Below are 70,398 nucleotides of genomic sequence, written 5' to 3'. Positions count from 1 at the left end.
GCTACATGTGGACACTGTCTGATAGCCCTGGAGGTAAAAAAAAACTTCAATTGAGCTGCATTTACCTTTGATTACCCCCCCCCCTTCTCCGGTTCACATTTCTGATGTAAATGAATGATGTTTCCCCTTTAAAGCATCAGGACAGAGGTTTATCAGTCTTTCTGACTCTAACCTTCTCGCATAAAAAGACTTTAAGTTTTTTTGCTCTGAACCTTCTGAAAAAGCAGGATTATTAGTAGGCTATTTAGATAAGCCTCATCCAAGCCTATATCAAAGGTTACTTTTATTAAAGACTTCAAAGTTCACAGCATTCATTCTTAATCATAGGACAAGCAGTCTCTGAGCTGATTAGCCCTTTTTTTAAAATCAGAACATGAACACTGTTTTAATGCAATAGTTGGTTATAACCCTGAAACAGAAAAATCCTTATCTGAGAATTATTATGGTCAGGACAACCAGCAGATCTTACTCACCATCACATTTGCTTGCCTGCCCGGTTTAAAGACCTGGTTAGCCGAATGATTTCCAGAGGACATTATCATTGACAGCAGTGATCCGGCATGCTTGTTGATTTCTGTCTACTGCCTGTGATGGTCAGCGTGTGAGAAGTTTTGTTTTGAATCTGCATATTCCAACAGTCTTAAAACCAGAATGTGAACAAAATGTTTTGTTTAATTGCTATTTGTTTGCCTGTTTGTAATCTGAGGAAATACTTCAGGCCTCTGTTCTTCTTACATTTATCCCAGCGGCGTCTCCTGTGGTCTTGGGAGCAGCACGGTGGTGCCTGGCAGCTGTCAGCCACCCTGTGATGTAATATGAAAGCTCTTTAGCTTTGCATTTCATTCACAGTGACTGACAGGTGAAGCTATACCCTTTATTTGGATGGAAGGGGGAATGTAGCCAGCGTCAGAATTGAACCGAATGTTAATCTGAAAAAAGGTCAGAAGAGTGAATGCAGGATAGAAATGTCCTCAATGTAATTACTCTCACATCACAGGAGTTACATACCACAATTTAATTCAGCACTTCAGGTGTTTATCAGTTTGACCAAATTCATTTATCATAAAATACTGCACCTTATAATAATGAAGAGTGCGAGATTTGATTATATTTAGAATTTGTTCCTTTGAGTTTTCGTAATAGGCTTAGCAAGAAGCATTGCCTGGTGTGGTTCTTCTCCCCAGATGTCCAGGGTCCAGAGAAGGGTGAGCTTCTCCAGTGAGCCTGAACCATTTCTATACCGCACCTCTGAAAGCTTGCGTCTGAACGTCAGAGACAGGAAGGAGCGTGCTTCCCCACAGGAAGTGTTCGTCAACAGCTCTGCTGTGCACTGGACACGCTGATCTGTTTTTTTTTTTAACTATATGACTTGAAAGGAAGCAGCATTTGAAGAGATCTGACAGGGCATTAAATGCGGAGCTTTGGTGCTTTGTAGGACTGAGGAAAAGGATGACGCTCTTCCAGGACTTGCAGGGCGCCACGCCGCACCGCATTTGTGCAGCCGTTTCCAGCCACAGCCTCTGTGTAGGATTAATGTGGTTCATTTTATGCAGGCCAGTTCTGCTTGTTCACAGAAATGACCCCTGAAGCCAAGGAGGGTGTAGCATTTTATCATTTTGTGGTTTAATATAATGATATTTTAATTTTTGCTACATTAAATCTCAATAGGCAATTATGTAGATTAACCAAATATGTCATTCCATTACTCCCAGAATATGCCTAAAGCAACCATCTGAAATAACCTCAATATGTTTATATGTATCTATATTAAATTTATTAATAAAGCCACTGAGGTATCTGTGGTGTTTGGTACACATGGTCAATTCCAAGAGGCAAAGTTTTGGCAGCTTAAGACATTATACCTGGAATATTTTAAATGTGAGTGGTCAGACATATAAAGTAGAGACTTTCCTAATATTGATATATCTAGAGAACAGGAAAAGACTGGAATTTAATTTTGGAAATATGTTCAAAGACTCTTTATGAAGGTGAAATGTGCCATATTTGTCAATCGAAATTTGCATTTACCCATCTGTGCAGTTAGAACATACACACACACACACACACACACACTAGTGATTACTAGGGGGCTGTGGTGCACACGTGCCCAGAGCGGTGGGCAGCCCTAGCCCGGCACCCGGGGAGCAGTTGGGGTTAGGTGGCTTGCTCAAGGGTACCTCAGTCATGGCCTCAGGTCTGGGAATTGAACCTTCTGAAGACATCCATCCCCCCAACTGCCCCTCCACCACCCCTCACAGCTGCCTCACTTACTGCCCACTCTGCTCAGCTCTTGTAGTGCAACCATGTCAGGACACTAGGTGGCAGTAGGGATTGGGTCAGGATGGTGTGCTTGAAACATAATGGGAAGGGAAGTAGTGAAGAAGAGATGAGTTCATAAGATGCTCTCGCTGTCATCACTGCCTGTTGAAACTTTGATGTTCACATTACAACATTATATATGCTGTTATGGGTGTCAGGGATTGGATTCGACCCTATAGGCATTTCAGTCCAGGGCCAGTCAGTCCTGGGCCCATCAACCCTAGTCCACTCAGCCCTGGGCCACTCAGCCCAGGACCAGTCTGCCCTGGTCCACTCAGCCCTGGGCCAGTCAGTCCTGATCCACTCAGCCCTGGTCCAGTCAGCCCTGGTCCACTCAGCCCTGGGCCAGTCAGTCCTGGTCCACTCAGCCCTGGGCCACTCAGCCCAGGACCAGTCTGCCCTGGTCCACTCAGCCCTGGGCCAGTCAGTCCTGGTCCACTCAGCCCTGGGCCACTCAGCCCAGGACCAGTCTGCCCTGGTCCACTCAGCCCTGGGCCAGTCAGTCCTGGTCCACTCAGCCCTGGGCCACTCAGCCCTGGTCCAGTCAGTCCAGCACATGTGAGAAGGAGCCGATGCAATTCAAGTTAGCCTGCTAGTTTGTCTTAGAGAGAGGTCAAAAATAATAAGAGATTGGTTATGATACCGTGAGCAATTTAGGGAGACTAGCAGAAAAAGAAGAAGCTCCACCACAGCTCTGTGGGAGGCAGCTGCCCACGTAGGCAACATTTAGGCCTAAGGCTCTTACTCAGGTCAAGGCTGTGCCATTACGTATGCAGCAGAAGTCAGCGATCTGGTAGAACAATGCGATATATGCTGTGATCTAGTCAACCCCAATAGGACCCCTGCTCACCTTTACCTGCAAGATCATGGCAGAGAACAGCTAAAGATAGACATTGCTCAGTTGAGAAAGTGTAACAAATCAACCAGGTAGACGAGGATCCAAATGCATAGAGTAGTCGCTTTTATTAATAACGTCAACACAGAGCACTCGAACTGACGAATAACTCCGTTCAGCGTGTGATGCACAGGGTTGCCGTAAACGAGGTCAGGACGGTCTAGGGTCACGCCGGGTAGACAGAAGGCAGAAAGCACACTGGGACTAGGCAGGGAACAAGGTCTGGACGGAGAGCAGAGGTCTCCTTAGTTGTGGAAAGGGTGGGGTAACGAGCAGCAGGTGTACAGAATATTCCAGGAAAGGTCATGTGCTGTTCCTAACAGAAAGACACTACTTGGTTGTTGGTAATCTTTCCAGGTATTCTGAAGTAACTAATCTGTAAACTTTCAGCATTGCTGTCAGTACGGATAGACTGAGGTTTGGCATTCCAGACATACTACTGGTAGATAACAGGTCACAGTTTGTGGCTTTCAGTCAAGGTTACGATTTTGAGGATGTAACTTGTGGCCCCAGAAACTCCAGAAACAATAAGGAGGCAGAAGGAGCTCAAAGAGCAAACAGATACTGCACAAAAAACAGGACAATCAGAAAGTGCTCTAAGCCTACAGAGCAGTGCTTTTAGATCATCGAGTCTCACCAGTAGAACTACTGATGGGGACACAAAGGATAAATACTAGTCCCTCCTCACGCACGCAGACCAAGCCTTCAAAAAGAAAGACATGACAAAAAATAGAACCAAAAGAATGCTTATGCAACAAGACAGAGCAAGAGAGTTGCAGATTCAGTCTGGACAGCAAAGACCACCAGCATAGCCCTGTATAGGGTGTCGTCCTCTACAAGATCATTCAACGTGCAGACGGAGGTGAGAACGAATAGAGTTCAGGTTTCTGAGCCCTGCCGAGCTCCAGTCGGACATTGACCGCATCTGGGAGAATCTGCCATCCATCATAAAGACTGGACAGATAAAACATACCTTGTTTAATATAGTTCGACCTGCTGTGAAGACAAGGGCAAGACAAATGTCTCCAGCAGAGTCTGAAGGTTCAAGCAGTGCACACCGTCCTTCAGCTTACGAAGATGAACATGAACAATACTGATGTACTCCATATATTTAAAGAAAGTGTACTGTCCAGCCAGATAAGAAGGTAGGAGGTGACAATGTAGAGGACCCATGTCAGGACGTTTTAGTGGACCACTGTTAGGCCTCTGTATTTGTTTCCAAGTCCCAGTTATCCAAACCAAGCACACAATTGACTGGGTGAATAATAGTGCAGTGTTGGATGATAGGTGATGAACACCTCCTTTCAGCCGCTGTGGTCTGTGACATTCAAAAACTGCCCATCAGCTCCACTGTCCTGTCAGAAAGAGCTTAGAACGATCAAAGTAGTTTGATATAGATTCAGAATATTTTTGACAAATGCCAGGTTTGACTGTTATAGACATCTGAAACTAGCCTGAATACTGATTAAAATGTTTTTGAGGTTTAACAGGTTTAAAAGGTTTATTCCTTTTAAAAAGTCACATTCATCTATGCCTCTGAGCCTAACTTTGCCACTAAGCTAGACTGTGAGAGAGACAGAGAGGGATTGTGGAGGACGACTCTGGGCAAACAGAAGATCACAAGCTCATCCACAGTAGATGCTTGTTTCTCCTGCTGCCCAGTGTTGTACATAAAGTGGATCTATTTACTTCAGCGGAACCACTCCCCTAGCTACTGAGTCCACAGGTTATCTGCCAGTGCAGTGATATGTGCAAATTGAGACTACCATGAAGCTAAGTACAAGTCATGTTCATTCTACCTCTGAGTTGAATCATTTATTCATATTTGCTATGTTGGAGTAAAGACACAACAAATTGGCGACGAGGACGGGATAGCAGGTACTGGCACGTGATTACAGAGGGGACAAGTGGACACCTGGAAAGATAATGACTAGGAGCGGCCCTCTGATGTACGTATGGACACTGGCGAGCATACGTGGAGACGTCATGTGGACCAGCTGTTGAATGCTCAACCAGAGACACCGGAGCAACCAGCACACCCACCTGATCCTGGAACCAGCTCCCAGCACAGTACAGTGACACCCACAGTTACAGAGGAAGTGCCCCCCTACAGAGAGCACTCCACAGGTTCCCCGAGACGTAACCCTGAACGACTCGGGGCACCGCCGAAAAGATTGGATTTGTGAAGTTCACTTATGTGACTTATGGACTTAGTAAAAGTCGTGTTCATTCTACCTCTGAGTTGAATCATTTATTCATATTCAATATGTTGGAGTAAAGACACAACACCCAGGAACTCTAAGCTTAACCAAACTGCCGTGGAGGCGTGAGATCTAACGGACATGTTACTCCTGGGCTTCTGAAAGCCTGGTGCCTTTGTTTGCCCTCATGAACACAGGTATTATACCTGATCCCTAAATATCACACTGAATATGAATATTTGGAGATACAACATTCAGGCAGTGCACACCCTGTTCAAGAATCAGTTGGCACTGAAGTTTGAGAACATATAGATTTAGGTTTATTAGAATAGGTTTGTTTTCTCACTATAGCGGTTTATGTAACGAACTGTAATCAGCCTCCAGTGTTCATGCATCTTTCCAGTTGTTTTTGAGAAGCTTCCGAATGTTGGAGGTCACACTACAGTATTCACGAGGGCTTGCGCTTAGTTAATGAAGTGCCAATGTTTTTTCCCAGTGTGGTGCAGCACATCCTCCAACTCTCTGACCTCTGACCTCCTAACTGGCCCTCATCTGCCCTACAGTCACATGACATCATCCGCTGTGTTCGCTGCAAAAGAACATGGAAACTCTCTCTTCAACCCCACCCACACACACAAACACACACACACACACACACACACACACACACACACACACACACACACACACACACACACACACACACACATTCACACTAACACAGAGAATCCATTCAGTGATCTGAACACAGATGATGTTTGAGTAAAGCATGGGGATGCTAATAGCAATACCATGTCCTGTTTGCTATATTTCAGATACAGGCTGTATACAAATGCCTGTGAACGCACTTGCATTGAGAGATAATCGCGTCTAAAGGAGTTTTGAGCAGTCAGCAGAAAACACCTGAATTTCTTATTCTTATTTTTCAATTTATTAACACCCATCACAGCGAGTGACTCATCTCAAACGCATTGCTGCGTCGCCCTCTAGATGGAGCATTACTTTGCCATTTCCGTGGTTTCATCGACTGCACTCGGAGGCCAAGGTGATCACCAGCTCTCCGGAAGCCTATTTAGATCGCTTGGAGCAGCACGATGTACTGAGGTGGGAAGAGCATTTTTGGCACTGTAATCTTCCTAGCTGGCCCAAAACAGCTCTCATTTCCAACACCAGCCGACTGGAGTTCAGCACGAGAGCCCCTGAATGCGCCATCAAGCCGAGGATTCACTAAGCCTGTAAATCGCGGCCAGAACAAGCACTGCGATCTGTCTTCAGATCTCCACAGGGAGAGGGGGCCCTTATCCCAGCTTAGGGGGCTTATTATCAGAATATTTCCGTCCCGAATATAGGTGTGTACTCACTCAACTAAACTCACCTACACAGCATCCAGTTCTGCTTGTTTAAACCTTTCTGGCCATGTCCGTCCCTCTCTATCCTTTATACGTTTACAGACGGGCTCTTTCACACGGGAGAATGGAGGCTTACGACAGCACGTAGGCGTATTCATCTTATTGATGAATGTCCATTAGCAAGCTGACGCAGGCTCCCTGTGCAGACGCGTGTTTGCTCAGGCTGAGGCAGAGGGAAGCCTGCTATGCAGACAGGAAGAGCTACACAACCCCATCAATCGGGAGGTTCAATGCAGTGTTCAAAGTGGCAGATCAATGCTATTGATCAGTCTGCCGGGAGGGGCTACGTTCGATGGATATAGTACTTTAGACGCAGGCATATTCCAATTTTAGACCACGTTGATGTTGTGCTGGATCTTCACGTTGAGCAGGACAAATATTTGTGTGCCAAAAAAAAGAAATGATAATCTCAGATCGCTAAGGCAACAGATGAGGAGTTTCTGTCAGAGCTGACTAAATGTTTAATTGCGCTTGTGGCAATTTCAATTGATTTTAATAAGCGTGAATCAATAGCAGAACTTGAGCAACAGTTTGTGGTCTCTGCCACGTAAACAGCACGCAGAACAACTGAAAGTTTATGTGCTGGATGGAACTGATCTTCATAACCAGTTTTTTTTTTACCTCAGATTTCCCCTTTCCTCCCAGTACAGCACTGCACAGGTAGAGGAACTGACTCTGTTCAGTAGAACTGACCCGGTTCAGTAGAACTGACCCGGTTCAGTAGAACTGACCCTGTTCAGTAGAACGGTGGGTGCCCTACTTCTGAAACCAGCAGGTACAATACATTATTTACTGCTGTTATGTTGCTCTGTAGTGCTCTGTGACTAACGCATATGATTTTGGTGATGCTGAAAGTGAAGCGTCACACTTCTGAATTCTGCATGCATACTGAGCCAATAGAGCTCAGAGTAAAAAAAATCAATCTTAAATACAGACATTTCTGTAAATGAGCAGAGATTAAACACAGTCCTAAATAAACAGTTTTACGCAAGTAAGGTTGCAGTGACATCATGACTCATTTCTGGCAGGCCAACCCCAACAGGTTTCTTCTCACATCTGTCTGTTTAATTACCTTTTAATTAGACTGTTGGAAGGATTGAATAACCATTGACCACATTTGTCTGACATGGGGGCAGGGGGTTGCCTCGTCACTTTGTCGTGTGATTAATTAAAATGTGTTTCGATTGGCTGATTGGCTCAGTTTTGGACAGGTGTTTGTGTTCAGATTTGACATAAGACAGATTTTGTCGTGGAAAACCTTGGCCGTGAGCTGTGGTCCTTGGCAACCATACCTGCCTGCTCAATTTGATCTCAGACATAAAGTGTGGAGCAGAAAGAGCACAAGAACAACAGACCTCTGGGCTCCGTCTCAGAAAGGTGCTCCTCTGTCCACGTTCTCACGAAATCAGTGGCGGCTGGGTGCGTATCAGCCTGAAAAGCTCCATCACATTCTCTGTTGTTATCTTGAGAGCTCTATCATTCATAGACTGATAGACTGGTTGTTTTTGAACTGTTTGGCTCACCCCCCCCCCCCTCACCCCTCTAGTTTTGGTTAGCTAGAGAACACGAATGTATGTAGAAGTCAACCCACACCCAGTCACAGAAATACTACCTTAACACCTTTTTATTTTCTCACCTCCCCTATGTGGTCACCATTATGGTGCTGTTACTCCTTTATCACTGTTTATTTTCTTATTTCTTGTACAATACTCAGCCCACAAAGCCTACACAAGTCAATTAAAGTGCAAGGTTGGAGTTATGAGCTGTGGAACAAAGTCACACTGAGCCACTGTCGGCCTTGGTGAGACATGAAAAGACCACACTGGCTGTCAGTACAGAAGAGACAGTATTCTATGTGAAGCTCATGCCAGTTGGAAGATGGCTTTATAGAGTTTGTCATGCAATACGTTTGGGTGTTGACAGGTTAAAATGAAATACTTATTAAAATGCATATTAATTCTTCCCCTTAGGCAGTAAGCAACACCTTTACGCATAAATCTATCCACTGCACAATTTTGTATAAATTTGATATGCAAAAAAAAAAAAAAGACACCCAATCTTTCCTGAAATTCAGATTTATAAAAGAATTCATCACATGAACTATTCATAACTGTTCATAATATTTGACAGATACATGAGATCCACGAGCCAGTGGCCATGCACATAGGCCCCGTCGCACATACGGTCTGGGGAAAGACCCGAGGAGCGGCTTCATCACGAGCTTCACGGCACTCCACACACGCAATGCAGCCAGAGCCTGGCGACACTTCCCTCCTAACATGAAACACAATCTCCTCCAACACGGAGCAGCACTCTGTCCGCTGCTGAGAGGATACGGCTTTGGAGTGTTCATACACTCAATATACACTCCTGAAGTCATTCAGAGATAAGGGGTGAGCTACATAGATTTTTTTTTTCTTTTTTGTCATATATCAAATCAAATATAATCAATGTATTGGATACAGAATAAAGCACAGTTCTAGTTTTCTGACTTGTACCAGTGTGACTTTTTAACTGACATGCGGGTTCAAGAAAAATCATGTTCTTTTAAATGTATTAAAATGTAAATATTCAATTTTCATAAGTATTGGAATTAGTTAGTATTAATACTTTGATAGAACACCTTTGGCAGCAGTGTCTCAGGTATTCTTGACAGTGATCCTCCCAGCTTGGTACATCATTCTGTTGGACGTTACTCCCATCCTGCTTTGATAGAGTAATTCGCTCACAAGCTCGGCCATCTACGGGGAGCACAGATATCAATCCAGATCTTTCCAGAGATCATGGTTCTGGTCAGCACAGCTGGACTGTGCTGTGTTTTCTTTTCGGTATGCCTCGGGTCTTTGTCTTGATGAAGTGTATACCTTTGCTCCCACCTGAGATGATGGGTGGTATTCTGGAAGATGATTTCACCCAGGATTGCTCTACCTTTTCTGTCTCCATCTTCCTCTCCACCCTGACCAATCACAGCACTGCGTCCCCAAAATGATCATGACACCCCCATGTAGGACTGCAGGAAAGGGATTAACGTGGCTACTCTACCATAAAGGCCTGATGGTGGACGGCTGTGCTGATGATCGCCCCTCTGTAAGGTTCTCCATCTCCACAAAGAAACCCTGAATCTCATTCACAGTGACCACTGGGTTAGGCACAGGTGTGTTGGTCAGTTCAGTCATGCACAGGTGTGTTGGTCAGTTCAGTCATGCACAGGTGTGCTCTGATAAACATTTGGAAGAATCTGAAGGAGCACTGATAACAGAGTGTCCCTCAGCTAAGTTGTGAGTATCATACTAAAGAGTATGAATAAAATGAGAATAAATTATATATTTGCCTTATATTTGTAATAACTTTCCAACATATGCCATAAACCAGTTTTGCATTGCATTGTTATTGTGGAGTATTCCTTATAAATTTGTGAAGAAATGGATTTAAATGGATTCATGTGCTATGTAAAAGCTGAAATACCACACTTGCTTTATTTCTATTTCACAATGTTGTACTACACACTTACCATTTTACTTCAAATAATGCAGTTACACATGAAGGTTTCATAGTTTGGTGGTGGGGACATTGTTTTCTGTTAAAAGCTTTTTACCTGCACAGATTCCAGAAATGGCTTGTAAAATGGCTTGTGAATGGCTTGTAAATGCTTTATTTATTGACAATTTTGAACTACCAGACAGGCAATTTAGATATTATCTCAGGACAGAACTTTGTATCTGAGAATAAGGAATAGAGAATAGAGATAATAGACAAAGCCAACAACTGCAACAGGAATCTGCGCCCTTTTAACATCCAACCACATGTGTTTAGGAGTAGACGTGGCACATCACCAGTCCAGGTAGAAGTTCATACTTCTATGCCAGGAAAATGATTCACTTAGTTTCTTAATGGGTCGCAGATTTTGTTAAATCTCTTAATGGAGCAATTCATGATGCTTATAATTTTCTCCAGCATGATTTTCTGCATTACATCTTTCATCTATTGCATGTGCAATTAAGTGGCATAGACTAATAGATTTTTTTTGTACAATGCAGAAAAATAAAGAATTGTCAGTCCAAACTTCCTGGATACTTGTTCAAACGTGTAAAAGTGTTATCAATATTCAAATCTCTGATGCTACACATATATTTGACCTGCCAAGCTAGAAGCATCTGTCAAATAGAAGTAGCTAGAAAAGGTGTTTTTTTTACTGTAGTTGAGTGGATAGAAATGTTCTGAATACCCAGCCATTTTTGAACTCTTTCACAATGCATTCTCTAGTGGGTCTTAACGATGAAAGCTGATGAAATGGTGGAGGTTTCACACTGTGCTCTCGGAGCCCCACTGAGCTACAGTGAAGCGTCTAAACCACAGTGCTCCACACAAGCTGCTTATGGTATCACCCAGACCAGATGCACAACACTGCCTGTGAAGAGGCTGCCCCATCTTGCCCTGTCGAAGGCTGTCACTGGCCCCCCCAACCCCCCCACCCCCCAAGCAGCCTCTACCAGTCTTCCATTTCCATTTACTCTACCTCAGTACATCCCTCTTAAAAATAAACCAGGTTCTTTCTTCCAGCAATGTTCAGCTGCACAGCAGTGAAAGAGAGAGAATAGCCTCGATCCATTTGTGCTTGGTATAATTCAGGGTGCTGAGCATGAGTAATATTAGCATCAGCTTCTCAACCCATGCCGAACAGCCGAAGTACCCTGGGTGACGCTCTCCGATGCACACTGGTTTATGTCTCATGAGGCTCCGTCAGATTTTGGCTGTGGTTACAGGCTGTAGTTAGCCAGTGAAATCCATCAAAGACTTTGCCTGAAAGTGTAGTCATGTGAGTTATGTCCCTTTGCAGAACAGAGGTCTGTTCTGGTCCAGACTATCATTGCTTGACCTGAAACATGGGGCAATACAGCACACTGGATCCGTCACTGTCTCTGCAACTGGCACTGAACGTGGAAGGCTCAGGGTGTAATCCAGACTTGGCGAGCACAGTGTGTCTAAAAAATGGTTTCGTCTCTGCAAAAAATTTTGCAGAGAGTATTTTGAATACTGTTATGCTGCTGTAACACACCTAAATTTAACAGGCACACAAAAGGTTTCAGTTTAGTAATCTTTCGTCACGTGATGTTCAGTGAGTGGAGTTTCTTCCCCACTTTCATAGTTAAGTGCACAGAAAGAGCTGTGATAGCAGCTTTTACAGCTTGTAAGTAGAGATTTATAGTGTTAGAAGTTCATTTTAAGTATTTTACACCCATTACAGTACATAGCTCAGAATAGGTTTTCCTACAGCCTTGTACAAAGTTGGACAGCCTTGTGATGCATTAATTTCGAAACCTCTCTTAAAAAAGAGAATGAGTTTGATTACCAGTACTGTTTTGTCTGTATAATTACCCTTATATGAAAGCAGCAGCAATGTGTAAGGATTTGTATTTAGCAGGTATGCTAGCAACTTTTTTTATTGTTGACCTTTGGAATATTTTAAAAGAACAACACATTTTACCAACATATAGAAAACAATATGTGATAGTGATTATGTATTAATTTTATGTTTTCTGTAACATGTAACTCATGTGAGATGTGTTTATATGACACAGAGTGTTTTCACCACATGGAGGTGGGGGTGTTTAATACAGTACAGACTCTCTGCAACATCCAGGTGCAATCATGGTTTTCTGCTTCTCCCCTACCACATACATCACTGGAGAATTACACACTGCTTGATAATCTTCACTTACTTTGATCCATGCATTTTCCATATAAACATAATCCACATAAACAAAATCCATACTTTCAGACACACTGTTACTGTTGATTTTCAGGTATTTAATTTTGCTTTAATGAAACTGACAATAAACCCACAATCTACTTTACTAAGAATAAAAGGTTTTGTTTGTAATCACAATGTTTGTTTTTAAATATGATTGTTTTTAGTGATATATAATTTACATACTGTATTTACAGAAACATTGATATAAAAAAAATCTTTTGAAGATTTCCAGACCACGGTTAGCTCCACAGATGCTTTATATATATATATATATATATATATATATATATATATATATATATAAATATCAAAACCTACAAGCGTACAAAGTACATCTGAGCCCTCTGGCAAAACATTCTCTCAATCAACATACCTGTGAATCAAGGCAGAAACATAATCAGTAGTCTATTTATTGTTTTCTATTTTTTCTGGCAAAGAGATGAGAACGGCAAACACAAACAAGAAAATGACTCCAAAACAACATTTTCAGTTCCACTATGCTCCACTGACATTTGGAATGATTGACAATAAGCTCAATGATGAAGGCTTATCAGTCAGATCCTCGGAGGTCTCACTGACAGAGAGACGCGGAAATTGAACTGCTCAAACTGTTTTATTCAGTGCAGAGACAGTGTTTGGCAAAGCTGTGCTGGACTTCATATGAAATCTTGTCATGCTGTCTTGGACTGAATGTGTATTTCTGTTTCTTCTAAGATGATGTGCCTTTCCTATGTAATTTGCTGTTCACATCAATCTCAGAAAATGGATTTTTCATCATTGAAAAAAGGTGTGTTGTCTAGGGCAGAATCAGATTTAATACACTTTTCATATCAAATCCATATATAAGTGAGCTAAAATTTACAAATGCTTGCTAGGTATTACCTTTACGTCATAGAGAATCAACGCAGATATTCACAGCTGTGTTTTAAAGGGTTTATTAAGGGCTGAAAATTATGACCATGTACAATTTCACAGTCTGAACTACTCTCCCATTCCCTGCCCAGCTAAAGGTCAGCTCACAAACAAGTTTGTTATCCAGAGAGAAACCACTACTGCACATCTACAGTAAAAGAAGGGACACACACAGACATACAATATGTGCACATGCTGTTTGATGCTTCAAAAGACGCAAAAACAACACAAATTATTCGACAAAAGCTTAGATGCTAGATCACCCCAGAATGCAGTACCCTTCCTTCTATAGAGTAACCTCCTAGTTTTCATGCGGAGGTCATTGCCTGTTTGGATTATTGTGTAGATAGGTTCTAATCCTCATGGACCCTGTAATGAGTATTTACACTGGTCTTTTAATGAGTGCAGAAATGCATGAGCAAGCAATGTGTTCTGGGCCCTGCATTCCAGAATCTCTCCAGGATTATTATTGAGTTCATATCTAGAAAGTCATAGTAATGGAATATCTAGGCCACCCTGCAACTTATGCAACGGTACTATAGATGTAGAGAATACACAAAACAATGCAAATAGCTCTTTGTTTTTAGGGCAGTTGAATGCTATTATATTTATGGAGCAAATTCTTCAAGCAAATCGTTAATTTGGGAGAGAAAAACAAAACAGGAACTAGGAAAGGCTGCATGAGAACAACTGTAGTCGGCATCTCTTTCAGATGCAGAAAATCCATAAATTGTAAACAGATATAGAAAGAAAAAAAAGAAATTCTAATAATAACCACAAAAAAGCATAAGGATTTCATCCAACGCTCCAAAGTCTTCACATGACTCCTAATAGATTTTGGCAAAGCAGAGCGTTTCCTTTATATACAACTTAATTGTGTATTATTTGACGTTTGGACTATGGCAGTAATTAGTCCAATAGTTTAGCCTTTGTATTGACCCTGTTGAATTGTGGGTGATGTCTCATTGTGTGTGTGTGTGTGTGTGTGTGTGTGTGTGTGTGTGTGTGTGTGTGTGTGTGTCTGTGTGTGTGTGTGTGTGTGTGTGTGTGTGTATGTGTGTGTGTTTGGGGTTTTTTTGTGTGTGTGTGTGTGTGTGTGTTTAGTATTTTCCTTAATTGCAATTTCTTCATTGCTATAAATATGAAAAATGGTATTCAATTTGTGCATTTTATTACAGAAAAACACTGGTAGTAGATTTAAAAGTTTAAAAGTTTATGTTGAAATCACTAATTGAAAGTTTCCCAAAGTCCTCTTCGAAATCAAAAATACCCAGAGCATAAACTATTACACTCTCAAATCAGAGTGCCAGACTGAAACAGTGGCACATGAAGACCCAGAGCACACTGGCACATGAAGACCCACAGCACCCTGGCACCCGCACCCTGGCACTGTGGGCAGAGGGTCAGAAATCATCAATGAGAAATGTCTAAAAGGTGTAGCATGCCTATGCTATTCATGCAGGGGGACCGGCCACAGTGTGTGTGTGTGTGTGTGTGTGTGTGTGTGTGTGTGTGTGTGTGTGTCCGTCATTAGCAGCAGGAATAGGATGTTGCAGTAAGGTCACACTGAGGCTGTAGAAAGGTCATGTGTGCCAACACTCTGTCCTGTCCTATCACTGGAGAGGCAGGGTGAGAATAGAAATCCTCACCTTTATGGACTAGTCAGCTGCAGGGGGGTTTTAAAGGCTCTGCTGAATGGAGCCAGGTCAGCCAAAGGTAATTTGGCATCTCTGACCAGACAGAATGTGACCATTAGTGTCTCCTCAGTGATGAGGGCAGCTCTTAATTAGAATAAAGATTCTAGAGGCCACTGACAGCCCCCTATGAAAAATATCAGGTGCAGCTTACATGAGCCTGCTGTGTGAGTTTTGATGAGGATGATACTCGTACCTCTGGTGTGCAGAACCTAGCCAAATGATTTCACATCCATCTCACGCACATCTGGATTCAGTTATCCTTGACTGATCAAAAGCAATGCATGTATTTCTGTGTCAGTAAGAGTATTCTAGCTGTAAAAGAAAAGCTGGACTCTTAAAAGATGAGATTCTCTGGATATTTCAAAGATGACTTTGAGATATGCTGTTGTGTTCAGCCGGTGAGGCGATGTGTTAGCTTAAGATGACGCGTTTCAGAGGATTGTCTCTGAGATCTTCAGGGCCTGTCAGCTCTCGACGGAGCAAACACAATAAAGGGAATAAGGAGGAGGCACTACTTCTGTTAACACTCCTGCCAGCTTGTGGAATGAGGGCATGATAGATCTGTGTGTGTGTGTGTGTGTGTGTGTGTGTGTGTGTGTGTGTGTGTGTGTGTTCATGCTGAACCGTGAGGCTATTGGTTTGTCTGCTAAACATGTCAGCAGCTGTGTTGCTCGGTGTCTCTTGAGTGTTGTCACTCTAACTGGATAAAATCGCAGTGTGCTGCTCCATTCTCTGTTTTCCTGTCACTATAAGAGACAGCGTGTGTGTGTGTGTGTGTGTGTGTGTGTGTGTGTGCGTGCGTGTCTGTGTGTGTGCGTGTACGTGTATATGTGTACATGCATATGCGCATGTGTATGTGCATTTGTGTATGTGTGTATGCGTGTCTCTTAGGCCTGGAGAAACTACAGCAATATTTAACAACTAGAATCAGATCTTTGTAGAGGCAAGACATTGATTTACCTGACTACAACAGATTATGGACTCATACAGGAAATCAATCTGTAGTGCATTGATTTCATAATCTTCATCAGTTCAGCTTAAAAGCAGAGAACATTGACTCATTTTAATTGGCTCAGAGTGATGTGGTAGCTTGGACCTGGATCAGGGGGATGACCTCCGTGACCCAGGCATGTCCTTTGACCTCTAAGCCGCTTCTACGCGTGAGCTGAATTTAGCATGCGTAGAACAGTGGACCAAAGATGACATCACGTATAAGATGCTGTGAGTCTGATCGCGGTGACAGGACACACGTGGATGGAATCCATCACAAGCTCCATCTTAAACCAGCATGTCAAATCCAGAGCAGAAGCTACAGGGAGCACGTGAGAGGCCCGGGACTGGTACGTGAACAGGGGCCGGTGCACAAAAACACCACGGTCCACTTTTCCAAGACACTTCCGCTAGCACGATTCCTCTCCCAGTATACAGTGCCAGTTGGAGGCCACACTGTGCCTCGTTAAAATGGAAAGATAACGAGCTACCAGCGCATGACTTAGAGAGATCTCTGATTGCCAGCAGTGCACTTCTGCTGGTTCTGATTAGCATAACCTTCTCCATACCTGTGAGTGACTGATAGCACATGAGCCATATAGCATGCAAACTCAGACTGCAAAATCACAATCCTTATGTTTAAAGTATTCTGATTAAAGAATGAAACTGTCTATTTTCTTGCTATTTTAATGCCTTGTTCCATTCAGTGTATGATGATGATTTTACGCAGACAAATTAAAATATTTTATTATAGAGAATATTGGACATCCTGACTGATAGTATATATTAACTTTTATGTTATCTATCAGGGAGTATTTCATTTTGTCCACTTGATACACACAGATTATCAACACAGATTATCAACACAGCTCAATCTGCACAGATGAAAGTGCTGCTCCGCTACAGCCGTTCTGTTATCACTTGTGCTGTAAAACACTACAATCTATCCACACCAGCTCGTGATAGGTGCAATTATTCAGCCTTTTAGTCCATCTGTGAGATAAAGTCACTCTGTACATTTATCAAGGACTATTTGCAACATCACAATGAGACTACCACTTCACTTAAGCCCTTTGAAATTCAGTAACGCTTCCACCTACATGTAACACCAAAATGGCAATAAAAGAAACAATATGAATATAACTAACACTCTTGCTCTCCCCCTCTCTCTTTAGTTCTCTCTCTCACACACACACACACACACACACACACATACACACACAACCACACACACACACACACACACACAGTCACACACATATGAATCTTTTACGAAAACGTCCCCCTCAGTGGGGCTCGGATATCAGATTTCCAGAGCTCTGACAAGCATCCGCCATCACCCTGATTTTTGCAAACCCCCCCACCTTCCCTGATCCCCACGTAACGGTACAAAAGTTCGGCTGTGCAGACACCGTTCCGACGCATCCAGTCACAGCATCCTTGGAAGTGCAGCCTGTCTGCAGCTGCTAAAAAAATCAACAGCATCACCATGCAGGACCGAATGCCAAACAGCACAGCATACTGGTTGAGATTCAGACTTGAAACTCTGAATAACATTTTTAAAGCTCAGGGGAACTACCACTCCGTGACCTTTCTGTGCAGCGCACGACTCTGTTATTTCACCTCCCAAGTCCAGTTTAAAATACTCCACTTTCTCAGCACTAATGCCTGCAGCTTTTACTGTATGTCCACGTGTCTCTTCGTTCAATATGTCTTCTCTCTTGCTTTTGTTTTAAGCGTGACTCAAGTAAATGGCATGGAGTTAAAGACGCACACCGCCACAGTCCTGACACGGCGAGGCTCGGTACTGTGGATCTGACGCCGGTGCAGGGAAGACGAGTGTGAGAAGCGATGGTTAAAATAGCTACCTCATTATAAAACCACCATGGCTGCATTCTGACCAAGGGCATCGTCCTCCTTCTCTCTAAGAACACTTGACAGTCCTTAAGCTCCGCAAGAAAGCCAGAAATGCAGACTGCTGAACGAGAGCACGTATAGTGTCATCAGCCCCTGTTTTTTGACGAATGCGGCAAACGGAAAGGTAATGTTTATTCAGGCCTTGAAAATATTGCACCAGATTAAGCTGGCATGCTTCTTGAGCACTCAGTTAGCTTACATTGTTTTCCCAGCACGGAGTGTCTTTCAAGTCAGTTCTCCCCACTGCTGCCGAGAGTCAACCCCCCCCACCTCTGCTGTATCTGTAGGAGAGCCAGAGTGGATCAGACCCCCGCGTAATCACTTCCTCACTAGTCTCTCTGGCCCATAATGTCTGCACCGACCGCTGGGGATGGAGTCACTAGGCAGGCTCCTTTCACAGCAATGCCGAAACACAAGCGCGTGCCACAAGAGGCCTGTATGAATTTTTAATTATTGTTACTCTTCACAAAGAGACTGGCACGCGCGCTAGCGGCCCTCGCTGTTCCCAGTGAAAGCGCATTAATGAGCCGCAAATGAGGCAAGCGATTATGCATAGATATGCAGCATAGGTGACGATGAAATAGTTTCAACATAGCGGAGCGGCACAGCGGCCACTCAACGCGACATTTAAGTGAGTTTCGAAATCTCTCCGTTAGAGACCCGCTTATGTCAGTGCCTGATGACACAGGAAATATGACATGAGGCAATTAAGCAAATTATCCATCCCACCTCGGTATACTTTATTCTGTTTATTCTTGGAATAGCCGTGGCTGACAGGCATGCGTGGGGCTTTCTGATAAGGGGGAGTAGCAGGGCTCATTTTGAACGGAGATTACATCGGCGACTTGGGAAAGACGCTCTCCTGAGCACCACGGAGGGCACGGTGGTTCTCTGCAGGTGGAGGTTGCTAATGGAGCCTGATTACCGAGTCTAACAGCACTCCCGGGCGTGGAGATTAGGAGCTTCAGCTGAGGCCATTACAGAGATTCTGCTTTTGATCTCCCAGCGTGGTCTTTGGGACGTGACAAACCGCATCAGACAAGTTCGGATAGGCAGACCGACTGCAGGCTGCATGGCGGCGCCCGCATTGCCACGTGCGTGTGTGCCCTTTGTCTGTCTGACGATATATACAGCACAGAGGTGGAAACTAACAAAATATATGTGCTTCGTTATTGTATTTACAAACTTTAAAAAAATATCTGTACTTGAGTTTTTTCCCCACTAATTTAAAATGACATTTTAAAAATCAAGCTCGTTACTCAATTTTTCGTCATGCTTGGTGTTGTGGTTCCCATGGCGCTGACTGCCATGTGGTGTCGGTTTCGTTCTTGTTTCGGTTTGGTCAACACGTGCTCATTTGCGCATCTCCTTTCTTCTGTTCACATTTGAGCCATTTTCTCAGTAATCACGTGTATCTACACCCCGTTTTCTTGCCTGGAAACGGTCTTCTTGCCTTTTCTTGCGGTGGTCGTACTTTAGTCGTGCGTCAAGCTTCATGTCTGATAACCTGACTTCTGCCCCCCCCCCCCCCCCCTTCCCTGTTCAGTCTGTTACTCTTTATGCTATCTGGTTCAATTTATTTATTTATTTTTATTTATAGAGCATTCTTTATAATTATATTTGTACTTTTACTTGACTAATTGTGTACATTTGTTATCTTTGATGCAGTGTAAAACTGAATGAATTCCAAGCATACAGCACAATGTATGTCCTAAAAGAAAACCACCTGGTTTCAGCCCACCTCAGAGACATCGTGCCACGAAGGCGGCCCGAGAAAACCTCTGACTCAAGCCCCTTTAAAGTGGGAAAAACGGACTCGGCTGAATGAAAGTCCCTGTGCATTTATCCTCCTGCCATGTAGATACTGCCCATCCGTTATGTGCCCACACAGCAGGGACTGTGAGCTGCAGCGTCATGGTCTCATTTCTCAGGCGTCCTCGATGGTTGTGGAGTCTGGAGAAGGATCTGTCACACAACTACCGCACGCCCTCCTCCACATGTTAGCGGTTTATAGATTAGTAGGGCCACCACACTATAAAACAGTGAAGGAGATTGATGCAGTGCTGTTTCCAGTCATTACCGTTTCTACGTGTTTGCAGTGTGCTCCCCTAAGTGAAAAATAAACAGTGTGAAAACAGAGATTTTCACACATCGACCTTAATACAAGGTGCCATCAAAATGCTCCCAATTACACCACCAATAATGTGCACATCAGTTTGGAAAATGCTGCTCTCAGATCCACGTGTATTCCCACCTCCCGTCAGATCGCTCCTAACATGAGCCCATCTGGAAAGCAGCACGGAAAACATTCGTGTTTGTAGTCACACACTTCCACCTAATTATTTAGCCAACAGGGTAAGGATGTGCGTGATCAATTACAGACAGGAGAATCCTAATATGATGACTTCACCCCAACTGAAAAAGGCTGGAAAAAATCTAAAACCTTGAACCATTCAATTTGCATCATGGACACCCAAACATTCACTACTCTACCTGGGTGACAACCACCATCTGCCCTTGAGAGAAATTTATAAACAAACTTTTAGTCATCCATGTTAGCAGTATTATATCTTCATATCTCCTGGTTTCAACGTGATTCTCTAAAACAGGGGTAATCAATTAAATCTTTCCGCGGTCCATTTTTGGCAGATAGCTCAGACCTTAGGTCCGGGTCCGCGGTGGCGAACGAAAGTTGTTGAGCGGGGGGGGGGCGAACGTAACACTCAAATGGGTGGTGAACGTAACACTCGTCTGAAAATAAATTCTCCGGTTTAAAATATAGTCTCCCGTTAAAAATTTTTTGGCATTTGGCTCCGTATCCAGTTAATCAGGAATGTGATTGGGTCCGGACAGGACGGCGTTCGGGTCCGGATCCGGACCGCGGTCCGCCATTTGGTGATACCTGCTCTAAAATAATCGATTTAAATGAATGATTCCCCTTTACGTGAGACTGAGAAGCAAACCACATACTAGACAGTCCAGAACACACCCAAGTCTGTCAACACTCAGGCACTCTCACACTTTCTAAGTTTTACACTCTCTCTTAAAGGTAATCCTGTCTGGAATCCTTGGATTGATCAACACAATTCACCATTTTACTCTGGTACTCTATTCTTCAATTTGTCTTTCCTCTTTCCTGCGGTGATGTTCATATGCTAAAAATGTGAGCTAGCACTGTTCACACCTGCCTGTCTGAAGAAATCCTCATGAAAGTTTAATGCAGGGATTTTCTCTAAGGAACCCGACTCGTGCAGCATAACTATAAAAAAATGTGTTCCGCCGTCTTCCCCCTTCTTATTGTAGAAGACACTGATCTCATGAGCTACATGAAAACCTTTTCTGTTCACGGTGTTTATACGGCAGTGGCATGTCTTTGTCTCTGGATGGAGTCAACTGGAGGTCTGCCCAGATCTACCACCTCTCACTCCTGCTCACATCCGAGCAGAGAGCCATGTCTGTGGGGGCTGGAGTTCACCCAGCAGCTGAGAGCATCAGTGAACGCTGTGGGCCTCTTCACGCCACGAGGAGGGTAGGTGAATGGTTAAAAATCAATGCTTTGGCACTGTGAGCTCATCAGCGAGAAACACAAAACAGAAAGACAGCAAATAAAAGCTATGTAAAGCTATGTAAAGCTATGTAAAGCTACATTTATTATTTGTTCACTCATAAAATTCTCTCCTGTGTCTGTCAGACTTTGGGAGGAAAGATTAGCTAGATAACTAGCAGCATACATTTTAATCAGATACACTTGCCATTTTGTTCCTCAGAGTTATACAAAAATAGTTGTACCTCCTAAAACATCCAAATTCTTTTCCAGATACTTGGGCCTAAAAACCACAAAAAAAATGACTGAGGTGTTTATTAAGTCATGTTTACCTTTTCATTTCTAGATCAATGGTACTTTTTATCACAGGCTGTATTGAAAGACTTGACCATATTTGTCATCATCACTGGTCTTCTTGCATAAGTCTTTCACATGTTTTGGTATATCTGCTTAGTGCTTCATTTTGTCCATCATGTTTCTGTTTTGTTTCTCAAAGTCTCAAAGCTTTTGTTGTTTCCAGCATTGTCCGAGAGTCCAGTGCGTGTGCACGAGCACAACTGCATCATAAATGATCCCAAATCACATTTACTCCCATCATGTTCCCAACCCACAGCTTTTAAGCTAATTTTACATATTTACTGTAAACATTGATTATGTAATGGACCAAATTACATCAATTTGCTAGAGTAGTAATTTGAAGTGAGTAGCAAGGAAGGCATTAAAGGTGAAGGTTCAAAGTGTTCTGGAGGTCACAGGTGTCCATTTTCAGAGAGGATGGAGTGGGGACAGTAGGGTGAGCTGCCACTGGCCCCTGGAGTTCAAAAACAATCATCTATTTAGGAAATTTGATACAGTCGCGTGTTCACACACAGACCCAGAGGGCTTGATGAACGGATGGAGCTCAAGAGAGAGAGGGAGAGCACAGACTGTACGTCGTGTTTGATGTTCTTGACTGGCAGGTTTGAAAGACCCTTCTTTACAAAGGGGATTTATGACAATGGGCCTGGTCTTTTCACAACAGTCTGCGCTGATAATCTTTTTAAATCACAGAATTAAACGGAACTGTACCCTCTCCCTGGGTTTTGATTGTGATCATAAAAAAAGGCACACAGAAAAGAATCTAAAACCATGACCATGATGGATGCTATGATGGTCTGGGAAATACTGGCAGAACGATTGTGTTCTCTGTGACAGAGACCTGCTATCAGGCCGGCAGGTTCAGAGAGCACACACAGCTCTGTGCTCCTTCCTGCTCTGGAATAATGATGGTCTGTATTAGTCATCTCGTCATACCACCAATGCTGCTGCAGTCTTTCCTCTCCATCTGCTATATGTCAGTGTTCTTAGAGGCTCAGGGAAAAATGTAGAAGCGACAAAGTAATGTAAACAACCGCCACAGCCTACAGTGTGTATTTCTGACTGCAATGGCTATTTTTTCCAAATCAGAATATGTCTAGATATAGAGTTTGAAAAGGATTTTCAGTAAATAATCCTGCACTGACACTGTAGTCCAACACAAGGTTTTATCAGTCTCAGAGAAAATGCTGTCTAATCCTGCCAATGAAATCAAGTGAGGTCACAATTCAGCACAACCAGTTTGTAACATGGAAGAGAAACCAGATGCAGAGATGTTGAAAACCTTCTGGATGAAGATGCATGCAGCATTAACTGTGACAGTGACAGACCTACTGAACTGGGAATTGGCCATAGCTAATGAGAAAAACTGGGAAAATTCAAAGACTCTGTATTCTTGAATGGGATGGAGATTTGAGGGGTAAAGAAGAAGACTGCAGTTTGTGATGTGTTCAGAATGTGAATACAGACATTCTCACTTTAAATGCCACAGTGCAGCACAAAACAAACAGAAGAAACACTGAATTGTGACATCCAGATTTGCTCCCTGCAAATCCTTTGCCAACAAGACCATGTCCTGTAAGAAGACTGTAAGACTGTAAGAAGAATTTTCTCATAATCATACAATTATATAACTACCTTTAACTGGATGGGCTGTTTAATATAGTTATAATGAAAACAGTTGCAATCATGTGTTTGGATATTTCATTGGAAAATTAAGTACACAAAAACATGGCAGAAAAAATATGTATATTTTCTCAACCTATTAAAAATGAGTTGAATATTCCGTTGTCCCTCCTGGTCTCTTCATGTCTGTGAGTTACAGCTGTAGTTGTTTCATCTTAGTGCAGGCACAGTCGATGTGTCCAGTGGAAATACCAGAATTCCTTATCTGCATGACAACGGATGCGTTCCTCTTTAGCTCTTAAATGAGGCTTCAGGGCGGGCACACACACACACACACACACACACACACACACACACACCGACATACAGTGAGGTGAAGAAGATCCTCTTTTCTGTATTCTTTTTTAGGTTTAGAAAAGATGCAGGATAAATTTGTGAGTTATTAGATATCTGGACTTATCATTCTACAGTGGTGCGTGTTGAGAGTCTAAGATGTTTACCCAGATATACAAGCGACATAAACTGATAGACACTGCAAGCAATTTGTTTATTAATTATGCTGAGAGCCAAGCGTCATGACAAACTAATGTTTGATTCATACATGAAAAGAAACACTGTACAAAGCGCTATTGATGTTATTCAATTGTTATTGAAAAACATCAATAACAAGTCAAATGTCAGCAAAACACTGACTAGACACTATGGGGCGAGTGCACTGACCTAAGGTGTGTCTTTGTGTCGCTGATGGATTACCTAGATCCTCTGTCGTAGTGTCTATGTTTGCTCGTGAGGCAATGTTGAGGATCTGTTGGTATATAAACACGACTCCTCTAGCTTCTCGTTTTCTTGAAAAAATTTGTCCTATATATATGAACATTCTGAACTTCAAAGAGAAAGAAGAAGGCAGAGTTCATCCTCGCCGCATTAAAAGGGCTTGTGCAATTTGAAAGGCAGTAGAATCCTAGTGTGTTGGATCTGGGAATTCCTGAGAGGCCAGCCCCAGAAAGTCCATATTAAAAATGTCCTGTCTGACTGCCTCGTTCTGAGTGCTGGAGTACCTCAAGGCTGTGTTTCGTGTCCTTCACGGTTCCCTACGTACAAAGATAAGGTGTGTTGTAACAGCAGTGCTTTGTTCTTAATAAAGTAATGATTTGGCCTTTGTTATTTGCCATCAAGATAGAGATAGTCCTTCCTACGTCAACACATCAACAGGTTTGACTTCTGGTCTTCCTGGGTATAGCTGTGTATAGAAGGTCAAATGAAACGAATCAAGTAAGGGAAAGCTTGCCTGTCAGGACAATATGGACTACATCTACTGAAAGGTCAGACAGTGTCCTGAAAGGTCAGACAGTGTCCTGAAAGGTCAAGTAGTGCCTTGTTCCTCTCAGGAGGTTAAGAAGCCTTGATACCAGTAAAAAAAAAAAAGCTCAATTTAAGACCTTCATTACAGACCCATTTCAAATCTGCTGTTCACTGGGAAAGAAACATGCAGTTCACATGAGATCACATGAGATCATCTTCAAACATCTCACTGGCTTCCCGTCCTCCTCCCATCTAGACAATATTTGGTCAGGTTTTTCATCCACTCATAGTCCTGAGGCTGCTCTGTTTAAGGATATTAACAATGTTAATTTAAGTACAGACTCTGGGAACTATCAGTTTTGCTAGTGCTCAATCTCAGTTCAGCCTTTGATACCATAGACCATAACATCCTCACTTGAAAAGTAATTGAGAAGATTTAGAAGGAATTAAAAGATGATCTAGCCCAGGTGCACTGCCTTTATGTCATATACAGTACAAGGAAAGGCACCCCCCACCACCGTACTTCGCACATTGCCACTTTTTTGGCAGCCCTTGGGGCACCAGGAAGGTACCGGCCTTGCTTGGTGGTAACTGGTGCCTCTGGTCAGAGTGCAGCGTCAGTCACTGTAGGATATCCTGGAGCCGAGAAGGTTTAGCTGCTTGTTCTGGGGCCCAACAGTGGCTGCATGGCACAGCTGGGACTCAAACCCACAGCCGGTTTGATCTGTCTGATAGCTCCTACCTAGAATTTCCTTTATTGAAATAGAAAATTACAATTGTGAAAGAGTGCCGGTGACCTGTGGTGAACCCCTGGCTTGGATGTTTGGGCTGTTCTTATTCAACTTAGGCATGCTTCCTCTTAGCCAAGACTGACATGATTTTGGACTACCCTAACACACTTATGCAGATGACACTCAAGAGTGACTTGACTGCCTCAGCAAACAACTATGTTACTCTCTTTCTAAATGTGTTGAATACATCACAAACTGTATGGGTTAAAACTTTCTGCGGTTGAATAAAGATAAAACAAAGATTATTATATTTGGCATTAGCAATAAAAGGCGCAGACTAGCTTCCTTTATTGACTCAAAAGCCCTAAAATCTAAAGAGCTAGCTTGTACTCCCTTTCAATGGCATACTAATAGACTGATATTTTTAGCAGTCGCATTAAATCAGCTACTAAATCAGCCTTTTATCACCTTAAGGACATCAACAAGATCAGAGATTTCCTGACAAGACGAAACCTAGAGAAACTCGCTGATGCTTTTCGCTCTAGGAGGGTTGATTACTGTAATGGCCTCTTAATGGGATTCCCAAAAAAGACACTCAAACAACTTCAGTTGATTCAAAATGCAGCTGCCTGAGTTTTCACTGGGATCACAAGGCTAAAACACATCACCACCATTCTTAAATCCTTACGCTGTCTACCAGTATATTTCAGAGTTAACTTTAAGGAATTATTATTGGTCTATAAACTACTTAATTGCATAGGACCAATGTGTCTGTCTGATAATCTGCAGTGATATGACATTCGACTCAAACCCCTCAGGTTATTAGACAGTTAATCAGTTAGTAAAAACTAAGCATAGAGAGTCTTTAGTGGTATGTTATTTTTAAACCAGTTGTCAGGGAAGAAGAGCCCCAATACTATGTTTTTAAATGGATACTATCAGTGATCTTTATAAAACTTTTATTTCTTTATATGTTTCATTGCATTTACACCCTCATAATTAATATTGATTTAAATATTTTCACTTTATTTTAAATTGAATTAAATTCACTTTAGTTTTGTATTTTAACAATCTTCATTCAACTTTTAATAAGTGATTTTTGTAACATTTTTATTCTTGTCAAAAGCCCCCAGAGGTGGCACATCTCAGGCTGTAATAATCTGTATTCTTTTTCTCCAATGTCTATGTAAATCTATTTGAATGTATAGTGTTATTCATTGCTGTACATTTAAACTTGCCATTCAGTGGTACATAGGTAACCGAGAGTTGTACAATGTAACATGAAATGGAAAAAGCGCCACGGATTGTAAATCAAGTCAGTAAATTAGCTATTCCAATTAGCTGAGTCTATTCTCAATAAGTTGATGTTTAAATGAGCTACTGTAGAATTCATTCCCTAATATGTACTTAATGACTGTGGTATGTAAATTGCATTGTTAAGTGGTGTATTTTGGAGTAATCCATGTTGTTGCTGCTCCAAATGTATTCATCTTTAATTTTGTCCAATTAATTATTAAGGCCTAATTATTTGTATATATATTCGTGCGATGTCTAATTATATATGGTGTAGGATTTTATATGCCAATGCCAAAGAAAACGCTCCGTTTCGTGTAAATGAATATAAAGAATTTCAGATTTCGCCTATTTATAGCGTCTTCTGCAGTCGCCTGTGTCTCCTATACCATTGACCCGCAGTGCGTCGGCAAGCCGGTGAAATGGTGCAAGCTCTCGTCGGCGTCCTAATGAACACGGCCCTCTGGGTGAACCTGGTGTAGAAAGACGCTAATTTTCCAGCCACCGAGACTAAGCTCCTCCATTTAATAGGCGCACTCGGTCCCCCGGGGACACATGGGATGAATTCGCGTGTCTTACAACTGATCTTGTCTCATTAAAATTACACAGCAGTGTACTTGAGCTCTCCCCTGATGAAATATAATCGACACACTGGTCAGAAGAAAAGTAGTGGTCTTGTTTAACCTTAGTTAAATGGCCTATAATTAGGGCCAATGCTCATCTCCTCTACACCTTCGGGAGGGATGGGGGAATGTGTCACGTGACATGCACAGGTTTAATTGGATGGTTTTGTCATATGGTGCAAAGTTTGATTTGTAACAGGTGTAGTTTACTGATTTTCCTCGTTTTACTTAAACGTTTGCAACGTAATGTTTAAGCGCGACGGTTTCTCTTTCGTGTAATTTTCCCCGGGTCGTTATGGAGGTCACAATCGATCCCCGTGTTCATGTTTAATGCCTCAGTATGTCTGGACTGGGGAACATCTCATCTCCAGGCGATGTGTATAACGTAGCCCTTAAAAACACGGATGGACTGAGTTTACTAGAGGCTCATCGTCCAATCAAGATCGGAATAATATTGGTCTTGGGGATCATGATCACTTTGGGAAACATAGCTGTTGTAACTGTTATATCTTCTGCAGTGCCCGGGTGGTCGCGAAACTCTCGGTACTTTTTATTATCGTTAACCGGGGCCGATTCTGCATTTGGACTTATAGTTATGCCTCTAAACCTTTGCGTGAGTCTCATAAAAGACTACAATGATGGACCCGACCCGTTCTGTCACATTGTAGCGTTTTGCAACGCAACCATTTATTCGACGTGTATGTACACACTTGCTAGTATAAGTCTGGAGCGATATATCGCCGTGTTTTACCCGCTCCAGTACTCCACTATACTGACCCGGAGACGCGCCTTGCTGCTCATCGCCTTCGCCTGGATCGTCCCGCCCGTCCTGCTCGTGCCCATTTCGTACCCTGAAGGAATCATCGAGGTGTACTTTTCTACAGCCTCACTGGTCTGCAACCCGTCCTACTCGAGTAACGTCACCTACTCGCTGACCCTCACCGGGTTCATTTTCTTCCCGTGCTCGGCCATCATGACGTTCTGTAACCTCAGGCTGTGGTTCGCCGCAAAAAGACAGCGCATGAAGTTGAGGAAGCACAGGTGCGCCAGCAGGTCCAACGTGGCGTCGCGCGTGCTGGTCCCCGTGATGACCGTCTACTACACGTGCTGGACTCCCTGCATGGTCATCATGATATACAACGGTGAGTCTTGACCTGGTGCATGTGTTCCTGAGCCTAGTCCAGACGGTCCCCCAGCAGCCGAACCAAGGTGGGCTCTGTGGACTGGTTGAGGACTGCCGTCACGTTTGCTTTGGATTACAAAAAGTATCCATGCACGATGTGTTCATATTGCAATTCTGATTATTTAACATTTAATTGCATGTGTTGCCACTACATCTCACTGCTTGTCCTGTGTCTTCATACACCAGCAGCTATGTACATGTGGTCCAGTCGGGGGGGGGGGGGGGGGGAGATCAGGACTACATTGACTCCAGGTTATGAAGGTCACTGTGGTAATCACTGTTTCATTCCCCAGCAACTTCAGGCGGTGGTGTCCCAGAGTGGGTGGAGTTTGTTGCGGTGTGGTTGCCGACATCCAACGGCTTTCTCAACTGTATTTTTTACTTCTGGATTAATCAAAGCTTCAGGAGGAAGTTCCACGTTCTTCTTCAGCGTCTGTGTCTGGGGCTTTGCCCTGGAGTTGGGAGGCTCCTTGGGTGCGCCGTGCCTTTAGAAACTGCAGTGGGGCCTGGGTGGAATGACGCCACCACCATGCACGAGAGATCTTCCAGCGTGTCATCCACGTGCACTCTACTCACAATCGCTGTCGAGACCTACATCTGAAGACCAGACAGCAGATGGGCCCTGAAACGATGACCTAAGTTGGGGTCGTGCAGGCAATTCATGTGATGTCTGTGGGTCATGCTGACATGGAAAAACACTGGTGTGGAGAAGGTAAGGACCAACACCCAGCGTGGCTTCAACCTTTTTACGTCCCCTAGTCCTGTTGAAGATCTTAAGTATGTGGACAAGTGGTGTCTTTTGACTTTCTCTGCACTATCATTCCTGGTTTATTTGACGTTTTAGCATTTTTATAAAATTGCTTTTTTTTTGCTTTTCTTAAGTGGTTCATGACCGTTTCATTACTGCTCCTTCAGTGAAGACCTTTTTCTCTTTTGCCATATTTTACCACTGTACAGCCTCGTTTATCTACAGCGGTCACGTTTAGCATTGGTGTAGCATTCCATTGCTTTCCTGTGGTTTTCCATGCTGATGCATCTAATGCATAATCACAGTGGTCTTTGCACACTGTTCATCCCAACGTCTAGCTGCTCAGAGAGGTTAAGTTTTCGGTTCCATTGCGTTGGTTTTATGCAGCGAGAAAGTAACTAGGCACATGCGTCAGACAAAGGTCAGTTCAGCTGTGTGTGTTGGAATGGACTATCATTAGCAATCTATCTGTAATGAGTCTGCCTCTCCCCCTGGTTCTATGCAGTTTTGTTGTGGGTCTGCTGCATCTTTGATTGGTGGTTCTGATTGTGCACACCAAATGGGGGAAACTATAATTTATTTTTTTTTGGAAAATTTTGTATTAACTAATTCTTTATGTTGTAAAATTTGTTTTTATAAAACTGACGGTGGCTCTGGTGTTGCTCATCCAGTCGAGAGGAAAATGCTGACGGCGTGTCGCTGTAATGGCGTGTCCCTTATTGGCCATGTTGTAAGTTATTGGGGGAACCAAAGTGTGTTGTAAAATACTTGTAAATAATTTATTTTAGTGTATGTTAAAAAAAAATCTGTCTTGAGGATGAAATATGCAGTTTAAAGTTTATATTGTAAAATAAAGCTTGAAGGCCCTAGATTTGTCATTCAGGTTTTTGGTAAATAATTCTTTAATTTGTATTAATAATGGCATATATGGAAATGCACCAACACTGAACTTCTCACTCTCTGAATTCCATCCTAATCCATAATTGATGCTATGCTGTTAAACTATAAAATGCAAATTAATGAAAAATAGAAGAATAATAAATGAGATCATGGGCTTAGTAAGACCAAAACACTAAATATCTCTGCACTGTCCATTTCTCTGTACTAATTCAGTGGGATGAACTTGTTGCCGTTTGCTTCATGGACCATGTTCTTCACCCTTCCTGTGGTCCAACACCCTGCAGTGGTGTGAAGGCACGTGTGTGTGTCTACTCCTCCATCATGGAGCTTCCAGTGATTTTAATAGTTTTGTAGCAGCTGTGAAAGCAGAAAGTAGATTTGCCTGCCACAACTGTAGAAGCAGATTTGAAGGTTTTAGTTCCAAAATCAAATCTGGTAGCACATTTTTATCTGGCAAGGATGAACTGTTGCTGGCAAGATAAATAACTATAAAAAAAAAATAAAAACTTGGAAGGACTTGGTAAACAACCCTCCAAAAATGTAAGAAGGTCCTGAACACTTCTTGGGAGAAGAAAGTGAAGCTAGGAGACGGAGCACATGTTCAAGGACGTTGATGAAGTTAAAATCTGTGTAGTAGCTTCCAACAGATCATCTGGTGGTTTGGATTTGCTGAGATGCAGCAATGTCTGTAGTATTTTTTTTTATTTTATTTTTTTTGTCTGGAGGGTAACTGAATGCATATCTGACAAAATCATGGAAAAATTAGTGATTGTACAGAAGGGTTTGACAACTTTTTATCATAAATATCTCCAAAAATCTTGATGCTGGGCTTGGCCTCATTCAGGGCAACTTCAAGATTAAAATGATAGCTGTGAACAATGGGAGAGCCAGTGTCAAACCAAAGCCAGTGGGCATGATGTAGGAGATTGGGCATCTAATTTAGAAGTAAGAAGATGGAGATATCCTTCAGCCTTATTGTGCTGTGGGTTACTGGATATGGGCTGCGTTTTTTCATAATGTAGTGTGAGATTATGGAGTTTGTTTCAGAGTAATAATTGAGTTTAGGGGTTAAAGGTTAGAGGCTAGTGGTGATTCTCACATCAAAGTACATCTAGTAAGATTAGAGCTTTACTAAAGGAATATTAGATGTTAAGAGCAACATCAGAAGACCTGGGAGAAATATTACAGGACTGCTGTTTCCATTTTCTTTTTTTGGGTTGGTTTAAAAAGACCACAAAAATAAAACAAATAAGTGTTTTATTAGGTGCTAATTTCCTGATATTCAAATTCCTCCCTCATGGAATCCGATCAGAGACAGCGTTGAGGTGTTCTGGTGGGGGACAGCGTGGCAGGAGTGTCTGAGGGAACATCTCCCCTCCTCCACACGGCCAGCGAGCAGTGCACACAAGCGCTCTCGCGCTGAGCCTCCGGAGACCCAGCAGAGCGTACATGCTCTCGCGCTGCCAGAGAGATCTGCCTTCAACCAAAAGGTTCTCCAAAAGGTCTGGAAAGGAGAATACGACTAAATTATGCAGATTTTATTTTGGATCGTGCTTTGCATATGCATGGAAACAATTGGGAAACAAACAAGGTCAGTGGAAGACAAAGTGAGCTCGTGCTTTAATTTCATCCAGTGCCCTTTTCAAAATATATGTTGCTGGCAGTGTGAAAATATGCAATTGAAAGCTTCAGTACACATAATCCTCTCTTCCCACTGTAACTTCATGGGCCTAGGGCACAACAGAGAAGAGCAATGCACATCGTGGAGAGTGGAGAACCTGGAGCTAACAGTCACAGTGAGCACTGTGATGAATTCAATCCTTTTTTTTTTTTTTTTTTTTTGGTTTCCATAATGGAAGAACAGGAAGAAATGAAGTCTCCCAGCCTGAGCTAAAATCCTATTACTCTGGTCATATGAGACCAAGTTCCCAGCTTCCTAGAAGGCCTGACTGGTCTTAAGATTATTCAGGCCGAGTCAGGTAAATGGTTCTGGAGATTAATCTCCTGGATCGAACTGAAATCGGAGTGATTTTTCCTCTTTTGCCATGGTGAAGAGGTTACATGATGGTGTGTGTGTGTGTGTGCGCTAAAATGCAGCACACTGTTATAATGACCAGATTTTGACCTTCCCTTGAATGCGTAGTTGTTAATAAATTGTCATGGTAGGTTATACAGAATGAATCCAGGAAATCTGTCCAGCATCACTACAGGAAGAGCACAGTGGGACACTGCACTGTGAAAACGTCTCAATTACTGCTCCTGGATCCTGCACTGTAGACCTATTTCAGACCTCTACACCAAAAATTGTTTTAAACTGATGTTTACCTGAAGTCGGATGATTTTTGCAATTTTTGCAACTGTGTCATTAGTACATGCAACCTTTTGGAACTTGTGGAAGACAAGGAACCACTACTGACGTATCTGAAGAGAAACATAAAATGAAAGTAATCCAGGAACAAAGTAACACGCATGTCTGACTTTCTTTGTCAATACCTCCGTCAGTTCCTAGAGATGAGCTGTAGTGGAATAGAACGCAACTTTTTTTTTTCTTTTTTTTCTTATAAAGTGTCCTTGAGTCTTTTTGTTGTAAAAATATTGAGCTACATATAATTCCAAATTACCAATGTAAAATTCATGTCTAGCTTTTAAATATACTTTTTAAATGACTAAACAGCTATTATAGAACAGACAGACTGCAGTGCTGGACTAATGTTTCAGTGATCGCAGAAAGATAACATCCAGATCTTCACAAGAGGGGATTAAACCCTTCAGTCATTTTTCTTCATGAATGTAAAGACTGAACATGTGATGGGACAAGTGGCTGACACGGACTGGTCTTGGGTGCTGGGAATTGTGGAATTGTGCTGCTATGCACATCACTTCCAGGCCTGGATTATGAGGGTCCTCCTCTTACTGTGTCCAGTTCTTCTGTCTCACATTCGTCACCAGTATGTTCAATAGATCTGAACAGTAAAGGTCACTGATGTGGAAAGATGTTCTGAAAGACACAGAATAATTGTCTACGGATGAGAATTTTACAGAAACCCACCAGCCATTTATTAGAAACTCTTACTATGTTGATGTACTGGTACTGCAGTTTGCATGCTGCCCAGCTGTCTATATTGCTCATCCTCCGCCCTTCATCATTGGTCTGTTTCTGACCAAAGGACTGCAGCCGACTGGATATTTATTGGTGTCAGATGTTTCTTGACCCTCCCATGACACTGATGCATGTAAACCTATCATCACAGCTGTACTTGTTATATTCATAATGGTAACAGCCACCGCTGTGTTGTGTCCAGCGCACACACATTATCTGGTCAGCTGTGACATGCCAGTAACGTGTAATGAGGAACAGCCTGTGTGAAAAGGCGAAAGGCAACGCTTTGAATATTTCTTGCAGCTTTAACCCAGAAAAGCTTTACAAGATTTTTCTTCTTGTGTTTTTCATTTTTAATCCTGTATGTCTTAATGTGACTCGCCAATCACAACAGCTTTGACCATAAACTATTTGGCTCCCTGATCTCCTTATTCATATCTAGAGCTACACATGCAGTTTATCAGGCCCTGTTTTAATAATTGTGAAATAAATCCAACAGGCTTTGATGTAGCCATGCTGAACTTCATATCCACAGCCATGGTGCAGTCCTGCCCTTTGCAGTGGACAGTTGGTTGGCATATGGAGGACGCTTGGTGTCTCGCTCCAATCCAAGGTGGTATGTTTCGTTCAGTCCCGCATTCTGTTCCTGCTGTAGAAGCTTCCCCTCAGTTCTCTGCACAATCTCTCACCATATACATAGTGGGGACCTCCTCACAGTAGTCACAAAACTGAAGAGAGAGAGAGAGAGAGAGAGAGAGAGAGAGACGCATGTTGCAGTGGTAGGATGGTCCGTGTCTTTCTCTTCTAATTCAGTTAAGAAGATACCAGTCATTCTCATGATACTGCCACACTGTTAAAATATCATCACTAGCCACAGCTTAACAGAATGCACTGTTATGCACAAGCATTTTGAGACGAACCGCTCAATTCTAGCAGCGCATAATGATTCAGCCTCTCTTACAAAGATCATAACACACCACTCCATATGGCACTGGGAAAAGGGGGAGCAAACGTCGCCATCTAATTTCCTGTATAAACACACCCAGCTGTCTGGTACAGAACATCAAAGATGCCTATCGTCTTTTGCAAAAAAAAAAGACAATGAGTGGAAACCAAGATTCACAACAGCTGATCCATTTCAGACATTTATGTGAGAAACACGAACTGGGAAATGTGTGTTGTGACGAGTATGTTGGCTGTTCCTGGTCACCCCTTACACTCCAGTATGAACTGAATTTGGTTCTTGTTATTGTGGTGTTTGTTTTAGCAATGCATGATCTGCTTTGTATATTTGGTTCAAACATATGCCTATATGCATATCAGTCAGCATTTGCACAGTGGAGACTGGTGAACACATTAGGCTGCCAGTTTCAATATTACGTCCAAAGCACTAAATTTGTTTGTTGGCGTTTCAGTCTGCTCAGAGCACCATGGACACCGTTTTAGAACAGCTGAGAGGTTCGCTTCAAAGTGGCATAATCTATGCTGGGTTGTACTGCCATCTAGTGTTGGTTTACTAGAATACTGCCATCTAGTGTTATAGCTTACTAAAATACTGCAACGTTATCGCCCTTCTAAATACGTTATATGTCCTTCTAAGGTATTTTACTGACAATTAAAGGACTCCATCAGTGTTAAGCATCAAAACATTACTTCAGTGATTAGCGTAATTAAAATGGCTTTAGAATGTTCTTTGGTTTCAGAGTTACAGTTGCAAAGACTATCCTGGGAAAGGTAACACTAGGAAGCCATTATTGGTCTTATCTACTCTAAAGCTAGACCTTTAAAAAAGTAAAGAGTCCAAGAAACCTTTAAACTAACTTCAATGCTGAATAAAAAGTGTTTTAGGTTTATACCTGAGTACATATTTAAGAAGCAAATGGCTGTTGGGCCATAGCCAATATTGTTGTTTCTGGTCTATTTCACATGCTTGGTGTTGCCACATGGGTGGGACATCACCTCTCCTCATTCATTATTAGGGGGGGGGGGGGGGTCTGTTTTTTAGCCCAAACATCCTAAATTAAACCAGATGATGCCACACAATTAGATCAGCGTCATGAAAAATAAAGATTTATGTTTGTGGGTGTGGCAACCAGATGTGGGCGAATGGGAAAGGTGCCCTGCAGTGAAGCTACATTTAGCTGGTTGGTCAAACAGAGGCAGTGTAGGCGTGTACCTGTACTAATGTACCAACAGTCTTGATAACACATGACCATCATGACTACCGCCATACAGGACTTTGCTTCTTGAAGACGTACTCGGGTATAAAAACCGTGACGGTATTTCGGCGAGGCAGGCTGAACGTGGAGGTGTGGTACCTCAGTCGGGCTTACCGGGTCCTGTTGATGCTTGTTCGTGCAGACTGTTATTTCCACATCACCAGGACTGTGTTCTTTGTTCGTCTACTCTGGTCTGCTGCTTCTCCACTGAAGGTAATTAGCTGGGAAGGCAGTAGGTCTTGGGTATTAATGGGTGTCCTTTTATCTCCCCCATGCACACATGCACGTCATAGGCAGAGTGTGATTATTGCTTTATCTCCACTCTCTAACACCCCCCCCCCCCCCAGCTATCCATCCGTTCCTTCCCAAGATAGAAGGTATTGAAATCCAAAAAGTAGGATGTGCCTTTTCATTAAAAAAAAGAGATTTATGATGATTTGAAACTTATTGAGCTCAAATGTAGCTGTGTACAAACAGCACAAGTTGCAGGCAAAGCTTCTGTTTAGCAGACCATGCACATGTAAGCAGTGTGGATCATGATGAGATATATATACACACTACAGTGCTGCTTGAAAGTTTGTGAACCACCCAAAGGTACACGTGGAAAACGGAAACATTCATTATTTTTTCAACAAAAGTCATTTCTCTCTGAAAACTCTACCAAGTGCAAACGTATGTGAACTCTTGGTAGCTTGTGGCACCTCCTTTTGCAGCCATTACTTCAACCAAACTTCTTCTGTAACCACAAACGAGTGTCTCACATCTACTTTGTAGGATTTTTTCCCAGTCCTCTTTGCAGAACTCTATCAGTTCAGAGGTTGGCGGGGCATCTGACATGTACCGCCAACTTCACATCTTACCACAGCATTTCTATCAGATTGAGGTCCAGACTGAGCAAATCCAGAGTGCAAATCTCCTTTTTTCTTAAGCCGTTTCTTGGTTGCACATTTATTTCTTGAGAGCAGATGCTTCCTTCTATCAACTCTCCCATGAATGCCATGTCTATTGATTTTTATTTTTTTTGCCTGATTGTAGACACATGTACATTTATCCCAGATAATGCCAGAGAGGTCTGCAACTCTCTGGAGGTGATATGTGGGTCGGCCTTTATCTGAATAATTTTTTTTTCTGGTGCTTCTTGGTGTTTTGATGGACATCCACTTCTGGGCAGAGTTGTGATGTTGAGTTCCCTCCATTTGTAAATGATTTGTGTTACAGTGGATGGATGGAGCTGGAATCATCAGGAGATGTTCTTGTATCTTTCCACAGACTGATGGGCTTCACCACCTTCTTCCTGATGTTCTTGGATGTCTCCTTTCTTCTCAGCATTGTTAATCTGTTTGCTTTACACCTTGGCACAACAGTGGTTTGGTTGGATTCTTCTCCCTTTTAATGAGTATGGCTCAAGTCTTTTCCAAAGGATGTGTGTATATATATATTTTTTTTACCTAATTGACTTTACCAGTGTAGCTGTGGTTCATTTATTTTTGCATAAGCTCTGATTCCATGTTTGATGTTGCCTGCTGGCAACTCACAAATTAAACTCCAAACAAGTAAATGGAATTGATAAACATAAACCTGACATTTCATATACAAAAACTGGTGATACAATGAAAGAATCATGGTAAAACCACATAAATATATGTGTATGTGATTAAGAAACCAGTGCTTACCTCCATAGAGGCATACTTATGTCCAGAATAAATTCAGGCAGTTTTAAAGGTACCAGCATGATTTTTGTGTGTTTTGACTGTAAATCTATCTGTATAATCTAAACCTCCTAAAATATTGTTTTTAACTGAACTGATATTAAAAGGCGCTTGAATTCTACCATCTTCTGCCAACTTCTGGAAGGTTATGTTTGTTTATTGATTGAGCTTAGTCCATAAACAACAAAAGTGTTTTCTATGTATTACTGATGTGACCTTTTGAAGTGTCTGGTTTTGCATATCAACACGGTCCATATGGCCGACACTCTTTATCTTCGCTGAGTTTAGCATAAGATATTCATAAATGAGGAGTTGCCAAAAGACATCGACTGAGACCCCTCGTAGAAAAAACACTTCAGATGTAGATTTTTGGAAATATTTGACAGGCTACAGTACGACATCTGTCAGGCCTTATCTTAGCTGCTATTATTAATCACATCACTCAAGCGTAGAGAATAAACACATTCAGGAGGGGATAAACTATATATCATAGATGTTCTGTTATTGGATTAATTTGTTTCATTATAACTAATTATCACAGAGAGGTCACTAACCTCGAAAATACACAACCTGTTTCATTTCAGAAACGTATGGCTACTGGTGGGATTTGATTATGAAACAGCCTAACAACATCTAGTCTAATATAAGGATTAGACGGAGGATAGGAAAGACTTGTGGTATCACTGCTCTAGCACAACTATTACAATTGATATTTAACTAATGAGTTCAAACAAGTGAGTTTATGCAGGAAAAGTAGCTAAATTTGCAGCTAGAATCCTTTCATCTGCCAAATTTACTGCACGTGACCCACCTGTTTTGCACACGTCAGACCCGTACTGCACACGTCAGACCCGTACTGCAGCCGCTTCACTGGTTGTTTGTTCTCTCCTAGATCAAGTATGAAACCCTTCTTTAACCTTCAGAGTGTTTGAGGGTCTTGCTCCTACCATCTCTCAGAGCTCAGTCACCCATATTGTCCTCATCTCCGCTTTAGATGCTCTGTGTGCACATTTGTCCTCGCAGACTGCAGCTCACTGTGAGTGGCAGATCCTTCAGCTCTGCTGCTCCAAAACTCTTTGTAATGTTTTTATCTGACTTCCTTTACACTTCAGCACATTATTCTTTCTAGGTTATTTCCCCCCCTATATGTAAAATGTCTTTGAAATTGTGAAAGGTGCTTGTTGTGCTGTGGATGATTGGAAGCCAAAGCACTATATAAAAGTAAATATCCTCTCCTTCATTTCCTTCTTATTCAGTATTAGGAATTCATGTGGTTTTTGCCTGTCCAGGTTATTTAAAATCTCGAAACATTCTGCATAAGCCAAAAATGAGAAAATTGGGCCATCAGTCTGAGCAATATTAGGCTGTATTCCAACTTAAGGTCAAAGTGGCCCAGATCTGATGGACTGCCTGTTGGCTGGTTCACATTATCCTTTAAAAGTGACTTTGAATTGACAGTAATCTAAATAGATCACATACATGGGCTGACCAGCATGTGTGAAGGAATAGTGTCATTGTTAAATCACTCAGATTTAACTAAAACAACCATCCAACTATAGTCTCGCTAGTCAAATGCAGTTAGGGACAGTAATGAAATGCATGTACTTTGCTACTGTACTCACTTATATTTTATTAAATATTTTTACTTTAAATAATTCTAGTAGATTTTTGAATTTTAAAAGTTGATGCTTTTTACTCTGTGACATTTGTACACCTGTTGATGATAAAGCACTTTCAAACTAAATGAACACATCCAGACACCCATATTTTCTCCAATTAATTTTAACATTGACAAACAAAAAACAAGAATTTTGATAATTAGTCTATCAAAGGACACATTGTGTTAAACATACCCTTAAATAATAAAATATGCATACTTGGGCCTCTGCTATTTTTAAATCCAACACCATACTACTTTTACTTTTGCACTTTAACTCAAGTAAAACATGTAACGAACTCTACAAGCGGTCGAGATTCAATGTCATGGCAGCTCCACTGGGGAAGAGTATCTGGATTCATGCAAAAGTCACACGGATCCGATCTGACTGTTCACACAGCGGTCGCTTTCTCCGAATTGAACCCAGTACGACATGAATGCTGTTTACTGTTCACAGTGGTCGAAAACGTCAAATAACGGAGGGGGAAAATGGTGCCATGATAATTTACGTAGCGGTTTGACTAATCATGAATGAATGAATGTCACATTTACATACATTTACACAAACACGGTAACGAATGAGAAAACCTCTCGCGTGCCCGCGCCTCCACGGTCAGTAACGTCGTTGTGTCGCGTCCTGGCGAGCATCATACGTCGACTGTGATTGGACACCTCAGGCGAGACGAGCCCTCCATTGGCTATCGGCCCAGACCCACCGCTTTAATAGCGGCGTGACGTTCCGCGAGCTCATTGGATCTTTTCCCGCGTCAGGTTTTTTTTTTTTTTTTTTTTTTTTTTTACACATCCAGAGTTGCCAGGTTCGCGGTTTTCACGCCAAATTGGGCTTGTTTGAAAATTCAGCCGCGGGTAAAAATTCTGGGGTCGAGGGGTGCGGTTTTTTGGGCTACTTTTGAGTTGGGCTACCGCGGGAGTTACAAGTCAACACTAAGAACCGATCGCGATATAATACTTAATTTGTCTCCATTTTACACTGTCTCCACATCTCCCCGTCGACAACTTACACACGCCACCCCCCCCCCCCCCCCCCCCCCCGGTCAACAACTTCTTTGGGCAAGTTTAGGCTTCTGAAGGGCGGTTTTCCACTGACTTTGTGCGGGATATTTTTGTAGGACCTGGCAACCCTGTCTAGCCACGTCTCGTGACCACAGTCGATTACCTTCTGTGGCAGTTAGTGCGCGCGCTACGCTACGTTTGGGAGTACGTTACAAACGCTGAGGAGATCCGGTCGCCAGTTTACAGTTAGCACCCACGGCCGAGTTAGCATGGGGGAAGAAATGGGTAGGTCGGGCAACACGGACGATACAAGATCAGGAGAGGATGGGAGTCACTTATCTGAGGAGAGCGGTGTTAAATACTACACGTTTGAGGAGGTTCAAGCTCATAATATGAGCAAAGACGCCTGGCTCATCATCCACGAGAAAGTGTACGACATTACGAGATTCCTGGAGGAGGTGAGATATCTGAGGTAGTTTAACTGGAGGAGGTAAGATATCTGAGGTAGTTTAACTGAAGGAGGTAAGATATCTGAGGTAGTTTAACTAGAGGAGGTAAGATATCTGAGGTAGTTTAACTGACTGACGGACTGGAGGAGGTAAGATATCTGAGGTAGTTTAACTGACTGACGGACTGGAGGAGGTAAGATATCTGAGGTAGTTTAACTGAAGGAGGTAAGATATCTGAGGTAGTTTAACTGGAGGAGGTAAGATATCTGAGGTAGTTTAACTGGAGGAGGTAAGATATCTGAGGTAGTTTAACTGGAGGAGGTAAGATATCTGAGGTAGTTTAACTGGAGGAGGTAAGATATCTGAGGTAGTTTAACTGGAGAAGGTAAGATATCTGAGGTAGTTTAACTGGAGGAGGTGAGATATCTGAGGTAGTTTAACTGGAGGAGGTGAGATATCTGAGGTAATTTAACTGACTGACTGGAGGAGGTAAGATATCTGAGGTAGTTTAACTGGAGGAGGTGAGATATCTGAGGTAGTTTAACTGGAGGAGGTGAGATATCTGAAATAGTTTAACTGGAGGAGGTGAGATATCTGAGATAGTTTAACTGGAGGAGGTGAGATTTCTGAGATAGTTTAACTGGAGGAGGTGAGATTTCTGAGATAGTTTAACTGGAGGAGGTGAGATTTCTGAGATAGTTTAACTGGAGGAGGTGAGATTTCTGAGATAGTTTAACTGGAGGAGGTGAGATATCTGAGATAGTTTAACTGGAGGAGGTGAGATATCTGAGGTAGTCCGTTTAACTGGCTGACTGGCTGGTTTCTTGAGCTGTAGCCGTTCCGGAGACCGCGGCCTGGCTTCGGCCTTTGGGTCGCTTAGCTCCCCAGGCTGGAGATTAGCTAGCTAGCGATCCAGCTAACTAGTTATTGCTGCCGTGATGTCGTGTGACAGTTGGACACATTGTTATCGCAACAAGATTTAACAAATCAAATGACCGATGGCTGCTTGCTGGTCTGAGGAGAATAACTAACGTCCAGTTGGCCAGAATATGAACTCTCTTAGGTAGTTGGCTAGCTAGCTAGCTAGACGGCAGTAGGTAGACAGCATTTACGTAATTTTAAAGGTTATTTGTCTTTCCCCCAAGATTTGTGAGTAAGTAACGGCTGGAGAAATTGGGTGTGCTCTGCATTGTAGCATTAGCGTCCATGTTCTTGCAGAGCTCAGTTAACTGACGTGTGTGTAATCGTGTTGTGAAATCGCAACTGCTGCTTTAGCAGTGAAATATCGGTAGTCAGCTACGTTAGTGTGTGGGTGTGTGTGCATAGACCCGTTTTAGCCTGTATCCAGTCCAGACTAACTCACAATTAGCCTACAGCTACTCGCACTTAAGTTGCCACTTTTTTGTCAATTGTGATTTCACCCCAATCGATTAGGTGTTAGGTTAGGTGCCTTGCACAAGAGCACCTCAGTCATGGCCTGGGAATTGAACCCACTACCCTCCTGTCACAAGAGCAGTGCCCAACAGGGGTAGGGGAGAGCCCCATAGTGCTAACCTTAGTAACATGTACTCTGGATACTGATCCATTTAGTCTGCTATGATCTAATTTTTATCCAAAATTCTTCGTATTACAGCATCCAGGAGGTGAAGAAGTGCTTTTGGAGCAGGCTGGTGGAGATGGAACAGAGAGCTTTGAAGATGTTGGCCATTCCACAGACGCCAGGGAGATGCTCCAGCAGTACTGTATTGGAGAACTGCACATGGTATTGGTTGATACATGTTTGTTCAAATGTGTTGTGTAAAATTGAGAATCCTGTCATGGCAATTTCAATGTGCAGTAAGAAGATTGCTCATTGAGTGCAATATGAGTGTAGTAATCTGAATGCGATGGGGATATTATAGCATTCAACGATAAATAGTTTGCTATAGTACTTTATATAGTATTAACTGCAGTATAGTAGTGGGCAGTAGTACATGTCTGTTAATAGAATCTCAGTGAAACAGACTAAATTGGGCATAGTTGTAGTGCAGTAAAACGTAATGGAATAACTAGGGCTGTCGCGATAACCGCAGTATAGCAATACCGCGCTATTGACGAGAAAATCGCAACGTACGGGAATTAACCGCAACAACCGCAATATTGTTTTTTCCCATGCGAGGGGAAAGTGCCTGTGCAAGAGTTAGTCATTTTCCCATCAACCCCCTGTTATCATCCGGTGCGGCTGATCAATAATCCGTCTCCTTTTTTCAAAGATGGAAACGACGGCAGATCTGGTCAAAAAACAAAATGCGACTTCGCCGGTTTGGGAGCATTTCGGGTTCAAGCCAAATAAAAAAGAAGAGCCAGCCAATTTAGATGAGGCAACATGTAGAATTTGTGCCAGAAATGTAGTTGTTAAACGGGGAAACACGTCGAACTTGAGGTCTCACCTAGCTACCTACCATCCTGCTATAGAAGCGCAACTTCCCCCACCAACAGGTCGTGGAGCAGCCTCTAAAGCTACAGTTCAGGCCGGGTGCAGCCGGCAGTTAGGAGTAGCTGAATCATTTGCAAGAACCGCCAAATACAGCCGTGAAAGTAACAGGCATAAGGACCTTACAGCCGCTGTTGCGCAGTATCTAGTTGAGGAAATGGTTCCGTTTCGAACACTGGAGAAACCTGCATTCAAGTCAATGCTTCAAAAATTCGACAAACAGTACGAGTTGCCTGGCAAGACCTACTTCTCAGAGACTGTTGTTCCTAAAATGTACGACAAAGTAAAGGCTCTGTTGGAAAGCGAAATCAAGAATGTCGACTACTTTTCCGCCACTACTGATATGTGGTCGAGTGTCAATATGACACCTTATATGAGTTTAACGGTGCATTATCTGACCCCGGACTGGACTCTTAGGTCACGTTGCCTTGAAACAGTATTTATGCCCCAGAACCACACGTCTGACAATATTTCGGAAGCTCTCCGCCATGCATTTCATGAATGGTCTCTGGATGAAGAGAAGCTAGCCTGTATGACAACGGACAACGGAGCAAACATTGTAGCAGCAATAAACAAGTTGAAGTGGCCATGGCTGAACTGTTTTGGTCACAATTTACATTTGGCAGTGACAAACGCACTAGCAAGTGCTAAGGATCGCACAGCCCGAGCAATGGGACTGTGTCACACCTTGGTCAGTACGTTCTCTCAGAGCTGGCTGAAGAGAAGAGATCTGGCCAAAGCCCAAATGGAGCTCCAAATACCCCAGCATGGCCTCATATTGGTAAGTTACGAACATTAGTTATTCGTTTATTATATGTAACTTTTATTTGTTCGCAAATTGGATTTTAATAAAAACAAATGTCATGATATTAAATGTATTGTCATGATTATTTCAATAATTTTTTTCGTTTGATAAAATATATTTAACACGAATAAAAATTAAAAAGTAGCCAACAACGTAAATTATTTAGGATTAATAAATATAATAAGTTGACGAATTCCACCACTAATTTAATTGCCATAATTCTGTGCAGGACTGCGCTACAAGATGGGGTACCAAACAGAAAATGGTGGACAGAGTCTTGGAGCAAATCCCTGCTATCAAAAGAGTTTTGGATGACCGGCGACACCAGCATTTAATTCCAACCTGGCAGGACATCGCTGTCCTGGAGTCAGTGAACGTGGCATTGAAACCCGTGGCTGAGTTTACGGATCTGCTGTCTGGCGAGAGCTGTGTTACGGTGTCATCAGTCAAGCCCGTCCTGAAACTCTTGACTGATGATGTTCTAAATCCATCAGAGGAGGACACCGCGTTAACATCAGACCTCAAGCTGAAGATGTGTAGTGTTCTCGAGCAGAAGTACGAAGCTCCTGCCTTACAAGAACTTTTGTCAAAGGCCTGCTGGCTGGATCCCAGGTATCGGGGGAATCATGTCGATGATACTGATGAGATAAAACACGCGCTAATCGAAGAGATGTTGGGAATGGAAGGCGGAGGGAGCAGTGCCGGTGCGTCGGCAAGTGGAGCCGAAGCTTCCACTTCGCAAGCTTTGATGCCACCTGCAGCAAAAAAGAAAACGCTTGGAGACCTGCTAAAGGCACGCACAGCAGCCTCCGTGTCCATACCCAAGAGAGCTCGAGCAGACATGGAACTCACGCGCTACATACAGGAGGAGCCCATAGACGCTAACGCAGATCCGCTCGCCTGGTGGCGCGTCAATGAGGCTAGATTTCCTCTGCTCTCCAAACTCGCCCGCAAGTACATGTGCATTTGTGCAACAAGCACACCATCAGAGCGAGTTTTTAGTACTGCCGGGAATATTGTTAGCCCTTTCCGCTCCTCACTGAAACCACATAAAGTGAATATGTTGGTTTTCTTAGCGCGCAACAGGGACGTAACAACTCAGGTTTAAGCTGAGACGTTATTCTTTTGGTTAAGGAAAGATTTCGTTTTATTGATTTATTTATTAAATTCTCTTTTTGTGTTTAAAATCTCGTTTAAAATATTTACCCTACACTTTTAAGAAAGCGAAAGAGCATGGGTTCTTACTGCATCTCATTTGACTTCTGTGTTCTCTATTTGACAATAAATACATATTTAACTGTTCTTAAAACTGTGTATTTTTTGCAATTTAAAAACAATAGGAACCCCTTTACAATAAAAACAATAAAACAATTATATAGCTCAAAAATTAAGATTTTAGACGACAAATGACGCATATCGGGTCATGCCGCATATCGCGGTGTTGAGCCACCATAAATAACCGCAGGGGAAATTCTTTCACCGCGACAGCCCTAGTAATAACATGAATATAGATCCTTATATGAATTCTATGATGCAATGAAACTGTAGTCAAAGAACATGACTATAACAAACATGGATGGTTTTCACAAACTATTTTATTTGCACTGTTTTATTGGACAAACTTTTAACTAAAGCATGTTTTCTTATAGAATGACAGAAAAAAAGAGACCAAGAAGGTAAGGAACTATTACATAAAAATGCTTGAACCCTGGCTTTTGAACATGTCCTGTTTTTCGATTGTATGATCTGAGTGAAACGGGATAAGTCTGTGATTGTTCTGAAGGGCTTTATATTTCAGCTTCGCCATCTCACCACCTTTTCTTTTTCCAGGAAGTTTACATCACAACTTTAAAAGAATCCAGGTGAGACATTAAACAATTGTGAATCTGTTTATATACAGTTATATAGGGGTGGTGCCCGTGCATTCTGACTTGTTTGTTGTTTCTTTTGTTCAGATCATGGACCTCCTGGTTGATTCCTGCCATTGCAGCTGCCGTCATCGGAGTCATGTATCGTTATTACATGTTAGGACACCAGCCTTCTTGAGCACTGCTCTCCAGGGCCTGGACTCTCCAAACCATTAGAGCACAGCTGTAGCTTTTAGCATGGGGAGGGCAGCAATCTACATAATTCTCCACCCTGTAATGGGCAATGGCTGGGCTTTGATGGTTATGGAAGACCCAGTCCCTCGTCCCTAATAGTTTTTTTTCTTCTTTTTTTTTTCTTATTTTCTTCATGATGTATGTTTCTTTCCTTCATCAGGAGGCCTTGACTTGTTTGTTTGATCTCACTCTACCCTGAATGTAAACGTTAAACCTTGTTTGCCTTCAGATGCAGGAATTTGCGGGAAGACTAAGGAGATGTGGGACTAAGCCTTCTTGTTCGTTTCCCCTTCACTGTCCCAGTCTTCGTTAGGGAGGATGCGGACAGGCTGAGAGTGCCAGTGCCCCCTACAGGCCTGGCCACGTTATCTTCTCGCACTCCCCGGCAGTTGATATTGCTTCCACAGTCCAAACACCACTGAATGAGAATGTGGTTCATACTGCTTCTGGTCTCCCACCATCTGCTCTTGCTCCCTTTCCTTTTTTTCTGCACCATTTTATCTGTTCAATATGAATATGATATTCATATATTCCAGTAAGATATGCTAATGCATAGTTTGGGATTTCAGGCTTATGAGGTTGATTGGAGATGCCAGTACCAAATGTTGCTCAGGAACGATGTCTGAATCACAATTGATGAATATTGTAACAGGTCAGCCATGTTGGAGACAATGACTAATTATTGTTTTTTATTAAATTGCCTTCGGTTCTGTAGAAAGTTATAACCAAATGATTAACACTTAATCAGTTTGCTAATAGACCCCAAATTAATTAAAGGTGGAGCGAAAAACAAGTCATGTCAATCTTTGTAGTGAGCTGCTTACGAGGAGAAATTGGGGTCCAAAGTTCAGAATGCTTACAAGCCTGACGTTGGGAAGCAATTACATTTGACTCTTTGCTCTTAGATTGATTTATAGTGTGGTACCTGAGGATGTTGAACACCATTTTAACACTTGGCTCTTTTGTACTTTTACATAAGTTTATTGAGATGTATGTAATGACTATAACGATAATTTATTTGAGGGACAGATTTGTGGTGATATGTGTTTAATACTTGAACTCTCAAGCAGTTCACAAAGTATATATTCATATGCTGAAAACTCTATGCATATCCATCTGATGGCATTTGTATTGTGTACTATTTAGCCTAGATGCCTTCAGTTTGTTTTATCCTGTTTAGTGTTTTTAACATAAATTGCTTTCCCTTTCAAATCAGTCATGTTGTGAGTATGGACATGTTTCCTGTTGTCTTAAGTAAATTCTTGATCACTTCTGTCAACAGTTTCCTTGTATGTTTCAAGCCACACTTGTTCCCTTAATTGTAGTGCTTTTAAAAGTTCTGGATTTAATTTTATTGTGTAAATCAGGGGTGCCCAATACGTTGAAGTGAGGGTAGATCGCATGACATTAAAAAGTAGATGAATGAAAGGCTGTCATCCATCTGCCCTGGCAGTTGTCTTTTGATTGACATACAGGGTAGCCATTCTGATGTCTGAACTTCTGACAACTTACGCATCTGCGTTAAACCGAGCTAACTTGTTCAGTTACCTTATTGTGTAGCTAGCCTCCAATAGCTTTATAAATAAATAAAATACTTTATCCTAAAAGGAAAGAAATAATATACAATATTACATAGTAATAATAATAACTTAATCATACTATAGAAATAAATTTGTTTTTGCATTTTTATTGTAGGTAGATCATTTTGATTTGGTCATCTTATAAGTAGTTCGCCAGCTGAGAAGATGTGGACACCCCTGGTGTATATAATGCAGTGTAAAGTATGATGAGCAAAGTGAGATTTCAGTTATTTGTGTTCACATGGTGTGATGCTCAAATTATAGTCCCTAATCAGCAGTTGTCTGAAGTCAGTCATAACACAGTTATGTTAATTGTCTTTTCATACAGCAGCAACAGCTTTGCTTTGTAAGAGTGCAAAAGAAAAAGAAAAGATGTTTGTCATGTGTGTATTTTCCTTGTGTTTCAAATGTTAGATCTGTTGTGGAATTCCCTTAAACACATTTTGGGGGAGAAATAAAGTATGGCTACATCACTGACATTTGCCAGGTCTTTGATTATACAGCTCACATTATGTCGTCATGTACCGTGTTCTGCACAAAAAACACGGTACATACACTTTATCTGGTTATTTTACATAGACTTTATTTGAAGGGTCAGGCATGAATTCTAATTATTTGAATGGGGTTATAAATGTGTAATATAATCATATACCACATACATATGGTATAACCATATACAGTGTTTAAGTACTTTGCATGAACATGGTTTTAGGGACTTTCTTTTTAAAATGGGTTTTTTATAATAATCCTCATTATAACTTCTATGTATGTTTTGAGGCTATGACGTTGAATTCGCTCGTGTCATTAGTACGATCTTCAAATAAAGTTTTGTTAGCTATTTTCACTTTGAATTATGGGATTGCAATGGCGTCCCACTGTGCGAAGTGTTGACGATTTGAGCGTCATTTCAAAGCCAAGTCTTAGCTTCTTTTAAACGTTTATTTGCATTGATCGTAGTAATGACCACCGCGTCGATATACCTGACTGACTGAGCACCTGATTTAACAGGTATAGGGTTCGTCTTCTGTCAAATGTGCGTTAGCGGGCCGTTTAGTGTCCGTAGTTAGCTAAACTCGGCTAGCTGGCTAACTTCCTAAGATCATGTGAATGATGTAGCTGCAGGTTTAAGGTTCATGATCAACACTCACCCTAACGCATCTTTAGGCCGATATACATGTTTTTATCACTATTAATATGTTGACATCTTTCGCCAACGGCGCACTGCTAAGGCATCTTTAATGGGTGCTTTGAATAGTAATAATAACGATACCGAATAATTTAGTGCTGTGATTCACTACAGGATTGTAATATCTGTATATTCGAGCCCCATTATTGCCGGAAGGATTTTGATGTTTAGTTATTTGGCATAGAAACATGTTGCTATACCTTAATTTTGCAATATTTTAAAATATTATTCAAATGGACATTAACAGAGATACCGTGGAGCAGACCAATGGGTTCTTGATAGCTCGTTTCTTCATAGGGTAGGTGATTTCTCTATAGATGAACCACTGTTGTCAATCATTCTCAAACGATGCACTGTAAAAGCAATGTATTGCTATTTGTGACTTTCCCAGATAAGAACTTTTCTATTCCGAGCTGCTGCAGCATTGGTACACAGGACCACAAGCACTATGGAAGACGATCCTTCTCTGCATCGGTTGGAGGGCAGTGACCCTGGTGTTCAGGTGGGAGGACTGATGGTGAAAAAGAAGAGTGCCGTGGAGGAGCAGCACGTGTTCCGCGCCCCGGCCCCACGCACCTCTCTCCTGGGCCTGGACCTGCTGGCGGCCCAGAAGCGCAAGGAGCGGGAGGGCAAGGAGACGCTGAACTCCGACGCTGATGAGTGGAGGTCAAAAAAGTCCAAGGTGTCTTCCTACAAGGACTGGGAGGAGGGAAAAAGTGACTCTGGGTCTGACGATGACGATGATGATGATGACGGGGGTGGTGAAAGCAAGAATGGGAGAAAGGAGAGGTGAGTTGTTTTTAACGTTGTCTAAAATATATTTTATTTGACTAATTGCCATTGGAATTTTGGTTTAGTCCAAGGTTGTCTCTCAATGAAAGTGATGAAAGTATAGATGAATTCAAGAATAAATAATTGAAAATTAACTCAAGATGGATTTCTCGTGCTGTAGCAGAAAGTATCGTTCGACAGGCTCTGAAACTCCGTCTAACCCTGGAGGGGTTAGTGAAGAGTTCCGACGAAAACACCAGCAAAGAGAACGAGACCGCCGGGAACATGGGGTCTATGCCTCGTCCAAAGAGGAGAAAACCAGGGATAATGACAGAGAAAAAGGCAGAGACAGGGACCGAAAAAGCGACCGAGGTGAGCGAGCGTGATGCGTGGAGTGGTTTATGTGTTGACGTTGTTTTGAACCCACGGAGACTCTGCGTTTCGTGGCCCGTCGTTGCGTCCCCCGTGTGACAGTCCTGTGTTGCCGTGGTGTTTTGTGGTGGGCGGGTGCAGACGAGCGCGAGCGTAGCCGGAGCCGCGGCTCTGGCGGCCGCTCGGACCACGGAGACGGCGGCAGCGTGCGGAGCGAGCGCTCACAGAGGGACGGCTGGTCCACACGTCTCAGCCGCGGGAGCCGGAGGGAAGAACCCGAATCACCACGGCATCGACCCCGAGGTCAGCCAGCCAGTTAGGCATGGGAGGGGCTGAGCAACTGGTCTGACATCTCAGATCCACGCCCCGTGGCTGAGTTACCGAACCGAACCGACCGTGTGTGTCTGGATTTGTCCACGCAGATGCACCGACTCCGTCTGGCTCCAGCTGGGATGAAGACGACAGTGGCTATGCCGGCTCACGGCGCTCCCACTGGGAGAGCCCGTCTCCTGCCCCTTCCCACCGCTCCGAGTCCGAGCGATCCGAACGCAGCCAGCGCTCGGTTCGGGACAGCGAGAGGAGAGACAAGTTAGAAACTTTTCTTTAAGACTTCAGAAGTGACCATGTTGAGGTTGTTGATGTTGCTGACCTTTCAGAGATGGTGGAATGTTTACAATAATTATTATTACAATACAATAATGGTTAGTGATGGTGTGCTGTTATGGACCAGTAATGATTGTGTTGTGCCGTTCTTTAAAAGGTCAGTAAGAGCACGTTACACGGACGACACTCCCCTGCCCACACCCTCGTATAAATATAACGAGTGGGCCAATGACAGGAGACACCTCGGCTCCACCCCTCGTCTCTCCCGAGGAAAAGGTCCTGTTCCCTTCTTGTTCCAAAGTAACTTTCTTGTCTCATGTACAACTATTATGCAGAAGGCGTGAGTTATGCACACACGTTTTGGGGTGTTTGTAGTAATGGTGACACTGCTCTTAACACGAGTGCCACAGGACGTGTTCAGCACGTGTGTGCACTGTGCAGGACTGCCCAGTTTAGCCACAGACAGGGGAAAAATGTATATTATATAGAAGTATATAATAAAGGGTACCGGGCAGTTTTGCCATGGTTTATAGCATGTCCTGTTAATGTGTTCATTTTTAAATGCCACCCTAATTAAAATAGATCATAGATCAAACCTTCAACCCAAGGTAGAGAGATAAATGGAAGCATTTTAATTAGAACTAAATTTGACTAAATTATTAAGAGTAATTAATCACGATTATAGCAGATCATGTGATATGTAATTAAGTTTTTTGATCATGATCATACATGTCAACGCCATGCCTACAATTAGTCTTGCCATCTTTATTTGAAATGAAATTCACTATGAACATAATTTTTTAGAATATATGAAATAATGATCTCGTTTATGATTGATGTTTACACTTCTTCAGGAAAGGTCACTATGAAAGTTTAGACACTAGTTCCGAAGTGTGTTGTTGTGCGTTGCAGGTAAGAAGGAGGGCGGAGAAGACGGCATTGCGTTCGATACTGAAGAGGAGAAGGAGCAGTGGGAGGAAGATCAGAAGGTGAGCTTGTCCTCCATCGGCTACACCACATGGCCTGGGTCTGCCCAGCTCACGGCCCTCTTCCCCACCCCACTCAGCAGTCCTGTGTTTGTAGTTCTGTTTTAGATAAACTGCTTTATTACTGGTTCTGTCTCTCGTGTGGTGTAAAGTGATGTCGCTGTGTGACATGGTCTTCCTCAGCAAGCCGACAGAGACTGGTACATGATGGACGAAGGCTACGACGAATTCCACAACCCTCTGACCACGAGCTCGGACGAGTACGTGAAGAAGAGGGAGCAGATCTTGCAGAAGCAGACGCAGAAACGCATTTCTGCCCAGAGGCGGCAGATCAATGAGGTGTGTCCTTGTCTCCTCAACACCTGGAGGTGGAGGTCTGGGGGGGTGTGTCCTCGTCTCCTCAGCACCTGGAGGTGGAGGTCTGGGGGGGTGTGTCCTCGTCTCCTCAACACCTGGAGGTGGAGGTCTGGGGGGGTGTGTCCTCGTCTCCTCAGCACCTGGAGGTGGAGGTCTGGGGGGGTGTGTCCTCGTCTCCTCAGCACCTGGAGGTGGAGGTCTGGGGGGGTGTGTCCTCGTCTCCTCAGCACCTGGAGATGGAGGTCTGGGGGGGTGTGTCCTCGTCTCCTCAGCACCTGGAGGTGGAGGTCTGGGGGGGTGTGTCCTCGTCTCCTCAGCACCTGGAGGTGGAGGTCTGGGGGGGTGTGTCCTCGTCTCCTCAACACCTGGAGGTGGAGGTCTGGGGGGGTGTGTCCTCGTCTCCTCAACACCTGGAGGTGGAGGTCTGGGGGGGTGTGTCCTCGTCTCCTCAGCACCTGGAGGTGGAGGTCTGGGGGGGTGTGTCCTCGTCTCCTCAGCACCTGGAGGTGGAGGTCTGGGGGGGTGTGTCCTCGTCTCCTCAGCACCTGGAGGTGGAGGTCTGGGGGTGTGTGTCCTCGTCTCCTCAACACCTGGAGGTGGAAGTCTGGGGGGGTGCGTCCTCGTCTCCTCAGCACCTGGAGGTGGAGGTCTGGGGGGGGGGGGGGTGTGTCCTCGTCTCCTCAGCACCTGGAGGTGGAGGTCTGGGGGGGGGGTGTGTCCTCGTCTCCTCAGCACCTGGAGGTGGAGGTCTGGGGGGGTGTGTCCTCGTCTCCTCAGCACCTGGAGGTGGAGGTCTGGGGGGGTGTGTCCTCGTCTCCTCAGCACCTGGAGGTGGAAGTCTGGGGGGGTGCGTCCTCGTCTCCTCAGCACCTGGAGGTGGAGGTCTGGGGGGGTGTGTCCTCGTCTCCTCAGCACCTGGAGGTGGAGGTCTGGGGGGGTGTGTCCTCGTCTCCTCAACACCTGGAGGTGGAGGTCTGGGGGGGGGGTTGTGGCTGCACTCACACGCTTTGCGTCTCGTCTGTAGGACAACGAACGCTGGGAGACCAACCGCATGCTGACCAGCGGGGTGGTGCAGCGTTTGGAGGTGGACGAGGACTTCGAGGAAGACAACGCGGCGAAGGTCCACCTGCTCGTCCACAATCTGGTCCCGCCTTTCCTGGACGGCAGGATCGTCTTCACCAAGCAGGTGAAGAGCCCCAGTCTTACACCATGGAGTGCCTGCAGTGTTCCTCCAGAACTGCTCTGTTTGGGTTTGGATTCATAAAGCAGTACGGAAGAGCAGGAACCCAGCAACACGCTTACAATGTTTATAGTTTATACAGTTTTAAAAGGTCCAAGCTTCAACTCGGTGCAGTGTTCATGAGCTCCGCTCCACACCTCTGCTCCTGGGCTCTGCTCCTCATGCGTATCCTCTCCTCTCCAGCCGGAGCCCGTCATCCCCGTGAAGGACGCTACCTCGGACATGGCCATCATCTCACGCAAGGGCAGCCAGCTGGTCCGCAAACACAGGGAGCAGAAGGAGCGCAAGAAGGTGCCGCCTTCAGCCGTCACGTATAGCCCCGCCCCCTGTAGCCCCGCCCTGCTCCGCATCCCCTCGGGTTACGACGTACACATGTTGCAACACGTTGGGTAAATGTGCGGTGTGTGTGTGTCGTAACAGGCGCAGCACAAACACTGGGAGCTGGCCGGCACCAAGCTGGGAGACATTATGGGCATCAAGAAGGAGGAAGACGGGTCTGAAGCTAAGGAGGTCAAGGAGGACGGGACGGTGGACTACAGGTGGGACCACAGCACGGGTCACCGCCTCGTTGGGGGGATGGTGGGAGTGGGTCATCTGTGGGTAGCGCTGCTGTTTCAGATCTGGTGATGGTGTTAGGTGTGTGTGAGGTATTTACTGTGTTACATCTCTTGTGCTTTGCCCTGCAGGACTGAGCAGAAGTTTGCGGATCACATGAGGGAGAAGACCGAGGCCAGCAGTGAGTTCGCCAAGAAGAAGACCCTGTTGGAGCAGAGGCAGTACCTGCCCATCTTCGCTGTTCGCCAGCAGCTGCTCAACATCATCAGGTACAACCCCCCCCAACCACTCCCCCCCCCCCCCCCCCCCCCCCCACCACCCCCGCCGACGCGCCGTGTGCCCAGCCGGAAGGGCACGGCCCGGCTCTGACACGCCGTCTCCGCCGCCCTCGCAGGGATAACAGCATCGTGATCGTGGTGGGCGAGACAGGCAGCGGGAAAACCACGCAGCTGACGCAGTACCTGCACGAGGACGGGTACACGCGCTACGGCATGGTGGGCTGCACGCAGCCGCGCAGGGTGGCCGCCATGAGCGTGGCCAAGAGGGTCAGTGAGGAGATGGGCAACAACCTGGGGGAGGAGGTGAGAGAACCGGCTGCTCATTCACTTTGTGAACCAACACTGCCATCTTGTGGACGACGTGAGAATTACTCTTGTAGTTAGTCTCACCTAGACTTAGACTTACCTTTAAGCAGTGGGGAACCGTCAGGGCCCTCTACGCCCTCTCAGATGGCCTAAAATATTCTTAAAATATAAATATATATATATATATATATATATATATATATATACATATATATAATTTATCCAATTTTTTAATCTACTTACAGTTTGACAATCGACATCTAAACAATTACAAAAATATTTTGAAGGTGAGGGGTTAAGTGGAAGCCTGTGAGCCTGTGTCTCCCCCTATCAGGACTGTGATGCCCGCTGTTCGTTTACAGAGGGCCTGGCAGTTATAATTCAGCGCAATATCAGTTTCAAATGACAGTAAAATTGACCAATCATATCTGCCGTCTTAGTGGGCGGGCTTAACTGTATGATAATTTCTGCCCGCTGTGGCGACGCTAGCTGTCGTTAGCGTACTTTGATGCCCTCGTGCGCGTTGTTTACATATTCCGCTCCCGAGGAACACGGAGCTGTGAACCTTATTTTGTTGGAACCTTATTTTGTTTAAGAAGTTATCTAGTACAGATATTGTTTATTACATCTAAAGCTGTACTGTCGTCTCAGTTTTTATTTATTTATTTATTTATTGCAGTTAATTAGGAAAGGAAACAAAATTATTTCGGGGCTGGGAATGGGAGCGGGCCCAGGTTTAATGGTCATGGTTCGCTACTGCCTTTAAGAATACCTTTTAAACTCTTCTCCATCCTGATGTTCATAAAAATGATAGAATTTCATCTGGCTCGTATAAATGCTTGAACTGTATGCTGTAGGTGGGTTATGCCATCCGTTTCGAGGACTGCACCTCGGAGAAGACCATGATCAAGTACATGACCGATGGGATCCTGCTGCGCGAGTCTCTGCGCGAGTCCGACCTGGACCACTACAGCGCCATCATCATGGACGAGGCCCACGAGCGCTCCCTCAACACGGACGTGCTCTTTGGCTTGCTTCGTGAGGTCAGCGCCCCCTTGTGGCTGCTTCTGTTCACACCTCATCAGGCAGTGTGGTGGTGGGGGACGGCTGGGATCGACTGGTCCGGGGCTGATCGCTTTGAGTGATTTTCACAGCGTTTATTCGTTTTTTTTTTCCTCTCCCCGTGATTCTCTCTTTCTCTCTCTAAAGGTGGTGTCGAGACGCTCGGATCTGAAGCTCATCGTCACGTCTGCCACCATGGACTCGGACAAATTTGCAGCGTTTTTTGGAAACGTTCCCGTTTTCCACATTCCTGGGAGAACATTCCCGGTGGACATCTTGTTCAGTAAGGTATGACGTGTTAATGGCTCTTCAACTCTCTAATGTAGTTTTTAGTGTCTGAAGATCTGTTGAATCTGTAGCCGCCTGTGTGTGTGTGTGTGCGTGTGTGTGTAGACTCCTCAGGAGGACTATGTAGAGGCAGCTGTAAAACAGGCCTTACAGATTCACCTGAGTGGAATGTTCGGTGACATACTCATCTTCATGCCTGGTCAGGAGGACATTGAGGTGAGTTTCTGGGTGAGAACCTGGTTCTCGAGACAAGAACCTGACAGAGGAACCTTTGATGAGAGGCCTCACGTTGCTGAGATGCTACGAACCGTCTGGACCGTATTCATGGTGCACCTCTCTGAACTCTGGCTGCAGGTGACGTCGGATCAGATCGTGGAGCGTCTGGAGGAGCTGGAGAACGCCCCGGCCCTAGCAGTGCTTCCCATCTATTCCCAGCTGCCCTCGGACCTGCAGGCCAAGATCTTCCAGAAGGTTCCTCCTCCGCTCGAGTGGTCTGTCTGTGGTGGTGGTGGGGGGGTTGCTCATGAGGTGATGTTCTGAGATGAATTTCCATATGTTGCCACAGGCCCCGGACGGCGTGAGGAAGTGCATCGTAGCCACCAACATCGCAGAGACCTCGCTGACTGTAGACGGCATCATGTTTGTGGTGGATTCTGGATACTGTAAACTCAAGGTACCGTGTGGCTTTAGACTGGCTGGGCTCTTCCTCGGTTCTCCGGGGCTCCCGTGGGGGCGTGAACCTCCCATGACCCTCGTCTTCCTCACGCAGGTGTTCAACCCACGCATCGGTATGGACGCTCTGCAGGTTTACCCCATCAGCCAGGCCAACGCTAACCAGCGGGCCGGTCGAGCTGGGAGGACGGGGCCAGGACACTGCTACAGGTTACACACACACACACACACACACACACACACACACACACTTTTTGTCTCCGCAGCTAACCGTAGACGTAGACGTCATAGCCTGGTTAGCCTCCACCAGAGCAGAGAAGAGAGCAGATGAAGCAGTGGAAGTAGTTGATTAACGAGGCTGGATTAACGAGGCTGGATTAAAGCTCCATCCAGTGTGTGGTTAAAGGCCTCCTGCTCTGGCCCATGTATGACGGCGGGGTCTCTAACACAGGAAGATGTGCATGCGTGCACCCTCTCTCTCTCTCTCTCTGTGACACACACACACACACACACACACACACACACACACACACACCTCAGGCATGGCTTTGAATGGTTCTGAATCCATTTTGGCACATCATGCGGCTTTTATCTTGTGATGTATGTGGCGCATCCTGTTGACACAGCAACTGCCACCACCCCTGGGCTCCTGGTCAGGAGCTTTAGTCCGAGAGGGAGGTCTCGGAGAGTAGGTGTGTGTGTGTGCGTGTACACAGGTGTGTGTGGGTATTCACACACGTACGTTTGTGCAGCCTGTGTGGTGAATTCACGCCTCAGAAGCACCTACACAACACCAGCCTCACAGCTGTGATTAGGCTGCAAAATGCATGTGTGTGGGAGCTTTTCTAAGGACCCCACCAATTTTAGAAGGATTATCCAATAAGGTGAATAGTTCAGGTTTGGTTATCCAATCGGGTGAATAGTTCAGGAGGATTATCCAATAGGGTGAATAGTTCAGGAGGGTTATCCAATCGGGCGGATCGTTCTGTAGCTCTCTTCCGTGTGCATCTGCTCCCCAGTGCCGTGGTCTAATCAGTCCCTGAACACAGAACCGAGGTGCCGATGCTGTCTAGGGCCTCGTCTGTGCGCGCGTGATGGAGACTTCACGGGCGAGGTGAATAGTTCGGGAGGATTATCCAGCAGAGCCGACGGCAGCAGAACTTGCGGCGTGCTGGTCCGACCTCTCCGTGCCGCTGACGAGCTGCCCCCCCGGAGCACGTTTGACATCTTAAGGTCTCTGAGCATTTCGAAGGACTCTCGTTGGCTGCCTTTAATTAACGCAGCATGTCTGCATGGAGCGGGAACTCCATCTGTTCTGTGCTACGTCGGGCGTTTCTGGAACTCTCTCATTAAACGGTGTAGCCACGTCTGTGAGTGAGTGAGTGAATGTGAGACCATCTCTCCCTGCATTTTCCGCACTCACGTCGGTCTTGTATTAAGAACACTGTGCTCCTGCACTCTTTAAGTGCTTTAATTGGTCCACCTGACGTAGGAGGGGCGTTCTCAAAGCTGCCACGGTTATTCTGGGATATCGGGCACCGCAGTGCCCATCGAATCTGGAAGCTGTGGTCAGACGTAGGATGAGCCACACAGCAACAGCACACCTGCACCTGGAGGAGGTTCTAACGAGGTGGGCGGGGCCTGTCTTTGTCTCCACTAGGTTGTACACTCAGAGTGCCTTCAAGAACGAGATGCTGACCACCACCATCCCGGAGATCCAGCGCACCAACCTGGCCAACGTGGTCCTGCTGCTGAAGTCTCTGGGCGTGCAGGACCTTCTCCTGTTCCACTTCATGGACCCGCCCCCCGAGGACAACATGCTCAACTCCATGTACCAGCTGTGGATCCTGGGCGCCCTCGACAACACCGGTGAGGAGTCTGTAACCAAGCGACCTGTGATGGAAGTGGCTGGAGGCGGGGCTTGTAGTCTGTCCTGTTTTCACAGTTGCTGCTTAATAACTACACACGTTCCCGATGCAGGAATTAATGCCGTTGTCTTCCACGTTATCGTTCTCTTCTCTGTCAGATATACTTTTAAAAACAAGAGCTAAAATGTGCAGGCGAGGACTGTGAGCCATGTTGATAATGGGATGTCTGCTGACCTCTGTTTCCGGGCTGGGGAACGGTCATGTCAGACATGTTGTCGTTCGGCTCTCAAGCCAGTGGGCAATGCAGCCCACACTTCCCAGGAAACAGGGGCACCCCATAGGGGAAGGGACCTTATTGTAGGCCCCATAGATGTGTTGGGTGACAGTAGTGTGTAGCACACACACAGATATAAGGCCAGTACAGTCCACCCTTTCTGATGTAGCAGTCACAGTTCACTCAGTGGCCCAAAGTATGCAGGATGTGAGGATTTGTGAGGATCTGGCCCCCTGTGGGATTTGTGAGGATCTGGCCGCCTGTGGGATTCTTCGGTATTGTGCAGCAGATTATCTCTGATTAAAGTTTACTTTCCCGGCATGTCTCTGCTTTCTTCCACGTAACTTCACTAAGCTTCTCGCACTGGGCCGTGTAATCACTGGAGTCTGTGCTAAACACGTGATCATACCGGCGTGGTGGCTCCCAGGCAGGCAGTAGGGGGCGCTCTTTAAGCTGGGACGTGTGTGAGCCCCCCCTCACCCCCCTCTCATCCCTCTGTGTGGCCCCCCAGGAGCTCTGACGCCCACAGGCAGACTCATGGTGGAGTTCCCCCTGGACCCGGCCCTGTCCAAGATGCTCATCGTGTCCTGCGACATGGGCTGCAGTGCAGATGTCCTCATCATCGTCTCCATGCTCTCCGTACCCACCATCTTCTACCGGCCCAAGGTGTGTGTGTGTGTGTGTGTGTGTGTGTGTGTGTGTGTGTGTGTGAGGAAACGAGCGATCACTCTTAACTCTTAGAGTCTGTGTTTGCGTTCGCGTTAGATGAATGTGAATGTGAGGTGTATCTTCTGAAAGCTGAGCGCGTGCGGGAACTGAAATGTTCTTGGGCCGTTTGCTAACAGGGCCGGGAAGAGGAGAGCGACCAGGTGAGGGAGAAGTTTGCGGTGCCCGAGAGCGATCACCTGACCTACCTCAACGTCTACCTGCAGTGGAAGAACAATAACTACTCCAGCATCTGGTGCAACGAGCACTTCATACACACCAAGGCTATGCGCAAGGTGCCTCAGCCAATCAGACCCCACAGCCAATCAGACCCCACAGCCAATCAGACCCTACAGCTAACAATTACCTTGCAATTACCTTGCAGACCTTGCAGTTTACAACAACCTTTCTGTGTTTGGTTGTGTGTGTGTGTGTGTGTGTGTTTGGTTGTGTGTGTGTGTGTGTGGCAGGTGCGTGAGGTGCGCGCTCAGCTCAAAGACATCATGGTACAGCAGAAGATGAGTCTGACCTCCAGCGGCTCTGACTGGGACGTGATCCGAAAGTGTATCTGTGCCGCCTACTTCCACCAGGCCGCTAAGTTGAAGGTACACGGCCACGCCCCACCACCCAGGCTCTGGTGCCATGGCCACCCCCACCTTCAACCATTCCTAAATACTCTAAACGTGTGTGTGTGTGTGTTTTAGGGTATTGGCGAGTATGTGAACGTACGAACGGGCATGCCCTGTCACCTCCACCCGACCAGTTCTCTCTTTGGAATGGGCTACACTCCCGACTACATCACCTACCACGAGCTGGTCATGACCACCAAGGTACCGTGGGCCGTCTTCCCCGTACCTGCTCTCCGTCTTAGCCAGATCTCTCTGTGTTCACGGGTGTGGCTCTAATTGCCATTCGCCCAGAACCGTGCCAAATCGGACCACACCGAGGCTCGAGACTGGACCGTCAGTTCTTGAAACGCTCGTCATGTGGTTCTAGCTAAACCCGTGCGATTCAGACACTTTATGTAGAGGAACCAGAGGTTTGTTCGCTTTCCTGTTGGTTGGGTTTGCTGTGGTAGCTGTTAAGGCAGCAGGAGGCACGTTTGGTTACTGTTTCATAAGATCACCTTTTTTTTCCTCTCCACAAGCAAATGACACTTTTGCAATCCTTTGCAAAATCTGACCTCAAAAAGCGTGTAGTCAGAAGTAAAGTTTGGAGAACTGTAGTGGCGTAAGGGTTGGGTGGCCCGTGGGTCTGAAGCTGCTGTCTGTAACAGGAGTACATGCAGTGTGTGACTGCCGTGGACGGGGAGTGGCTGGCAGAGCTGGGCCCCATGTTCTACAGCATCAAACACGCCGGCAAGAGCAGACAGGTGAGTTCTGCCTTACCTCCCTCGTGCCCCGCCCACCACAAATGACCACGCCCCTTCAACGTACCACGCCCCCATCCTCATACGGCCCCTGCTTTTAGGAGAACCGCCGTAGAGCCAAGGAGGAGATCTCCATCATGGAGGAGGAGATGTCCCTGGCTGAGAAGCAGCTGCGTGCCCGGAGGGAGGAGCAGGAGAGGAAGAACTTGCTGGGCAGCACCAGGTACCCCCCACCTCCTCCACCCAGCCCCCACCCCACCCCACCCCCAAACCTCCATCATCCCATTCGAGACACAGTGAGCAGGTCTACGCTGCCACAATACTAATGTTGCAATTTTGGGAAGCCTATTATCACCTTTCCTCTCTGTCCTCCACCCTCCACCCTCCACCCCCTCCGCCCGCTCTCTCTGTCTCGTCTCGTCTCGTCTCCGTCCTCCATCGCGTTCCCCCCTCGTCTCATGCGTGATGGGCTTTTCTCACCTGCTGTCCCCACCGGAGACGGAAAGAAATAATATCGACTTCTCGCTGACCCCCATTACTGTCGCAATTTAAACGCTGGCACGGCCATCCGCCTTAATTTTCAGATTAATCTGAGAAATTAATTTTGCACACATCTGCTGGCTCTGTGGAGGAAAGAGAATGGGTTCTGTAGAATAACAAGTTATTAATTAATCAGCACATTTATGTCTAGATCAAAGATTTTCTCTGGCAGTCTGTTCAGAAGACATGCTGGATATCACATTAAGGGTGGGAGTGTTGGGGGTGTGGGGGGGCGTGATGATACACCCAGCATCCTCCTTCCCCTCTGAAGTCTTCATGATTGGTTAAATAAGTTATCTTTCTGATTGAAGGTGTCTGTATCAGAAGTCATTATACACAAACTCCACAGGCGTCTGCTCTGTTGGTTAGTGGGAGGGAAGTGGAGTGTGGAGACGTGTCACTTTTTACTATGATGATCGGGCGTAAAACCGGAGAGTTGAATGGAGTCGTGTTGGTTCTGGTGATTGTTCCACCCGGCCACTGAGCCACTGTAATCGGATCAGGCAGGTTGCACATGGCAGAGGCGTCCTGTCCTGCTGTACCAAACGCTCAACACTTTGGAAAGAACAGGGTGTGGTGTTTTTGTTTACCATTAGACCTGCGTAGGTTTACCAAATCAGAAAAGACAAAAACCCAGAAAACCAAACCCCAGAGCTGTAGGTCAGAGGTTAAAGGTCAGTGCAGTGTGGACACAAGTCCTGCTGTCATTTAAGTGTGGGTGCTGTAGGAGTACACACTTAAAAACTGACTGAATAAATTAATAAACTGACAAAATAAATCAATTGACTGAATAAATTGATATAAAATAAAACTCTGCTTGAAGACAGTGCTTATTTTATTTTACAGTGTAAAATAAAAAGTCACAGTAACAGGTAACGGGAAAATGGAAATTAAAATAAGAGGAAACTGGCCATTGGATGTTTCAAAAGGCATGTGTGACTGTGCCTGCCTGCCGGGGTCCTGCAGGGGGCGCTGTGGGCGTCTCCTCCTGACCCTCTTCCCTGTTTTTTCTCCTTCCAGGTCAGTGAAGATCTGTACACCCGGCCGCAGGGAGGACGTGCCCATGACCCCCAAGCGCACGCCGGCCCGGTTCGGCCTGTAGGCCGCTGTGACTGCACACCAGATCTCCTACCTGACAGAAAAGCAGCCATTGTCCCGATGGGTGCAGTTCCCCACTTTGGCCAGCAGTAGGAGCACTTGTATAAGAGAAGACTGAGAGAAAGAAGCTGGAGTGAAAGGGGTTTGTGCTCTACACCCCCCCCCCTCTTTTTCCCCCCCAAATGTACCAGGAGATTTACATTTATACCGACTTTCTTGTCCGAGCCTTCAGGTTTAGTGTAATATTACTCATATTTTTTTGCATTCTCTTATAAAAGTGTTCGTTGTTTTGTCTTTGGAGATGAGTCTTCCCCAAAGTCTCCATTTTTGCAGATGTTGTTACATTGTAAGTACAATGTGCATAAAATATTGTAATGTATATTTCAGAACTTCGCACCACTGTTTTATTTACTCCTCTTGATCTCAACACTGCGGTATTGGACGTGATGAGAGTGTCGATGTCTGAACGGGTCCACAGTGAACAGCATGGTGGTTTAATTCCCTGTTTTTAGCTGCTGTAAATACCAGACCATGTCGTAAACCGGCGATGAACAGCCCCTCGATCACACTGCTCGTGTAATCTCATCTCTCGTGTTTGTTCTCCGTGTGCTGGAGGAGGGTGTGTGTCGGGGGGGGGGTGTGTGTCTCGGGCCGTCTCCTCCCAGCAGGGAGTCCATTCTCTGGGAGGACGGACGGCCACAGTGGTGAAACTCACCATTTTCTTTCTTTCTTTCTTTTCACCATCATGGTGTAACTTGGGTGTTTTACGCGAGAGGAAACAAATATTTGGTGATGGTTGTTTTTGTCAGTACACGACCAGGAGGGACACAGTCAGACTTTCCATCCCCAAACCTTTGGCCAAAATGTACATGTGGAAATGTAGAACAGTAATAAAGCTGCCATGTGTTCCCGAGTCTCTGTGGTGTGATCTGTTGAACCCAGAGGGATCATTTGCAATTTGAGTACCTGATCCATTTCACTGTATTGTAATAATGTTAAAGAATGTTATATAGCAACAATGTATAATGCAGGTGTTTAAAATCTACACTACAGCATTTCTCTCTAATTAGAAACCACTACAATGTTCCTACCTTTGCTTAAGACGCCGATCGTAACGGCACATTTATAGGTGTACAATTTGAGACTGTAGCCCAGCTGTTACCATGGCAACATCACTTTTCAGTTTCTGACCAGAAGCCGGCGTATGACCAGATAGTAACTGGGTAGCCACAGTAGAGGGTTTTTTTTTTATTTTTAAAAATTTTGAAAAAATATATAAAGTTAGGAAAAACGCACTAAAACCTCCATTTGAAAGTTTGTTAAAATCAGTGCAAGGAAAGATCTAAAAAATGTAGTTAACGAAGCAAATGTCTCCGTATCAAAACCATTACAGAAAGACAAAGGATGTAATGTAGTTAACACATTTCAGGTGCAAACAAATTAAAACTGAAATGATAACGATACCTGATTGGTTAAATCTAAGCCACACCCCTTTCTCTCCAAATGACATATTACAACGGAGAATCATTGTGGGACAGCAGGTCAGTGGGGTTTTGATTAAAAACCAGGAGAAAAGGACTAAAATTTGACTGGAAACACCCATTCCAAAAAGTAACTTTATGAAGCTCCTTCAGATACAAAGGTAACCAACCAAGCCGTCTAGATTAAGAGCCATTTAAAGTTTTTGGCACAGGTGGTCATCTGTGATTACAACCCACAGACTTGCTATGGTAATTCCACTATTATAATTTGCACAGTGAGATTAACCAGCTAACCAGTGGCATATTTCACTCGCTGAAGCTTTCTGGCAAACGTTGTCTGGGTTATTGTTTTGTGGTGGAGAGCTGCCATGTGCCAGAATCCTCCTGCCTACATAAATCGAGGTGTTCTCATTTCAGTCAACCATATGCCAAAGTTTTCATCTCAGATTCTCCTCGTATGGAGACTTATAAAAACTCAGACCCACCCTGTTTTCTCACTTAATTGGGCCAAATCTCTGATATAGGCTGACATTTTGAAGTCGCCCTCCTGAATGACTGTGCCAGGACTCGCCTTTATGGGAGATCTTCACTGAAGGTCTCTGAAATGATGAAAGGAATTAAAAGCGCCTCTATGTCACCGAGGAGGGCAGACGGCGGATTAAGAGTAAACCCTCCACCCTCGCCACTCTGATACCGGGCCTTGTTGGTTCTGTGGTGAAATCTGGTACAGGCACAAGCCGCTTCTCCCCGAGATGGGGGACAGGAATCATGTAATGAATTTCTCAAAGACAGTAAAGGTAAGGGGAGGGAACAGGCCCATATATCCACCTCCATCAAAGCTCCGGTGCACCTATGACTCTCTGGGACGAGGGGCGCAGCCCGGCGCCGGTCCAAACCTAATAAGAGTGCAGATGAGACGGGCGCAGTGTGAGATGCGCTTTTAATTAACCCCAGTTTCCTAATGGGCTCTGATAGAGACGCGGAGCAGTGGGCGATGTTTCTTACCTGGTGCGTCCCCTTCTGTTTGTTGCCTCTCATTCGCAATAATGAACATCCTTCTGGGAGCCAATTACACGCATGGCGGCACCGGAGACCCAGCTGCGGGGCCAGCGCAGACATGACCCGAACCTGTCCGCGTCTTCCACGGGCTCCTCGGTCCCTGCTGACCACGCCGTGCGCTTGACGGAATTTTAGAAAAAAAAAGAAAAAAAAAACACAAACCCACTGGTAAACGCTCCGTTAAATCACCCGCTCACAAGATCGTGGCATTTCTAAAGAATTTTTCTTGTTACAGGAGGTTTAAAACGCCCTTTCTTCATTGTAGATATAGTTCACATGCAAACTCCTAAACACAGTAATGATGACAGAATGCTGACAGCAAGCAGGAGGTCTTGGTTGCTCATTAGTAACATTTATTCCTTAAGAACAAGTTTATCAGTGGGTTAAACTCAACAGCATCTCACACTCTTCCCCATCACGCATGGCTGTAAACAGTTTTGTCATTTCCCAGCCATGTAATATTCTGGTTGTCCCCTCGATGTACCAAACATTAAGTGCATAATGGGTAAATAAATGATAGTTTTTCCAGACGGGCACATTTGAGGAGTTTGCAGCCATTGTGTCGACCTACAGTGTGAGTAAGGACATGTTGTGTTAAGTGTTTCCATTGTGTTGACCTACAGTGTAAGGACACGTTGTGTTAAGTGTTTCCAAGCCTCCCTGGCAGATATGATCTGAACCTTTCTGAGAACACGCTGTGGTGTAATGATCTCCAGGCCTGATGGCCCAGAGGGAAGACCAGCGCCATCCAGCAGCTCTCAGGGGTGAGTTCAACGGCCCCGACGTTTCGACAGCGAGCACTTTCGGTCGTCACATAATACACACTAAACAAGGAAGCTTCTTCAGGCTTTATAATCGCCACATGTACTGGAACAACCATCACTTTGGTCACCTGGTCATGGTTTGGTGGAGGACCGTCTGGTAAAACATCACTTTGGTCACCTGGTCATGGTTTGGTGGAGGACCGTCTGGTAAAACATCACTTTGGTCACCTGGTCATGGTTTGGTGGAGGACCGTCTGGTAAAACATCACTTTGGTCACCTGGTCATGGTTTGGTGGAGGACCGTCTGGTAAAACATCACGTCTCGAACTCTGGTTCTCCTCCCTTATGGGAAACTTGTTCAAAACTGAAGAATCACAGCTTACAAAATGCACAGTATTATTTACTTACTGGAAAGCAATTTTTCTTAATTATTTACTTCAATTAAACTTTAATGCTTCTATTTGCATGCCATTAACGACTTACACGCTATTTCAAGGCCCAACCTGTGTTGAGGAACGCCAGTTACACGGGAATTACCCTTAAAAGCTGCGCTTGGGGAAATCCATGGCATTAATAACAATTATTGGCTTTCTTTAGTTTTCACAGACACCTTAAGTGTTGGGTATTGACTGCTGTGCTAGTGAGAATGTTGCCTATTGATTTTGCCAGAGCCCAACGTGTTGGCTGGTCTCCTCATCCAAGCAGGGTAAGATTAAGGCTCACGGCCTTCCAGAGATCACGATGGCCTCCATCACGCCGCCCAGGAACACCCAAGAGAGCTGCAGGTCCTGCCCACCATTAACACGCACATCTACGAGACTGTCGGGACTCACGTCAACTCATTAATATGGCATCTTATCTTCACTTTCGTTATCTATCTTAATAAATTTCAGACAAAAATTTATTAAGACTATGTTTTTCCAAAGTGTTTATTTTCAGAGACACTGAATGAAAAGAAACAATTCAGTGTAGTGGACATTATGCTTAGTGCAAAATTCTGTAGATGCTGTATGAGCTTTAAATTTTTAGAGATTTAAAATGAATGATAAACATTTTAATATGGCAAAAAATACTACTAAAACAGCATTAAATATGACCAAGAACAGCCTGAACAAACCCAGTACTACAGAGCCAATGTTGCACTAATAATCATATTAATAATTATATAAATAATTATAATAATAAGTCTTCACTTACCCTGGAGAACACAAGCTACCAGGTGACCACTCCACCAATAGCAATAATAAAAGTTATTTGTAAACACAAATAATGAATAACTATTTTAGCAGCTCATATACAGCAGCTCATCTGTCAGAAATGAAGTAAAAACATAAGTAAATCTTTTAAAAAAATTTGGTGTAAATTAACTATTAGATGGTATAAATTACAACATTTTACTTTCACACGTCTGTGTTTTACAACATGTTCCTGTTTTTTTGTGCCGTTAGCAGTCTCACTGTGAGCCCTGAGATTGTGTGGTCAGGTGTGATCCCGGCCACAGGAGCAGTGGAGGTGATGTAGGCTTCTCCTCTCCAGGGCCCTCCGTGCCACTCTACGAACCACCTCGGCGGTGAACGTGGGCCCAGGCCTCCCTCCGCCCGCACGGGTTAGCTGGGGCCCAGGGAGACTCCAGCGCCCGCTCTGTGTGGGTGCTCCCTCTGATGGCTGTACGTGGCTGTGGAGGTCAGTCCATGTCTGGGACGAGCAGAAACATCAGAGCTTTTTCTATAACGATATAGAGCCACTACAATTTAAATTCTCCATGCATCACAATTCCACATGCACTTCACACACAGTTCATTTGTGCTCTGATATCCCAACACCAAACACGTATGATGACTGCCTCTAGAGCTGGGACTCCCTGACTCTACTGCCTCTGTCTCCTGACCTACCCTTCCAGGAGACACCGGCTCCTCTCCTCTCCTGCCCTGCCTCGCTATCTCGCTGCAGCTCACAGGACACCGGGCAGCAGACGAAACCACATCACTGCAGAAGTGGCGAAAGGTCAAAGGTCACCCCTCAGATCTAAGCCGGCCTCCTCGGGTATAACGAGCTCTCCGTGGCGCGGTCTGCTCATCATTATTTCCCCCCTCGGCTTATTAACAATCTAAACATCATTTTTCTTTTAGCCCTGAAGGGCTCATGCAAATGTACCTCATTTATGAAAAAAACAAAAACAAAACACACACACACAAATTGAAACAGTCACGGTCCCTCGTTTCTGAACGTGTCGTCCTCGGCGGAGAGCGTTACGATTGGCCGGACAGCCACTCCAGCAGGCCGGATAATGCGGGCCCTTTAGTGCCGGTTCATTCCACCGGGACAAACAGGTCCGTGCATGCAAAATGATTCACATGCACTAATTAGCAGGAGGAAGAATCAGAAGTAGGAAGAGAAATCCGCAGAGGAGCACATTAGGAGAGGGGTGTGGGAGAAGGAGGCGTGGCCACATACCCAGAGAAGCAGCTTATCAAATGAAGCTTGATAAATGTGCCCCGGATGAACCGAGTCAATCATTTTAATGTGTTATGGGGAGCCCGAAGGAGAATAAATAAGCAATCACTACATCACGGTGTGAGAACAAACGGGCATAGAGTACAATTAGACAGGGTCACAGTGGCACAGGACCGAGAGCACAGCACGCTAATGAGCACCACGTCTGTCAGAGAGAAGAGAAGGGGAGAGAGGGAGAGAGGGATGGGGATAGAGAGAGAGGGAGGGGAGAGAGGGATGGAGAGGGAGGGTGAGAGAAGGTAAGAGAAAGAGACGGAGACGAAGACCAAAGTTAAAGAGTCTGGGCCTGACATTTTTTGGTCTGGACAAAGAGAGCCATTGTAACACTGATACTCAAACACCAAGCAGTACCGTAGTGAGACGTCCACAAGCCACGTCAGGACAGTCGGACGTGAAAGCACGCAAGATCGGCGGTCGAACGGCTGTAGGGGTACCGGGCACACAGGGACTTCAGAAGGCAAACCAAAGGTCAGGAGGTGGACGTGTGACCCGTTAAAGGAGGCGCGTTCGTGGAAGGCTGTGTGTAAAGCGCTCGGGCTGCACGAAACCACCCCAGGCTTGTGTGAAGAAAAAAAAAACAGACCAACTCGCAGACAGACGGCTGCTGAGATCAGTCCCCCCCCCCCCCCCCCCCCTAATAACAGCAATCTACGTCGAAAATCTAATCCCAAGTACCATTTACCCCACGTCTAGATGACGTCTGCTCAGAAAAGCGTGCAATATGAATATTTCATTCACCGATATCCAAATAAACACGGCAGGCTTTCTATCAGCCGGGGGACGTTGGGGTAAGTGAAGCGGAAAGTGGAGAGTGCTAATGAATAGGAGCTTTCGGGGAGGGCTTCTCCTCTTCCTCTCTATTCCTCTTTTAAAATGTGCAAATGAGGTGAGCAGTGCCTGCAGCTCTAGACGCCAGAGCTGAAACGTCCTCCAGCGATACCGAAGAACCATAAAAGCACTCGGAGTCTCGCCTCTCCACTTTCACATCATCTGTCGGCAAAGCCATTTTGGACAGCAACATAAACATCATTACTTCATATTGTCAATAATCTCCCCTCATTTGCAAAAATCTAGGGCCCTACACCACAACAGCCTAACATTATGGACACTTTTACTCCTGCTTGGCCGTCAACCCAGGGGCCATCAGAGTATTGTTCCTCCAGACGGGCGGGCGTGCTTCATATTTGGGGTAGAAGAGGCGGATGGCACTGCTAGTGTAAACCGGGAGAGGTTTTCACGCTGTTGATGTAAAGGGACCCAAACACCAGAGGTGCAGGCAAGCCACAGCCAATAAAAATACAGGCTTCACCACTGCTCCGCCCACTGCTCTGCCCTCCTCTTTCCTGTGTTCTTGTATTTACATATTCCCTCGCTCTGGCCAGTCACACGGCTGCAGGCATTTTGCATTTCCTGGAACATTAGTTGGGCCTCAATTAAGTACACAGATAGTGCAAGTTTGTGAGTGGTCTTTAGTGTTCTGGTCTCTCTCTTTCCATCTGTCTCACTCACTCACTCACTCACTCACTCACTCACTCACTCACTCACTCACTCACACACTCACACACACACACACACACACACACACACACACTCACACACACACTCACACACTCACACACTCACACACTCACACACACACACACTCACACACACACACACACACACACTCACACACTCACACACACACACACACACACACACACACACACACACACACACACACACACACGTCTCCGGGGGCTATCACGACCTCAGTACTCCAGTAGATGTCCTTGTCAGTTTCTCTGTTGCCCTGGAGCAGTGGTGCACACCTTCACTACAGCGTGGCGCGGGCGAGCCTGAGCTCATCCCAGGCCGACCCGGACAGCAGCCCACCTGGCGCTGGCGGTTCGGAGGCGACCACGGAAGCAGGATGGCGCGTGGGGAGAGCAGGAAGGAGAGCAGACAGTAGCGCCCGGAGATCAAGCTCGAAGGGGCCGGCGCGTTGGTCTCTGCAGAACAACCAACGCTCACACCAGCCCAGCCCGCATGTCAAAAGTTCCCCCAAACTTTCCCTTTCTCATTTCACGTCGGAACAATCACATCGCACCCTATTAGGGAAGACGAGGCCGCAGCCAGAGAGCGGGATGATTTCACAGCGCGAGGACGGACTAATAGCGACACCCAGAGCCACTCGAACTATGAGACACCTCTCCTCCGAGGCTGATAGAAACATCATCCTGATCTCATCTCATTAAGTATCCCTGCGTATTGCTTAGGAGGACAGCGGGTGAGAAAGATGTGAGCATGCCACAAACGAGAGAGAGAGAGAGAGAGAGAGAGAGAGAGAGAGAGAGAGAGAGAGAGAGAGAGAGAGAGAGAGAGAGAGAATCTTCACAGATGCCTCAATGGCAAATCATGGGACAGTTGTGAGGGAAGAGAATGGCTATTAAACAGTTGTAATATTCCTATTGAATGTGGTATTTGTTGGACTCGAGTGTTAGTTTTTAAGTAAGTAAGTGTTAAGTGTTAGGGGATGAGGCCTTAAGTAAGTAAGTGTTAACTAT

The 70,398-nt window shown here is 44.8% G+C and overlaps 4 protein-coding genes and 1 long non-coding RNA gene across 11 annotated transcripts in view; 4 read left to right on the top strand and 1 right to left on the bottom strand.

Moving 5' to 3' along the window:
* Window positions 1-27,764: 27,764 nt before the first annotated feature.
* LOC143528092 (adenosine receptor A2b) lies at window positions 27,765-37,490 on the top strand. 2 transcript variants are annotated; one of them, XR_013134358.1, is made up of 3 exons: window positions 27,765-28,707; window positions 29,042-29,460; window positions 36,985-37,490. XR_013134358.1 is itself a non-coding variant. In XM_077023602.1 (2 exons), the coding sequence occupies exons 1-2, from the start codon at window positions 27,906-27,908 to the stop codon at window positions 29,347-29,349; spliced, it is 1,110 nt and encodes a 369-aa protein (XP_076879717.1). In that variant the 5' UTR covers window positions 27,765-27,905; the 3' UTR covers window positions 29,350-30,441. The 2 variants fall into 2 exon arrangements, 1 of the variants encoding a protein (XP_076879717.1); XM_077023602.1 differs by lacking the exon at window positions 36,985-37,490 and having other exon boundaries at window positions 29,042-30,441.
* Window positions 37,491-40,189: 2,699 nt separating this feature from the next.
* cyb5b (cytochrome b5 type B) lies at window positions 40,190-47,875 on the top strand. Of its 3 annotated transcripts, XM_077023600.1 has the most exons (6): window positions 40,250-40,553; window positions 42,178-42,306; window positions 45,472-45,498; window positions 45,653-45,684; window positions 45,778-45,846; window positions 46,154-47,875. In XM_077023600.1, exons 1-6 carry the CDS (start codon window positions 40,365-40,367, stop codon window positions 46,176-46,178), a joined length of 471 nt encoding a protein of 156 aa, XP_076879715.1. In that variant the 5' UTR covers window positions 40,250-40,364; the 3' UTR covers window positions 46,179-47,875. The 3 variants fall into 3 exon arrangements, with proteins under 3 accessions (XP_076879714.1, XP_076879715.1, XP_076879716.1); XM_077023601.1 differs by having other exon boundaries at window positions 40,253-40,553; window positions 45,778-47,875; XM_077023599.1 differs by lacking the exons at window positions 45,472-45,498; window positions 45,653-45,684; window positions 45,778-45,846; window positions 46,154-47,875 and adding exons at window positions 42,797-43,798; window positions 44,052-45,452 and having other exon boundaries at window positions 40,190-40,553.
* Window positions 47,876-48,358: 483 nt separating this feature from the next.
* dhx38 (DEAH (Asp-Glu-Ala-His) box polypeptide 38) lies at window positions 48,359-62,947 on the top strand. 3 transcript variants are annotated; one of them, XM_077023598.1, is made up of 28 exons: window positions 48,359-48,512; window positions 48,938-48,988; window positions 49,082-49,479; window positions 49,646-49,833; window positions 49,975-50,136; window positions 50,256-50,421; window positions 50,594-50,712; window positions 51,349-51,425; window positions 51,606-51,761; window positions 52,804-52,965; window positions 53,203-53,310; window positions 53,440-53,558; window positions 53,706-53,843; window positions 53,969-54,155; window positions 55,016-55,201; window positions 55,368-55,508; window positions 55,614-55,724; window positions 55,863-55,979; window positions 56,074-56,181; window positions 56,278-56,390; window positions 57,841-58,049; window positions 58,834-58,988; window positions 59,168-59,323; window positions 59,498-59,632; window positions 59,732-59,857; window positions 60,304-60,399; window positions 60,498-60,619; window positions 61,957-62,947. In XM_077023598.1, the coding sequence occupies exons 3-28, from the start codon at window positions 49,139-49,141 to the stop codon at window positions 62,036-62,038; spliced, it is 3,780 nt and encodes a 1,259-aa protein (XP_076879713.1). In that variant the 5' UTR covers window positions 48,359-48,512; window positions 48,938-48,988; window positions 49,082-49,138; the 3' UTR covers window positions 62,039-62,947. The 3 variants fall into 3 exon arrangements, with proteins under 3 accessions (XP_076879713.1, XP_076879711.1, XP_076879712.1); XM_077023596.1 differs by having other exon boundaries at window positions 49,643-49,833; XM_077023597.1 differs by lacking the exon at window positions 48,938-48,988 and having other exon boundaries at window positions 49,643-49,833.
* Window positions 62,948-63,555: 608 nt separating this feature from the next.
* LOC143528088 (uncharacterized) lies at window positions 63,556-66,242 on the top strand. The gene is made up of 3 exons (XR_013134356.1): window positions 63,556-63,676; window positions 65,198-65,338; window positions 66,008-66,242. It is a non-coding gene; the product is annotated as an uncharacterized LOC143528088 (long non-coding RNA).
* The window catches only part of pmfbp1 (polyamine modulated factor 1 binding protein 1), a 17,718-nt gene continuing 13,499 nt past the window's right edge, over window positions 66,180-70,398 (bottom strand). The window contains exons 11-12 of one of the 2 annotated variants that reach the window (XM_077023594.1): window positions 67,231-67,324; window positions 66,180-67,033 (exon numbers count right to left, since the gene is read on the bottom strand). In XM_077023594.1, the coding sequence (XP_076879709.1) occupies window positions 66,818-67,033; window positions 67,231-67,324 (310 nt within the window). In that variant the 3' untranslated portion in view covers window positions 66,180-66,817. The remainder of the gene's footprint in view (window positions 67,034-67,230; window positions 67,325-70,398) is intronic. The other variant, XM_077023595.1, reaches the window with a different exon arrangement.

The sequence above is a fragment of the Brachyhypopomus gauderio genome, chromosome 12 (genome assembly GCF_052324685.1).
Source record: "Brachyhypopomus gauderio isolate BG-103 chromosome 12, BGAUD_0.2, whole genome shotgun sequence".
In the NCBI taxonomy this organism is placed as follows: domain Eukaryota; kingdom Metazoa; phylum Chordata; class Actinopteri; order Gymnotiformes; family Hypopomidae; genus Brachyhypopomus; species Brachyhypopomus gauderio.
This window is presented reverse-complemented; position numbering and strand designations above follow the sequence as displayed.

Excerpts from the sequence above, each read along its gene's own strand:
- cyb5b (XM_077023599.1), top strand. The coding sequence starts at position 40,365 with ATGGGGGAAGAAATGGGTAGGTCGGGCAACACGGACGATACAAGATCA. Across the intron at positions 42,307-42,796 it reads GTATTGGAGAACTGCACATG|ATGGAAACGACGGCAGATCT; the intron begins GTATTGGTTGAT and ends CTTTTTTCAAAG. Across the intron at positions 43,799-44,051 it reads CCCAGCATGGCCTCATATTG|GACTGCGCTACAAGATGGGG; the intron begins GTAAGTTACGAA and ends AATTCTGTGCAG.
- LOC143528092 (XM_077023602.1), top strand. The coding sequence starts at position 27,906 with ATGTCTGGACTGGGGAACATCTCATCTCCAGGCGATGTGTATAACGTA. Across the intron at positions 28,708-29,041 it reads GGTCATCATGATATACAACG|CAACTTCAGGCGGTGGTGTC; the intron begins GTGAGTCTTGAC and ends TTCATTCCCCAG.
- dhx38 (XM_077023597.1), top strand. The coding sequence starts at position 49,139 with ATGGAAGACGATCCTTCTCTGCATCGGTTGGAGGGCAGTGACCCTGGT. Across the intron at positions 50,422-50,593 it reads GACAGCGAGAGGAGAGACAA|GTCAGTAAGAGCACGTTACA; the intron begins GTTAGAAACTTT and ends GTTCTTTAAAAG. Across the intron at positions 60,620-61,956 it reads AACTTGCTGGGCAGCACCAG|GTCAGTGAAGATCTGTACAC; the intron begins GTACCCCCCACC and ends TTCTCCTTCCAG.